The sequence below is a fragment of the Homo sapiens genome, chromosome 1 (genome assembly GCF_000001405.40).
Source record: "Homo sapiens chromosome 1, GRCh38.p14 Primary Assembly".
NCBI classification, from domain to species: Eukaryota; Metazoa; Chordata; class Mammalia; order Primates; family Hominidae; genus Homo; species Homo sapiens.
Genome location: NC_000001.11, coordinates 106,557,898 through 106,629,986, shown reverse-complemented (window position 1 = coordinate 106,629,986; position 72,089 = coordinate 106,557,898). Strand labels below are relative to the sequence as shown.

Sequence of the window (72,089 nt, the reverse complement as noted above, 5' to 3'; positions counted from 1 at the left end):
TTTCAACTGACTAACATAAAACATGTTACAAATATTGGCTTACTGGAAAATACATTTGGTTTTAAATAAAACCATAATATTTGGCACTAATTGGTTTATTTAACCCAGTCTCCAAGCCTGGCTTAAATTTAAAAACAAATAACTTCAGACAGTTTCTTAATTATAATTCACATTGAGGGCATTGAGACTGGATTCTTTTTCTTTTTCACTCAGTGTTATCTCTTCATAGACGAAGAGCAGCGACAATGAAGTGCCTATAACCACTGCCTATCCTACTGCTCTTATTTATTTTTCTGAAAGGATACAAGAACAACTTTGTCCCTTGGGTGGTATGGTTGTCTATTGTTGGCCTGATCACTAAAGCTCCTATTTGGAAATAAGTAAATATATGTATGATCTGCAAGTCAGGCACACATAAAGAAGAGGACATTGTCTCGGTGCCTGTACAGGAAGAATTGCAAGGACTGGACCTTGCAAAGCAGACGCTGTGATGTGATTAACTGAGTAGAAGAACATAAGCTACTGCTATGAACTGATGTGGCTCTGAATATAAAAGTCAGCGAGCCCACCATACCATGAGCCTCTGACCCAGGGAACCTCTCTCTACACATAGACTTCTGAGAGCTCTGAACTCGAGAAAACATTTCAGAGTAATACAAAGAGGCAGTGGAAAGGTCTGTCCACTCCTCTGCTTCTTTGTCTAGTTTAAATTCATTGTAAACGCATTAGTTGAACTGTGGTACAGTTTGTGATCCGTCAATCAAAGATAACCAAATATGCAGTATTTGTAGTACTAGATTTAAAGACTAAATACTGATGTATAATCCTAGCCATAAAACCTGTCATGTACAGACTCTTTTTCCCTTTATACTACCAAACCCCGGAGGAAACAAGATCTTGGGAATTTCTCACATAAATTTCTTATTCATCCTCATTATACATATGTGAAAAAAAAACAGAAAATGAGTTTCAAATAACATTTTTCATAAGAGAAAAATATATTAAAAAGTTTTTTTGAGACTAAAATCTTAGATCAAAAAGCCAAAAGGAAAAAGTATCATGAAGCATACTATAATTAGGTTTCTTTGGCAACCAGAAATAGTCTTAATAATTTCAATTTAGAACTACGGCCAAGTGTCATTTACTTAATGTTTTTAGAGAATATTTCTTATAGATATGTCTCCCCAGCCTTGCTTTTCAGAAAAACAACAGATGTATATTTTGAAATTAAGCCTTTGGATAAATGGCAGTTTTGAGTATTCTGCTGTATGTTCAGTTGTTTTTAATTGGAACGTAGTAATATCTCAGTCTCACTCATGGTAAATACTCATTACTAAATCTCTTAATGCTTTCAGTATGACCACATATATCTCTGAAAGTTTCTTAGAGGGAAATTACTATAAATGTTTTGCACATTATCTACTCTATGTGTGCATGTGTGTGTAAGTATGTGGGTGAATGTGCATTATTAAATAGTAGAGATTGTTTATGTCTATAGATATCTTTTTTCTTAGAAAATTCAAGGCTAGTCTTCTCTAGATTCCTCCTGTCTGGGCAGGGCATCTCTGAAAGAAAGGCAGCAGCCCCAGTCAGGGGTTTTTAGATAAAACTCCCATCTCCCTGGGACAGAGCACTTGGGGGAAGGGCAGCTGGGGGCGCAGCTTCAGCAGACTTAAACGTTCCTGCCTTATGGCTCTGAAGAGAGCAGCCGATCTCCCAGCACAGAGTTGGAGCTCTAAGGTACAGACTGCCTCATCGAGTGGATCCCTGCCCCCCGTGCCTCCTGACTGGGAGACAACTCCCAGCAGGGATTGACAGACACCTCATACAGGAGAGCTCTGGTGGGCATCTGGCCGGTGCCCCTATGGGACGAAGCTTTCAGTGGAAGGACAAGGCAGCAATCATTGCTGTTCTGCAGCTTTCACTGGTGATACCTAGGCAAACAGGGTCTGGAATGGACCTCCAGCAAACTCCAGCAGAGGGGTCTGACTGTCAGAAGGAAAACTAACAAACAGAAAGGAATAGCATCAATATCAAGAAAAAGTGTGTCCACACAAAAACCCCATCCAAAGGTCACCAACATCAAAGACCAAAGGTAGATAAATCCAGAAAGATGAGGAAAAAATCAGTGCAAAAAGCCTGAAAATTTAAAAAACTAGGATGCCTCTTCTCCTCCATGGGATCATAACTCCTCACCAGCAAGGGAACAAAACTGGATGGAGAATGAGTTTGACAAATTGACAGAAGTAGGCTTCAGAAGGTAGGTAATAACAAACTCCCCCAAGCTAAAGGAGCATGTTCTAACCCAATGCAAGGAAGCTCAGAACCTTGAAAAAAGGTTAGAGGAATTGCTAACTAGAATAACCAGTAATAGAAAAGAACATAAAGACCTGATGGAGTTGAAAAACACAGCACAAGAACTTCGTGAAGCATACACAAGTATCAATAGCTGAATTGACCAAGTGAAAGAAAGGAGATCAGATGAAGTAAAGTGTGAAGACAAGATTAGAGAAAAAAGAATGAAAAGGAACAAACAAAGCCTCCAAGAAATATGGGACTATGTGAAAAGACCAAACCTACATTTGATTGGTGTTCCTGAAAGTGACGGGGAGAATGGAACCAAGTTAGAAAACACTCTTCAGGATATTATCTAGAAGAACTTCCCCAATCTAGCAAGACAGGTCAACATTCAAATTCAGGAAATACAGAGACCACCACAAAGAGACTCCTCGAGAAGAACAATCCCAAGACACACAATTGTCAGATTCACCAAAGTTGAAATGAAGGAAAAAGTGTTAAGGGCAGCCAGGGAGAAAGGTTGAGTTACCCACAAAGGGAAGCCCATTAGACTAACAGCAGATTTCTCTGCAGAAACCCTACAAGCCAGAAGAGAGTTGGGGCCAGTATTAAAGAGAATAATTTTCAACCCAGAATTTCATATCCAGCCAAACTAGGCTTCATAAGTGAAGGAGAAATAAAATCCTTTATAGACAAGCAAATTCTGAGAGATTTTGTCACCACCAGGCCTGCCTTACAAGAGTTCCTAAAAGAAGCACTAAATATGGAAAGGAAATACTGGTACCAGCCACTGCAAAAACATACCAAATTGTAATGACCATCAACACTATGAAGAGACTGCATCAACTAATGGGCAAAATAACCAGCTAGCATCATAATGACAGGATCAAATTCACATATAACAATATTAACCTTAAATGTAAATGGGCTAAATGCTCCAATTAAAGACACAGACTAGCAAGTTGGATAAAGAGCCAAGATCCATCGATGTGCTGTATTCAGGAGACCCATCTCATGTGCAAAGACAAACATAGACTCAAAATAAAGAGATGGAGGAATATTTACCAAGCAAATGGAAAGAAAGGAGAAAAAAAGCAGGTTGCAATTTTAGTTTCTGATAAAACGGACTTTAAACCAATAAAGATCAAAAAAGACAAAGAAAGGCATTACATAATGGTAAAGGGATCAATGCAGCAATAAGAGCTAACTACCCGAAATATACATGCACCCAAAACAGGAGCACCTAGATTCATAAAGCAAGTTCTCAGAGACCTACAAAGAGACTTATACTCCTACACAATAATAGTGGGAGACTTTAACACCCCACTGTCAATGTTAAACAGATCAATGCAGCAGAAAATAAACAAGGATATTCAGGACTTTAACTCAGCTCTGGACCAAGCTGACCTAAGAGACATCTATAGAACTCTCCACCCCAAATCAACAGAATATACATTCTTCTCAGCACCACATCGCACTTATTCTAAAATTGACCACATAATTTGAAGTAAAACACTCCTCCGCAAATACAAAAGAATGGAAATCATAACAGACAGTCTTTCAGACCACAGTGCAATCACATTAGAACTCAGGATTAAGAAACTCACTCTAAACTGCACAACTATATGAACAATCTGCATCTGAATGACTACTGGGCAAATAATGAAATTAAGGCAAAAATGAATAAGTTCTTTGAAACCAATGAGAACAAAGACAAAATGTAACAGAATCTCTGGAACACAGCTAAAACAGCGTTTAGAGGGAAATTTATAGCACTAAATGCCCAGAGGAGAAAGCAGGAAAGATCTAAAATCAACACCCTAACATCACAATTAAAAGAATTAGAGAACCTAGAACAAACAAATTCAAAAGCTGGCAGAAGATAAGAAATAACTAAGATCAGAGCAGAACTGAAGCATATAGAGACACAAAACAAAACCTTCAAAACATCAGTGAATCCAGGAGCTGGTTTTTTCAAAAGATTAACAAAATAGATAGACTGCTAGCCAGACTAATAAAGAAGAAAAGAGAGAAGAACCAAATAGACACAATAAAAAATGATAAAGGGGATATCGCCACTAATCCCACAGAAATACAAACTGCCATCAGAGAATACTATAAACACCTCTATGCAAATAAATTAGAAAATCCAGAAAAAAATGGATAAGTTCCTGGACACATACACCCTACCAAGACTAAACCAAGAAGAAGTCAAATTCCTGAATACACCAATAGCAAGTTCTGAAATTAAGACTGTAATTAATAGCCTACCAACCAAAAAAAGCACAGGACCAGACAGATTCACAGCTGATTTCTACCAGATGTGCAAAAAGGAGCCAGTACCATTCTTTCTGAAAATATTCCGAACAATATAAAAACTGGGACTCCTCCCTAAGTCATTTTATGAGCCAGCATCATCTGATACCAAAACCTGGCAGAGACACAACAAAAACAGAAAATTTCAGGCCAGTATCTCTGATGAACATTGATGCAAATATCCTCAATAAAATACTGACAAACCAAATTGAGCAGCACATCAAAAAGCTTCTCCACCACTATCAAGTTGGCTTCATCCCTGGGATGCAAATCTGGTTCAACATATGCAAATCAATAAATGTCATCTGTCACATAAACAGAATCAACGACAAAAACCATGTGATTGTGTCAATAGATGCAGAAAAGGCCTTCGATAAAATTCAACACCCTTCATGTTAAAAACTCTAAATAAACTAGGTATTGATGGAATGTATCACAAAATAATAGGAGCTATTTATGACAAACCCACAGCCAATATCATACTGAATGGGCAAAAGCAGGAAGCATTCCCTTTGAAAACCGGCACAAGACCAGGATGCCTTCTCTCACCACTCCTATTCAGCATAATATTGGAAGTTCTGGCCTGGGCAATCAGGCAAGAGAAACAAATAAATTGTATTCAAACAGGAAGAGAGGAAGTCAAATTGTCTCTGTTTGCAGATGACATGATTGTATATTTAGGAAACCCCATTGTCTCAGTGCAAAATCCCCTTAAGCTGATAAGCAATTTCAGCAAAGTCTCAGGATACAAAATCAATGTGTAAAAATCACAAGCATTCCTATACACTAATAATAGGCAAACAGATAAGTAAACTCTCTTTAACAATTGCTACAAAGAGAATACAATACCTAAGAATACAATTTAAAAGGGAAGTGAAGAACCTCTTCAAGTAGAACTACAAACTGCTGCTCAAGGAAATAAGAGAGGACACAAACAAATGGAAAAGCATTCCATGCTCATGGATAGGAAGAATCAATATCATGAAAATGGCCATATTTCCCAAAGTAATTTGTAAATTCAATGCTATCCCCTCAAGCTACCATTGACTTTCTCCACAGAATTAGAAAAAAACTACTTTAATTTTTATATGGAACCAAAAAAGAGCTCATATAGCCAAGACAATCCTAAGCAAAAAGAACAAAGCTGGAGGCATCACACGACCTGACTTCAAATTATACTACAAGGCTACAGTAACCAAAACAGCATGGTACTGGTACCAAAACAGATATACAGACCAATGAAACAGAACAGAAGCCTCAGAAATAATGCTACACATTTACAACCATCTGATCTTTGACAAACCTGAAAAAAACAAGCAATGGGGAAAGGATTCCCTATTTAATAAATGGTGTTGGGAAAACTGGCTAGCTATATGCTGAAAACTGAAGCTGGAGCCCTTCCTTATACCTTATACAAAAATTAATTCAAGATGGATTAAAGACTCAAACCTAAGACCTGAAACCATAAAAACCCTTGAAGGAAACCTAGGCAATACCACTCAGGACATAGGCATGGATGAAGACTTCATGACTAAAACACCAAAAGCAATGGCAACAAAAGCCAAAATTGACAAATAGGATCTAATTAAACTAAAGAGCTTCTGCACAGCAAAAGAAACTATTATCAGAGTGAACAGGCAACCTACAGAATGGGAGAACATTTTTGCAATCTATCCATCTGACAAAGGGCTAATATCCAGACTGCACAAGGAACTTAAACAAATTTACGAGAAAAAACCAACCCCATCAAGAAGTAAGCAAAGTATATGAACAAACACCTCTCAAAAGAAGACATTTATGTGGCCAACAAACATATGAAAGAAAGCTCATCATCACTAGTCATTAGAGAAATGCAAATCAAAACCACAATGAGATACAATCTCATACCAGTTAGAATGGCGATCATTAAAAAGTCAGGAAACAAAAGATGCTGGAGAGGATGTGGAGAAATAGGAATGCTTTTACACTGCTGGTTGGAGTTTAAATGTTTAAATTAATTCAACCATTGTGGAAGACAGTGTGGCAATTCTTCAAGGATCTAGAATCAGAAATACCATTTGACCCAGCAATCCCATTACAGGGTATATACCCAAAGGATTATAAATCATTCTACTATAAAGACACATGAACATGTATGTTTATGGCTGCACTATTCACAATAGCAAAGACTTGGAACCAACCCAAATGCCCATCAGTGATAGACTAGATAAAGAAAATGTGTCACATATACACCATGGAATACTATGCAGACATTAAAAAGGATGAGTTCGTTTCCTTTGCAGGGACATGGATGAAACTGGAAACTATCATTCTCAGCAAACTAACACAGGAACAGAAAACAAAATACTGCATGTTCTCAGTCATAAGTGGGATGTGAACAATGAGAACACATGGACACAGGGAGGGGAATATCACACACTGGGGCCTGTCGCGAATTGGGGGCTAGGAGATGGATAGCATTAGGAGAAATCCCTAATGTATATGTTGGGTTGATGCATGCAGAAAACCACCATGGCACGTGTATACCTATGTAACGAACCTGCACGTTCTGCACACATATCCCAGAACTTAAAGTATAATAACAATAATAATAAAAGAACACCAGTGCATAGGTGTTCCTAACGGTGCAAATATTATGGCACCTTTGAGAAAAAAACAAGAAAGAAAATTGAACCCTAATACAATTAATTTGTCTGTGAGAAAATGAGTATTGAGAAGCTCAGCTCTCTTTGTGGCAGTCATTCGTTTTGCTGCACATTCTGGAGACGAAAGTATTTCCAACTCTCTCTAAGCATTGCTTACGCACTGAAACAATTTACTGCAAGAAACCAGATCATTCCATTTTTTTTTATTCAATAAGCACAGGATGTTTTTACACACCTATGAGGAGAAAGGGATTGAGTTTGTGATTCATTATTTAGTTTTCTTTCTTTCTTTCTTTTTTCAGACAGAATTTCGCTCTTGTCACCCAGGCTGGAGTACAACAATCTCTGCTCACTGCAACCTCTGCCTCCCAAGTTCAAGTGATTCTTCTGCCCCAGCTGGGATTATGGGCACCCGCCACCATGCCCAGCTAATTTTCGTATTTTTAGTAGAGATGGGGTTTTGCCATCTTGGCCAGGCTGGTCTCAAGCTCCTGACCTCAGGTGATCCACCCACCTCAGCCTCTCAAAGTCCTGAGATTACAGGTGTGAGCCACTGTGCCCAGCCCGATTCATATTATTTCTAAATTAAATATTGCATCAGCTTTGTTTCTACTGAGGCATAAATCTTTACTTTGTAATCAATGTGCCACTGTTAATATGTAGCTGGGGGGATATATATGTTTACCTTTGTCATGCCAAATGTCCATTCAAGCATAGCACTGTTGAGGGGATAGCGTGAGAAGCTAGATGTGGAACTCCTGGGAGAAGCCAAGCACTTGGGTAATGGCCAGGATATTTGAAATCCTTCTGGCTCAAAAACTAATTGAACTCTCTTAGTATTAGTTTATTCATCTGTAAAATTAGATTAATTTCAAAGCTCATTCCAGATTTAAATAATTTTTAAAATCACTTATATTCAAATGTATTTCTAATCACAGTTTTCTTATTTGTAATCAAATGATTTATATAACAGTATTCACTTCAGGAGCTCTTAGTAAATCAATATGATAATTAAGAGAGGTGCTCAACAAGCATTTATTCAATGTTTACTATGTGTTAGGCACATAAAACTTACTCAAAAGAGCCAAAGAGTCATGATCATTACTGTATACTGTGAAAAGTACTATCTTAGAGACATGCAAATAGTGCTAAGATCTTCTATGTGGAGAAAGGGTGACATAGTCTGGGGTGAGAGTACATAAGCTTCAGAGTAAATGACATTTAAGCTGGGCATTGAAAGATAAGAAGGGTTAGGATATATCAGAAAGTAAAGTGGGTTTTTGAAATAGCAAGAACAAACAGAAACAGAGGTCTGAGTTAGAAATATCAGTTAGGAGGCTACTGTAATCATCTACGCAAGAGGCAAGGAAGGCCAAGCACAAAGTGAAGGGAGAGGAGGAGAAGGAGACATTGTCGAAAGCCAAATCAGAAGACTTTTGCAGCAGATTATATGTGAGGTGGTAATAAAAAGAAATCCTTCATTCCCATCTCTTTCTCTCTCCAAGCCTAGAAACAGAGTCACTGAGTTGGTGATTCATCTCATATCTTGTGTCTTTAACACTATCAATCTAGCATTGTCCAGTAGAACTTTTTGAGATCATGGAAATTGTGTTGTTTAATATGACACTGCTGGGTTAATATGACATTACTAGGCATATATGCCAGTAGCCACATTGAGCACCTGAAATGTGGCTAAAAATACTCGTTGAATTTTTATTTTATTTTAAAATTAATCTAAATTTAAATAGCCACATATGTCTAGTGTCTACTGTTACAGGATCTTTGGGGTGTCATTTTTCTGGCTGGAAACTTCTGTGGCTGGTGGTGCTGTTGCTCAAGTTTTGCTTAGGCCTGCTGTGCTTGTTTCACCCACTCAGCTTGGCAGACTGTGCTCAGCACACACTACCGGCCTGGATCCCATGCCTGCCAACGGTGAGTCAGGCATAGGATGGTGAGCGGTTTGTGAGTAAGCATAGGGTTTGGCTGTTGCGCAGTCAGATGTGCCGGCTGCTGCAGTGGGGCCGGCAGCTCCAGGTGCTGTCATGGGTGCTAAATCTCTGCCAGGCTGCAGCCAGACCAGGTGCACTGCAAGCAGCTTCCATGGCTGGCACTGGGAAACATGTTGGTGGCTGGAAGTTGGGAGACGCTAGGAACCACAGGGTCCCAAAAAGGGAGTCACAGCTCTGGCTTAGGGAGCTCCCAGGTCTGGGTTCCCTGAGGAGCCACAGCTCTTCTTTCCTTCTCTTTGCCGACAATGGGGCAAGCAAGGGGAATGTCTCAGTCCTCTTTGTGTTACAGCTCTTTCAGCCTTGCCATTCTGTGGGTCCCAAGTTCTTGTCCTGCGACCAGGAAGAATGAGGTACATAGACAAGTGAAGGCTGAGCAATACGAAGAGGAGCTTTATTGAGTGACAGAATAACTCAGAGGAAACTCGCAGGAGGCTGCTCCTTTCCACAGGCAGTGTGTCCTGATGAGTGTTCAGTTCCTAGCACAGAGGTTAGCTTCTCTCTGCTAGGCAAGTTGTCCTGACAAGTGTTCAGCTATCAGGAGAGAGGGTAGTTCTTTGCTCCAGCCAGTCATCCCATTGGGTGCGCAGCTCTCAGAAGAGAAGAGGCCCCAGAGTGGGTAGCTCCTTCTGCAGCTGGTTGTTCCAACGTTTGCTCCACTCTGGCTGAGCCCTGATCTTTAATGGGCCTCAGAGGGGAGCAAGTGCATGACAGTTGGTCCGTGGGTGGTCATGGGTGGGCCCAGAAAACGTACCACAAGTTCCCACTCTGGTCGGTGAGACTGGCAGCCCAGCCCCCGGCCTTCAGGCCCTCCCTGGCCTGAAGGTGAACCCTTGCCAGGGACCATCCCCTTCCACCCAGTAACCTGTCTGGCTCCTGCTGCTGTTCATGGCACCCAAGGTGTAGGTGCCAAGGGTTGCCTACAGGCCAGTGCCAAGGTGTCCTCAGCCCCAATTCAGGTTTCCTCCTATGCTCCTTGGTGCCCAAAGTCGGGAGGGGGCCAAGGCAGCAAGGGGCTGGCGTGTTAACACTTCCCTGAGCATGTGCACACCCTGCCGGGCTGTGACAGCTCCTGGGCTTGACTCCGACTTTGTTCCTAGACTAGAGTGGGTGCCAACAGCAGGGAGAATTCAGGCAGCAAGAGCAAACACTTTTGAGCCTGCAAGGTCAGGTGGGGCCTTCCCAGGACCCCAAGAGTGCAGAGATGCCTGGGCCTGCAGCTGCAGTTTGCATGGCTGCAGCTGTGCTCAGGAGGGCAGGGCTGCTGCCTGCTCTGTGGGATGAGAGGTCCAGGACTGCAGCTGCAGTTTGGGTGGCTGAAGATGCACCCAGGAGGGCAGGGCCTCCACTTACTCCCAGCCCCAAGAGCTGGGAGCCCGGGTCTGCAGTCTTAACTTGGGTGGCTGCAGTGGCACCAAGGGAGCGCCCGCCCAACTTGGAAGGGGTCGGGCTTCCACTTGTCCCTGGCTCCCACTGGCTTCATGGAGCAGGCAGCCCTGCCTGTGCCTCCCTCCTGCAGCCGGTGTGTTGGCAGCAGACACTCTAGAGGGCCCACGGCTTCCATCACTACTATATTGGGCAGTAAAAATGCCATCTCCTAAATTTATGTCTGCAGCTTATGTTATTCTCCTTACCGCATGACTATATCCAACTGTTTGCTAAATATCTTCATATATATATATATATTTAGACGGGGTCTCACTCTGTCGCCCGGCTGGAGTGCAGTGGCACGATATCAGCTCACTGCAATCTCCGCCTCCCAGCAGAGGCGGGAGATCAAGTGATTCCCCTGCCTCAGCCTTCTGAGTAGCTGGGACTACAGATGTACCCCACCATGCCCGGCTAATTTTTTGTATTTTAGTAGAGATGGAGTTTCACCATGTTGGCCAGGATGGTCTCGACCACTTAGATTTTTAATGCACATCCCAGGCTTTACAGTTTAAAATCCAATTTTTGGTCTTTTCTTTGAAATCTGCTCATTCAACGTCTTCTCTATCTTAGTAAATGGCAACTTGACTTTTGAATTCTCTTTGAGTTCTCTCTTTCTCCAACATCTACATATACTATGTGTCAATCAATCAAGTAAACAAAATATTTTCAGAATCCAGCTCATCCTTTCCACTTAGTCCACAATAATATCGCCTCCTGTCAGGATTATTGCAATAGCTTCCTTACTTTCATCTGTGTGATTTTTAGTAGTCTAGTAAAAAATATAGCACATATTGTATTATTCTTCCATTCAAAAATTTTATTCTTAGTAAAATTTAAAATCTTTGCAATGGTCCATAAACTCTGGCCCTGTTTTCTCTGTTATCTCATCTTCTACTTGCTCCCCCAGGTTCTCTCTGCTCCAATTGCACTGGATTTCTTTGCTGTTCCCTGAACACACAGACATGCTCCTACTGCAGGGCTTTGCATTTCCAATTTCTTCTGTCTGGAATGCTCTTCCTTTGTAGCTCCACATGGCTTGCTTCTTCATCTTCTACATGGCTCTGCACAAATACACCTGGGTGGTGGTTCTTCCCTGATCACCTTATTTAAAATCTCATTCTTCCAAGCTAACACTCTTAATTCCCCTCGTCTACCGTGTTGGTGTCCTCAATGTTATTTAGAACCAACTGGCATAGCAAATATGTCATTTTGTTTATTGACTGTAGTCCTCCTATCTAGACTGTAAGCCCCCTGCAGATGGATACACTGTTGTGTTTATTACTATATCCCTAGCACATAGAACACCGTCTGGAACATGGTAGTTGTTCAACAAATTTATTGATTACATGTCTAAGTAATTTTCAGTTTTCTAATTCAGGTTGTATTGTTTTATCACTAGAGTAGAAAACATAGGAGGAATGGGCATGGCACATAGTAGGTGCTCCATAAATATTTGTGTAATGTAGTTTTTAAATGAATTAGTGGGAAATATGATATGTTTAATTCTGTGTGGCAAAAAGTAAATGGGTGGAGATCATTCTGAGGATGAGAGAGCTAGTGTAACAAGATAAGGCTGCTGTGTTAATGAGATTTACGTTTTATTTTTTATAAGGGACCCTTGAATATTTTAGCTGTGGACTGATACCTGTGGATTATGGCAAAGAAATAAGCTGTGTATGCACTATCTCCTAAGATAGCCAAACTCATCTCCACCATCACTCCAGTTGAGACTCTTATTCATTTTTACCAGCAACAACCTCCCAACCAATCACTTTGTCTCCAATTTTTATTTCTCAAATGCATCCTTCATCTTGCCACATACTGATTTTCTAAAATATATATTGATTCACATATTGTTGACTTTCTGCCTCACTGATATTCCTCATGTTTATATATAAACCTACAGGTAGTTGGGTCTGAATCTTTAGGGTCAAATAACAGGATATATTGTTATATCCTGGAAAGTTATTATGGGATAAGGACTAGAGGGATAAGGATTAGAGCCTCATGTGGAGTCAGGGACTTCTCTTTATTTATCAAAATGTAAGGTTCACTTTCTCCACAAATATGCTACCATGATTTTCTATTCACTAAAAGTTCTTCAAGTGTCAGTACTTGTTAGAATTACCCCTATTCTCTAACTATTTTGTTTCATAATGACAATGCTTGGCATTTTGTAGCTGGGCTTTGGGGATAGGTACAAGGTATGCCATAAGTGTGTCCATAATGGGTACCTTCACCAGCTCCATTGCCAAGTTATTTCTGACATAGAATTGTAATTAATGGGAATGTGCTTTCTATGCTGTATATCAGTAATTTGGCAATGACAAAAACATACTCTTTCTTTGATGAACCTGAAAGTGAGAGGAGGTGAGAGCAAACTTACTAGAAAGCTAATTCTATTTGACATTCTACCCCAAGTGATATCAACAAGACTTTAAGTATGTTGATATAAATCAAGATGTAGCCGAAAGCTAGGTTAAGGCAGCTTGAAGAAACCGTTAGATCAGCTGTATTTATGTCCCTGGAGCAGATAAAGCAATGATGTTGCCTTCAGCATAGGATAAATTACTGACCCCTTCAGACAGTCAGCTAATGAAAAGGGGGAAAAAATCAACATCTGCTATCACAACCTATCAGTGCAGACATTCAGGGCATAGCAAGGGGAATTCACTAGTAAAACCACCAGTTGCCTAAGTTCGTTATCTTGGAGTCATTCTCATTATTTTGCTCTCAACATCCAATTTATTCTCAAATTCTATAACTTTTACTCCCAAATATTTCTCAAATTTGATCCCACTTCTCTATCCCTCCTCAAACTGTATGCATTTGGCATAAATTGAATAGTTTTTTAGCTGGTCTTGTTTTTAGAATTTCCCTCTATTGAATCCAGCTACTGAAAAGCTATCAAAGAGAGATTTGCCATAAAAATTACTCAGGGGCAACATGTTGACTCCAGCCATAAAATTAATGACTAATGTTTATTGTGTGCTTATGTTCCAGACACTTTCAAAAATGCTTTATGTGTTTTTATTTTATCTAAATAATACACCTATGAGATAGGATTACTATCCTCAATTATAGATAAGAAAACTGAGTCACAGAGCAGTTGAATGAATTATTCATATTCTCAAATCTTTTATAAGAGGTGCTTGAAATAGACTCCAGGTAGTTTGTCCTCTGATTCTGTGCATTTAATCACTACGTGATAACCCTTTCTTTGGATAGCATACAGACGTCATGACCAGGCCTCTACCTCCCTCTCCTGTTACAGTCACGACCCGCGTAATGATCTGTCCGTGGCAGACTGCATGTGTGAGGATGGTTTCATAAGATTATAATACTGAATTTTTACTACTTCTTTTCTATGTTTAGATGTGTTTAGATACACAAATACTTACTATTGTGTTATAGTTGCCTACAGTGTTCAGTACAGTAACATGCTATACAGGTTTGTAGCCTAGGCACAATAGGCTACACCAACTAGGTTTGTGTATGTTTTTTAATATTTTCAGAGCAAAATCACCTAACAATGCATTTTTCAGAACGTATCCCCATTGTTTGGCAACACATGACTGCAATCTCTCTAATACTGCCATGCCCACTGTAAGTCCCAGCTACAATTTCTGGAATGTGCCCTGCATGCCCAAACTTGCATGTTGTGATATCAGCCTAGATGTTCATCTGCTTCCATTTTCTACTTCTTGCTTTATATATAATGAAGTGTTACCCTTTTTGTTATTTATTTTATTTTTTGATACAGAGTCTTGCTCTGTTGCCCAGGCTGTAGTGCAGAGGCATGATCTTGGCTCACGGCAGCCTCCGCCTCCTGGATTCAAGCAATTCTAGTGCCTCAGCCTCCCAAGTAGCTGGGATTACAGGTGCATGCCACCATGCCCGGCTAATTTTTGTCTTTTTAGTAGAGATAGGGTTTTGCCATTTTGGGCAGGCTCTTCTCAAACTCCTGGCCTCAAGTGATCTGCCTGTCTCAGCCTTTCAAAGTGCTGGGATTACAGGTATGAGCCACCAAACCTGACCCCAAGAATTACCTTTTTACTTCTTCCAAGGACTGGATTTATAGGGCATTGCCATGTAGCTTGAAGTGTGGTGTTGGATCTCCTGAATCAGCAGTGATTGGATAATTGCTTAAGGAAAAGGGAGAGAGAAGCATATTTCTGAGCTTCATCCTAGATTCACTGGAGACAAGTCTTTTAGAATCGCTTTTTCAAACTCTTCAAGTCATGCTTATTCACATTAATGTTTGAGAGCCATTGATACAGTGATAGGATAATTGGGCTCTAGAATTAGGCAGATATGAGTCAAAACCTCAGCTTTGTCACTTTATGACCATGGGTTGGTTACCTAAACTGGCTGAGTCTTTCTTCAACTATAAAACAAAGCCATGAACAGTGACTGCTCATAGGACCATAATGAGAACAAAGTGAAAAAATAAATGTAAAGTGCTTGTGAAGGGTATGGGACATAGCAACAACTTAGAAATGCTAGCTGTAATTACTTTCATCCTTTGCTTATTTAGCACTTTGCTAATACCATTATTATGAGAATTCCTTGCCATCCTGTAATTTGGGGTTATGCACCTACCTCCTTTATTAAACTGAAGAGAAGCAAGTTGCCTCCAGCTCTGTGCTCTTCTGTGTTTAATATATGTCAGTTGAATGCATGATTAAATAATTTTTAAATGTCACACTTTCGTTTAAAAGCAATTTTCTAATCTCATTTTAAAAATATGTTTTCTGAAATTTTGTTTTATAGTATCTCTAAGGTAAGATAGATTCACTAATGGAAACTTGGAACTTTTCAAAAATATAATTTTGTTTAACATATGGAAAGCCTACTAGGTGCTGAGTAATCTTCTAGGCACTGGAGACATAGCAGTTTGAAAAGCAGGCCAAACAAACAAGAACAAAAACAAAAACAATCCTGTTTATCTCGAGTTTATAAGCTATGTATGTTTTGATGCCAGGACAAGAAATAGAGAATAAAAATTTAGATATACAGATAAAACAAATAGTGTATTAGTTTTGTATTGCTGGGTAACAAATTGCCACAAACTAGGTGATTTACAACAGCAAATATTTATTAACTCACAGTGTCCACATGCCAGGAGTCCAGATGTGGCTAATCTGGGTTCCCTGCAAAGCTGCAATCAAGGCATTGGTCAGGCTGCATTCCTTCCTAGAGCTTGAGTTCGCTTCCAAGATCACGTGATTGTTGGCAGACTACAGTTGCTTCAAGCTGTAAGACTGAGGTTCCCGTTGTCTTGTTGGCCGTGATCCGGGCCACTCTCAGCTGCTGGAGGGTCCCACAGTTTTTTTCCATGTGGTCACAGTCTCTTACAACCTGGCAGCCTCTTTCTTCAGGCCATCAGGAGAAGCTCTTGCTCCAGTCAGCTAACAAGGAGTTTTATAAGCATAACCTAATCAAAGGAGTGCTATCCCATCGCCTTTGTCACACACTGTTATCTAGAAGCAAGACACATGTCCTGCCTAGACTTAAAATAGGGGTTTAATTTCTGGGTGTAATTCACTGGAGGTCATCTTGGAATTACACTTACCCCACACACATGGTATGTCAGATGGTGATAAGTTTAATAGAAAGAAATACAATGAGGAAGGGAGAAAAATGTCTCAAGGTGATTAAGATGCTAGTCATTGCCGTGTAAATGAGAAGGGGCAGGGGAGGAAAAGTTCTCTTTTTTATTTCAGTATATTTTATACATTTTTTTAACAGCTTTGACTATAAATAATATATCAATTAAAGGATGTAAAAACTGATTAAATGTTGAAACCTTTAGTAAAACTCAGTTAAAACAATCACAATTATATGGCTGTCTTCTCCATCTAGACCAATCTGAGGAGAGAAGAAGCATCTCACACAATAAAATCAATGTCTTAGAAATAAGCCACACTAAAGAAGGAAAGTACAAATGAACACTTTTCTCCTCAGGGATTTCTATTCATCAGTTAAGAGTGTGGTTTTCTTCTTTTATTGCTTGTAATTCATCTCAGAAAGTTCTTTATTCCCCGGAGGCTGTGCCTTACTCATTCCCACTCACTGTGCGATTGGGTCCCTACGAAGCAGTTATTTTTAGTCAACAATTTATACTCCTAATTTGTTTCCTAGGTATTATTATTGGTTATCTCACCAATCTTACAAACTCTATTTATATCCCAATCATATGAGCATCTCAAAAGCCATTAATATTAGAAGAGTAAACTTGTCTTCGTAATAAGTTTTATTTCTGATTGAAACAGGAGAAACCTAGAAGCAGTAAGAAATTTCTGAGCCATATGTTCTACGCTGAAAACATTATAACTTGTCAAGGGAACATCAATCCACATAGGATACCCTCCCCCAGCCAAACTAGATACTTTCTTTTTTTTGAAGGACCAGTGACCATTCTTTACATGCTTGGCTTTTTCTTTCTTGGGCTATATCAATATTTTGTTCTCTAGAAGAGGATTTTCCTGGGGGTAAGAGGGTGTAGATAAAAGAAGGTGGAATAAAACTAGTCAATTTTGCAGTCAACTGTCAGTACCACTCAATGGCTTGATAACAATGAAGATAACCTTACTAGAAAGAAACTTTGATCTTATCTTCAGCTTTTAATTACCTATTGTCTGTCCACATTATAAAAGCTAAAATTAAGAGAATATTAATCATTTTGTATAATTTTAGGGAATTATGATATTTTCTTTCTCCATTTAGTAAGCAGACCCAATTATAATTCCACATCTTCTTCTAAAGTATATCATGGAGGGGGGATGTTTGATCTGATTAGTATTGTCTGCTTGAGCATAAATTTCTTTGAAGTATTATGTTTATGTTCAAAATCCACATAAAATTTTTTATAAACATGTTTATTTTCATAAAACAATATTGTTATAAAGTACTGACCATAATTGGAGCGCGCACACACACACACACACACACACACACACACACACACACACAGATACCTCCTATAAAGCTATTAAAGCTTGAAGTACCACAAACACAAGAAGTACTACTATGTAACCTAATTTTAGAAAAACAATAAAAGAGTTACCAGGCACTACTCTAAGAATGAAATTAAAATACCTGCATGATAACAAGCAGGTATTTTGTTATAATCTTCAACCTGCTCTTAGTTTTATATTGGATTGCAGGCATATCTCATTTTATTGCACTTTGGAGATACTGCATTCTTTACAAACTGTAGGTTTATGCCAACGCTGCATTGAGCAAGTTTTCCCAGCAGTATGTGCTCACTTAGTGTCTCTGCATCACACTTTGGTAGTTCTCACAATTATTTCCGACATTTTCATTGCTATTATGTATATTATGGAGACATATGAGCAGTGATATTTGATGTCATTATGGTAATTGTTTTGAGACACCATGAACCATGTCCATATAAGACAATGAACTTAATTGGTAAAAGTTGTGTGTGTTCTGACTGCTCCACCACTGGACCATCCCCTGTCTCTCTCCCTCTCCTCAAACTTCCCTTTCCCTGAGACAGAACAATATTGAAATTAGACCAAATAATAACTCTACAATGGCCTCTAAGTGTTCAAGTGAAAGGAAGTAATTGTAGGTGTGGTAGAAAGAACAAGAGAACTAGAATTAGAAGCGGAGCCTGAAGCTGCAACTGAATTGCTGCAATCTCGTGATAAAAATTGAATGAATGAAGACTCACTTCTTATGAATGAGCAAATAAAGTGTTTTCTTAAGATGAAATCTACTCCTGGTGAATATGTTGTGAACATTGTCGAAACATCAACAAAGAATTTAGAATGTAACATAAACTTAGTTGATAAAGCAGTGTCAGGGTTTGAGAAGAATGACTCAAATTTTGAAAGAAATTCTACTTCGGTTTTGCATAAAATGCTGTCAAACAACACAAATGCTACATATAAATCATTCAAGAAAGGAAGAGTCAATTGATGTGGCGAACTTCATAGTTACTTTATTTTAAGAAATTACCACAGTCACCCCAACCTTCAGCGATCACCACCCTGATCGGTCAGCAGCCATCAACATCGAAGTAAGACCTTCCACCAGCAAAATAGTATGACTGCTGAAGGCTCAGATGATAATTAGCATTTATTTTTAGCAATGAGATCTTTTAAAATTGAGGCATGCACATTTTTAAAGATATAATGCTATTATACACGTAGACTACAGTATGGTGTAAGCATAAGTTTTATATGCACTGGGAAACTAAAAATTTAGTGTGAATCACTTTATTGTGATATTTGTTTTCTTGATATGGTCTAGAATTCAATCTGCAATATTTCTGAGATATGCCTTTATTTTCTTGATAACATACTTAATACCACTGTGTGCAGACTTATGAAATAAATGTATTGACTATTTCTATGCATGTAAAAATTAGGTATATGAAAGCCTTTACATGTAGAAATTTGTTCAGATCATTAATTGTTTCACTTACAGGAAGTCAGTTAAAATTCATCAACCCAAGGTAGATTTACATGGTTTTTCAGTCTACTTCTTTCTCTTTTCCCTTCTCTCTTGTTCTTCTTCTGTTTCTCTGCTCTTCACCTCTATCTCACAATGTCATCATCAACCTCTGTTCTTTTCCCATAAAATGTGTTGCCTCTCTAATAAAGTCTCTTTGCTTCTCCAGTTTTTCTCTGGTTTCTACTTTTATCTTGATCAACTGATTCTTCTCTTGCTGGCTGTTTGCATTTGTCCTCCTTATGCCACTATCTGTCTTGAGTTGTGTCCTCTGATTTTCTTTTCTTCCCCAGTTGCTTCTGTTTTGGCTGTTTATTTGCCAAAAGAAAATTCTTCACTTAGCATTTACTAATTTCTGTTTCCTTACTTGAAAATAGTCCTGAGTTAGTTTTGTGGGCTAGGACAAAATTAGGCATTGATAAAGTTAAATTCATGTCTTCAGCTCCATTCAGTCCTTCAGTCAAGTCAGTCCTGATACATGACAAGCTTGGTCATCTATTAGATGTTTCAAACATAATCGCGAGTGACCTCTTGGATATGGTATGCTATGCTATAGCCTCATATCTGGTGGTACTGGAGTAAGTCCTAAATTCCCATTGCCTATCAAATCACAGCTTTCACCAGGAACATCCACTGTGTTTGTTCATCCCTTACAAAAGAGGTTGGTTTTGTTTTTTAAAGTATATACCTATTCGTCCCTTTAGAGCTGGATCTCAGGATTGGAATTCCAACCTATTTTGGGAAGACCAATTTTCCTGACTGTCTTATTTTACATTCTTTCTCCTGGGGGTTGGATTCTTTTCTTTGAGCAATAGCTGGCATCCTGAGATGGCTGCTTAAAAACATAAAGGCCACTCAAAAACATAAAGCTACCAGTGCCACCATTCCCAGACACTTTTGACTTCATGTTTAAACTAAAAGCAGACTCCTTCTTGGAGCCAACAGGGGTTTGCAATGATACACTGTGATTCAGGGAGTTGGTAGCCATGTTAAGAGTCAGGCCCACTGCAAATGTCCCCTAGCCTGTGACTTTCACATTCTTAGCTTTTTTTTCCCTTTAGATTGATCTGTCATTGAAGTCCTATAAGCTTCATTCACTAGTCTTCCTGATTTACGAAATCAGCTCACCAAAAAAAAGGCAGCAGAAGAATCAGCTCAGCACTTCTCACTTATCATTAATTAATAGCAACATATAGGTTCCTTAATGATATTTTTTTAGCAACACTTGCACTTCAACCTTAATGTCAATGGTCTTACTGAGGAATCGTAGACAATAAAGTACTCTTTGTACAAGATAGTAGTACCTCGTTACTAGCTTATTTTCTATGGATGTGTTATATATATGTGTATGTGTGTACACATCTGTCTTTCTCCTTATATATAATATAGATATAGCATATACATATATAATGTATATTTTTGTATACACATAAATATATAATCTGTATATTATCTAAACTCTTATATTACCTTTAATACTTTTTAATATAAAACTATTATTGGAAGGTTAAAATTTTTATTCACTTTAAAAAATATTAATCAGTTTTATACTATTCTTTAATGAGATTATGATTTCAAATATATGATACTATGTCTTTAATTAGAGCCTGTATTCAAACTACTGATGAGATCACAGCAAAATCACTCAAAATCAAGGACATTATTTTTCCCTTCAAAGAAGGCAGAAAATCTTTTGAGCATTTGCTAATGAGTGCTAACATTTTTTTTTTCATTTACTTTGTTTTATTCAGGGAAATGGAATGTTTTGCCTGGATGTTAAAAGTCTGACTAATTGGAAAAGAAAGTTCAGTTTCAGCAAGTAATAGATTAATCCTTCAAATTGTTAGCTTCTAGAAACAGCTGTATCTTTCACCCTTTGAGATTTCTACTCATACCTATTTGACATTAAGTTCATTCACAGAAGCTTGAAATAGAAATGGGCAAAATGGATCATTCTTTATATTCTTCTGTCAGTAGTGTGTGGTTTGCTGCATTTTAGTTGGAGAAAAGATATACATTTCAATGTCCCCAATATTAGATTCCTTAGACAGCAATTTGTCAGACTCTTAATATTTTATAAATTTAAATATTTATTAAATTAATTTCATATTTCACTTGTATATTCAACTTTCTTCCCAGCCTAGGCTCAAAGATGATCACAATGGCTCCTTGCTCACTCAATGTCTATTTCTAAGTGTTTGCATCTGTGACTATATACCCATAAGTCCAGGGTTCTATCCCAGACAAGCTGCATTAATTTTCCCCTTTTATCTTACAGAATAAATTCTGTCCTTTATTTCTTGCTATGCAATGGATTTTGTCCCCTAATATTCTCATATTGAAGGCATAATACTCATAATGATTTTTGTTTTTTTTGGAGCTGGGGTCTTTGGGAGGTAAGTAGGATTAGATGAGGTCATGAGAGAGGGTCCCTCATGGTAGGAATAGTGACTTTATAAGAATAGGAAAAGAGACAAATAGTTTTCTCTGCCATGTGAAGACACAGCAAGAAGGTGGCAGAAGGTGGCTGTCTACAAGCCAGGAAAAGGGCCCTCATCAGGAAGCAAATTGACCAGCACCTTGATCTTGGACTTCCCAGCCTCTAGAACTGTGAGAAATAAATGGCTGCTGTTCAAGCCACCTGGTCTGTAGTATTTTGTTACAACATTCCAAGTAGAATAATATATTCCTTTAACCAACTTATCTGTTAAACATGATTTACTTAATCTCTTCAAATACATTGCAGCTTTAACTGTGTATGACTATAAATTCAGTTTGTCTTTGTATGACTGTGCAAACATGTAAACTTCATGAGGTCAGGACCTTTCTTTCTTTTTTGCTTTGTTCACTGGCAGATGCTAACACTTAGGAGACTACATTTTCTTAAATGTGTGTATCTTGTCACATTAGTATATTGTCACACTCTTGCTTACCAGAAAGTAATTGAAGTTGAAAAATCCTCAGACTTTTTAAAAAATTCTTTTGGAATATCAATTTTATATACATAAAACAGTTCAGTAAATATGTGGATCTAGGAGGAAGGAAGCTCTACCAAACCTTCTGGATAGATGTGGTATTCATTTATTTACTCAACAAATGTATTATTAAGCACCTACCATGTTTCATGATGTATCATGTGCTTTGCTAGTTCAGGGAGTTCTGCTGTGAACAAAATATAAATTTATCTTATGGAACATATAGAAAAATGGAGAAAATAAACATTGCTCAAATAATTATTGAGCCAATAATTATATGAACAGAAATTTGGTAAGTGATACACAGAATAAGTACAGGTCAGTGACACTCCCCTCCTTATTTTAAACAGGAAGAAGCTAGCCTAAGCCCTTTTTCTGACTTATGGAGGCAGGCATTTGACAATATGTTTATTTCAATATGCTTTGTAGGATTTTATAATATTTTATAAGTCTCTTGTAACTCTTATTGTAAATTATAATTCAGTGATTAATTGTGCAATTCATTGTTTAGTGGCTATCTTCCCACACAACCAAAGCTCCAAAGACTACAGGAGCTGTATCAATAATATTCAATTCTGACTCCCCAGTGCCTAACAATAGTACCTTATGTCTAATAATAGTACGGAATTTCTTAATGAAAAGAATGAGCCATGTTCATTATTTAAAAGAATTCTGTGAAATATAACATAATGTCAAATTGGGCCTTACTCTCCTGCATTTTCAGGAACATGTTGCTGTGTCTACTGGACACACTGCTTCCTAATAGTATAACTGAGCCTGGAGATCAGAGTATTAAATAATGCAATTTATTTGTTAAGCAGGTGTTTTGTGCTTACTGGGAACAAAGCAGACCATAGAAGTTGTAAATACAAGATAAATATAAAACTAATAATTACTGAAAGACTTAGCCCCTCGAATTTGGTTGATTACTCTAAGTGGGGTTGTAGGTTTTAGAAAATGTAGATATTTAAAAAAACACTAATACTGGCTTAGAAAAACACTCTAAAGTTTTTAGTATCAGGATTCCTTTATACTCTAAATTACAAAGAATACCAGAGTTTTTGTTTACGTGGGTCATATTTATAGATATTTTCCCCATTAGAAATTAAAACTGGTAATTGAAATATTAATTCATTAAAAATAACAATAAATCTATTATGTGTTAACATATATAGCATATTGTGTGAATAACAACTAGATTTTCCAAAACAAACAAAAGCTAGTGAGAAGGGTGGCATTGTTTTACATTTTTGCAAGTTTCTTTAATGCTTAGCTTAATAATAGCTGAATGCTCATGAAAAATAGGTAGAATAAAACCTTGCAGCTTAAATAAATTAATTTAGAAATACATGTTGATAAGCTCTTGAGTTTGTTCTGTTATCTGGTGATGCAGAATCTTCAACTGAAAAGTTGCTGAGGTCACTGGATGACTGAATGTAGCGGCTGTGAGATGAGAAAGTTATAGGCTTAGAGTCATAGAAATTTAACTTAAAGTCTCAGTTTTACGAACGTATTTACTTGAGAAAGTTGTTTAACCCCTGAATTTTGGTTTCCTTATTAGGAAGAGGAGCTGTAATGCTTAAATTATATGATATGTGATAAAATTAAATTAAATCATATATCTGAAATGGCTGGCACATAGTTTCGTCTCAGTAGATGTTAGTTACTTTTCCCCTTTCTTTCCCCAGTTCCCAGATCTTTAAGTAATTTAGTAGAACTGAAGCATGACAGTCATTATATTAGCATGCATAGTGAAGAATTCTATGCATTAGACATTGTTTCTCTTATACATGTTGACTGGCTTGTAAAACTTGTGCAATTTCATAATATAAATATTACCTATTAATGTTATAGTTGAATCCTTTGGAAATGTCAAGGATACTATTGCAATTGCTCTCAAATTTTGTGATACTAAGTTGACAAAGAAGACTTACCAATTGCAAACTTCAAGAACCCATTAACAAGTGAGAGACAACATAGTACAAAGATTATATCAGAGTTGAGGGATTATAAGATAGGATGATTCCCACCAAAAAGGCGGACAGACCCCCAAAGAGTCCAGTGGGAATGAACTGAATGTATTAAATATACATGTTCAGTCCAAATGTATGTATATGTGAAGAAATACCCATGGTCAGAAAAAGGCAGAACATCAGCTAATGCAAACAAATTCACTGGAGTGTAACTGCATCTTTTATACAGTGTAGATTAGGGGGAAAGAGCATGGCTTCTAGAACCCGAAACATCTGGATTCAGGTTCTGGTGCTGCACTTAGGAGCTATGTGACATTCAGTAATTATGTAAATGTTCAGAGCCTCATTTACTTACCTCATTGGATTTCAGTAAAGTTTATCATTACCTGCAAAATGGTAATACTACTACTAATACATATTCATCAGGTTATTCAGCGGATTACATGTTACAATGTATGAAACGCATAAGCTCAGTGTTGGGCACGTAGAGAATACCCAGTAAATATTAGCCATCATTACTATCATTGTGAATATATCTCCATCTTTGTAAACATAAATTGATAATCAGGCCTCTCGAATAAGTCACAACAATCATAATTCAATTTTTAGAAAAGCTTTTGTCAGATGATATTTCAGATAGCCTAATTTTCAATTAAAACTGTTTATTACATTGTGATATTGAATAAAAATTTCAAATAATAGAACGATATTATGAATATACATTTGTTTGTTTGTTTTTATTTTCTGAGGATTTTGTTCTATTTCTCATTCTGCTCCAATAAGAAGCTTCTTCTATTGCACCTAGCTCCTCTTTGATTTGCTGGGTAACTCTCCCTAACTATGCAGGGGATTTGGCACATTATGATTGAGGGACTGGGTGACAATTTTAGGTCCTGGTGCCAATTATTACTGACACATGGCCTCCATCATCTCATATTTCTAGTTCTGTAACAATTCATAATTTCTGCACTAGTTTACTTAATCCTATCTTCCCTATAAATTTTGCATACAGCCTCCCACTCAATTATGTATCTTAGTCTGCTGGCATAATTCTGACCAAATGTTTACTGTTGCCAATGTCTTACCATGGCTTTGTTTTGACTAAACTAGAGTAAGGCTACTCTCTTTCTTAAAAGCTTCTGAACCCTGCTTGCCTTTAAGCCTAAGCAAGCACTAAAAAGTGGAATGAGCCCCCCTTTTCTGCTTCAACTGGGAACTGGCAAGACACTTTCCTGTCAGATCCAATGGTTCATTTCCATTGGCTTCTCTAACTTCCCTTTATATGATTCAGCATATCTTTGCTTGCCTTTCTTACTCTATAAAAGAGGAATTTTTTTTTCTGTTGATTTTGAGATGCTTGCAGATATCTGAGAATGGCTTTTTCTCTCTATTGCAATAGTTTTTCTCCTGAATAAAGTCTCTTCCTATACGTCTGGATTGTTTTTATTTGTAAATGTGTTGGTTCTACTCTCCTGGGAAATTCTCCCTTTCTCTTTGTCTTTGCAGCACTCCATCTCTTTCCCTCAGTATCCTAATCTCCTACTTGCTTCTTGATAAAAATATCAGCAATATTTTCTCACATGGCCTGTTCTCTCGACCTGGGGTAGGTGAGCCTGGGCCATTAGAAACGATGTTGCTGTTAAATTTGGAACATATTTTCTCTAAGTCTAATGAAAATCACCATCTTACACTGAACAAAAGTCTTGATATCTTCCCAAGTTTGAAGGAAGGTATAGAGAGATTCAGTGTAAAAACTGACTGGCTTTGTATCAAGTGGCATGGAGGACCAAAAAGAAAAAAAGAGCAGTGGATTTTGTCAACGCGCTCTTCCATTTGCTTTGCTTAATTATTTTAATTAATGTTTTGTTGATTAATTTATATGCTGAATCTAATTACAATATGTTGGTTTATGTGCTAATTGTATAGGAATCACTGTATTGTTTTTCTACTCCTATTGAAGCTGTTAACATGTCCCAATTTCGTTATCTGAAAATAACATGTCTTTCACTTCTCTTTTAAAGAACACATAAGAAGGCTAAAACATTAATATTGCACCTTGGCTTCTTTGGGTTCTGACTTCTGCTTTTTTCATCTGAATACAATTTAATTATTGCCTTCCTGTAGCCTTTCACCATGTGCAAATCATTCTCCATATAAGTAGTAAAAAAAAAAACCCAGACACCTGAACTATCATTTAGATCTTGGCATTCTCTTTTTCAGAAGCCTATAATTTTTTTATTTGAGCCCTAATTGTGATAAGAAGCCCTGTAACTATTGTCTCCTCATGTCCTTGCTCCTGGTCTCCTGCTTGTGGCCAAGTTGGTTCACATAAGCACATAAGATACACAAATCTCAACTTTACTTTCTTAGAGTATATTCATACAGTTCTGCCTTTCTTCCATCCATTGCTTGAAACTCTACCCAAACATATTTAGAATATTTGAAGTTTTTTCCCCAAGGATCAGAACACTTATAATTTTTTTTTGGATAATTTAAGAAGACTGTGCCAAAATGCATTTAATTTCCAGGTAAACTTATTAGATTTTCAGTCTTTTGCCCCCAAATTTATTAATTCTCTTAAAACCTAAAATGGTCATTGTTTTGAATTAATTTATATGCCTTTCTGTTGACCTTTTCCTCACATCTTTATTAATATCTTCACAGTATTGTTCGTCTATCATAATCTCTAAATCAATTTGAAAATAATAATAGTAACTATTTTTAAACACTATAAAAAAGTGTTTTCTAAACATTGTCTTTATCACAATTTGGGAGGCAGGAATATTATCTAAATTAGATGACGTAAGACCTCTAGCTTCTTTTTATATTCTAATGCAACTATAATTTGAAATACATTTGAGCAAACCTGCTTTGGGTATGTAAAAAGAAAACATTTGGGGGAATGTTGTATAAATATATTACATTCAAGGATTTCTATGTGAGAGATCATGAGATAATGCAGATATATTGCTTCTCCTGCTGAGACTGGTCAGGTAAGTGTAGCTTTATACCTAACCTGTTCTGACACATGTAAGAAACTATGGCCAAGGAGAAGACAGAAAATCTCTTGGTGTCCCTCCCACCTGTCCTGCCTAGGAGAGGAGCCACCTGATATACCTAAGAGCCACCATGCTCTTGCTAGCCAAACCTTACCCCAGGATGTTTGAACCTGCCAGGAGAGGTAGTAGAACAAAAACCAACATTAATAATAATGACACAAAATAACAGTAAGAATTAGATTGTCTAACATTTGCTAATTAGTTTGGCTCTGCTAAGTACTATGTTAAATGTTTTATGTAATCATTTTGATTTAATCTTGACAAACCATGTAAGGAAGATACAATACTGTCAGCAAATTTATGAAGGTAAATTCACGTTAAATGTTCATAAGTATTTCAGATGTGTTCAGAATGTCTTGATCTGAGTCTCTAAACTTTCCTTACCTTGTTGCTTATGCTTTTGGCGGCAGAGAAATAAACAAATAGAAGTTTATTGGATGTTTTTACTATAAAGTAGCATAATGTGCATATTTTCTAAAAGAAATGTATATTGTAGTTTGTGATAGAGATGCACAAATTGTGACCATATAATTTATTATCCAAAGATAACATTTATGATGCAGAAATGGGAGGATAAAATGTTTTAATATGTTTGTCAACTGATGTATATTAGGCATAACTGGGTTGTCCTAGGAAAGTGGGATTTGTGTTTACCTTATATCTAAGCCATTGCCTGGTAGCTGTATAATATCAGAAATTTTCTGGATACATATCCAACAGTTGAACACAATTATTTATCTAGTATATGAAATGTATGCAATGAAAAGTCAAAATGTTTTCAAATTATAAATTGTACACTTTATTATACAATTAATTAGATAATAACAAAATAATTGATGTTCAGGCTTTTTACTCCAATTCTATTGAAGATATTTCCAAAATATTACATTATCATTTCACATTAGTAAGTTAGATAAAAAATTATTGTCCATTATCTTCACCTCATTAGATGGTTAAAGTGAGAAACAAAACAAAATTTCTAGAAGAAATAAACCAGCATGCAAATTATAACAGTTTGTAATTTTCATACCTTTATATCATTGCTTATTAGTATTTAGTTTTCATAACTCATTAAGACACTCTTTGAATTAAGTTAATTTTCTTCTTAGAATACTTCAATTTGTTTTAATTACCTACAAAATATTGTCTCATTAACCTGATATCCAGGGCCTTCTATAGACCTGTCCGTTTTGTGCTATCCAATACAGTAGACCCCATGGCAATGATTTAAATTTAAAATTAAATTAATTAAAATGGGCTAAAATTTAGTGTTTCCACCACACTAGCCACATTTCATGTCCCCAATCATCCAGGCAGCTAGTGGCTACTGTACTGGACAGTGCAAAATAGAAAAAATCCACCATCACAGAAAGCTCTATCTCATAGCCCTGCTCCCTATGTTTTATAGGCTTGTTATTTATTGTTGCCCTTCCGAAAATTTCTTTTTTCCAAATTAGATTGTGTTCTCTCCTCTAACAGGTTGTGCCTTCATTTTCTTTAGCCATCTTGTAAAATTTTATATTATGACTTGAAATATCTCCATTACTTCAACAATTCATGTGTTTATTCTTGAGGTTTTGAGATTAAATATGTAAAATGATTTTTGTTGTTGCTTTTTTTGTGTGATGACGGGAAGTCTTAGGTGTTGGAAAAACAATACCAAGAAACATAACTCTTGCCCTGCAAAAGGTCACAGACTAATGGGGGAAAATGATAAGCAGATAAGTGAGTATAGATGATAGCTGTTAAGGTAGACAGTTTTATGGGAACAGATGAACACTCATTATCAGAAATTGGAGGAGAGTCAGCAAAAGCTACCTGTGAAAGATGGTATATTATCTGAACCTATAAGCATAGTAGGCGTTAGAAAAATAAAATGAAGAAGCAGGATGGGGAAAAGCACAATGATCTGAGAGTGTATGGGCTATTTGGGATTTGCACATTGTTTGCTATGGCTAAGTTCCAGTATGCAGACTATGGCACTTGAATCATGCAAGAGTTCATATTCCATGTTGGGAATGCTGAGCTTTATTTGAAAACCCAAAAAGCAAATGAAAGATTAAGTGCAAGGATGTGACAGAATCGGATTTGTGTTTTAGCTAACTTCACCCTGAAAACAAAGAAGAAAGTAATTGGAGGAGAATCTCAGTCCATAGTTATTCTTAGTACAACAGAATACTACAGAATGGAAAATGTATAATGAACAGAAATTTACTGGCGCACGTTCTGGAGGCTGAGAAATCCAAGATTGAGGGGCCAGTAATATGGGGAGGGCCTTTTTGCTGCCTTATAACAGGCAGAGTCATCACATGGCAGAAGGGCAAAAAGAGGGCGAGAGAGAGAGACAGAGAGAGACAGAGAGAGAAAGTGGGGTCTGAACTTAGTCTTTTAATAAGAAACCAGTCCCAAAATAACAAACACAGTCCCATGGTAATGGCATTAATCAATTCATGAGACTGTTGCTCCCATGACATAAACACCTCCCATTAAGCACCACTTCTCAACCTTGCTTCACTGGGAATTAAGTTTTCAACACATGAACTTTGGAGGACACATTCAAAGCATAGTGAGGTGAAAGTCAAATAGAAATCTTTTTCAATAATCTAGGTGACAAGTAATACATTCCTATATTAATGTAGTGGGTGTTGGCTAAGAGTAAGGTTTTCAGATTACAAATGAACAATTTTTTGGTGATAGTGGATAGGTATTGTGAAAAAGAATTTGCTTTCAAACTGCTATTGATTCTGAAAAGTCCAATTCAGATGCCATCTTTAAACTGAAGTATTCCACATCTGGGAATTTCTGCCTTTAAATTTCTATGGTGCTTTTAAAAAAATTACTCATTTTTAGTGCTTGTTTCTATTACTGAGCTCCTTGACACCAAAGACTATGGTATACTTCTTAGCATCCACTACAACATTACCCAGTGCTTTGCTTTAATGATCATATATATATATATATATATATATAGAGAGAGAGAGAGAGAGAGAGAGAGAGAGAGAGAGAGCTCACTGATAGGTTGTCTCCAAAATAATAACGTTGGGCAAATGCCTAAATGACCACTAATCAAAGAACATCTGAGCAAAATAATGAAAAGAAAGTTATGAGTGGCAAGCTTAATACTTTCATAACACACAATGCTTCTTGGTTGCACTTTTCATAATTGCAATTAAATAACAAATTGTGTAATTGTTTGTTGAGCCCTGGTTTTCCCAATCAGAGTATAGAAATTCTGTGAGAGTAAGAGTCATGTTTGTCTTGCTTATTGTTGGATTTTAATGTCTAGAATGGTGTCTGTATTACAGTTAGTGCTTGATACATATTCAGGAAATGAATAAATCTGAAATTTTCAAAAGGAAAGGGAATTACCATTTGAAGGCCATTTATTATTTTCCAGATATTATCTTAGGTATATATATTTAAAATATTGTTTATTTTATTTCTCAAAATATTCCTAAATATTAGCAACATCATAGAATAAGTATTAGTATCATCATTTTATGATTAAAGACACTCTGGCTCAAAGAACTTGGGTGACTTACAGGACAACCAATAAATAATAGTTCTGGAATTTTAAGGCTAATTTTTTCATGTCCAAAATCTATGTTTTCTTGCTATGATAAGTTGCATGTAAACATGTAAGTTCCATTTGGGAAAGGATATTTGTAATACATAAGTATCACTGAACATCATATCTACATAGTGGGCTAATGTTCAGATTATCAACCACTTAGTCCTGCTAAGATATCAGCTATGGCTCAAAATAACAAAAATTGATTATACAAGGATCCTGTCCTAAAGAGCCTTATGCTAGTGATGAAGACAAACGCTTAAGCAGATAATTTAGATTCAATAAAAAACACATGTGCACACATACACACACATTTAAGCTAATATAAGAATGGTGTGCTTAAGCAATTTAGAGTTTCAAGGAATGTTTTTTAAAGAAGTGGAATATTGATCTAAACCTTAAGGAATAAAAAATATCTAGTAAAGGATAGGAAAGTCAATCAGAGAAATACTTTAGCCCAAAACAATATGGGATTTCAGCAAAAAACAAGTTTAGTAGTTTAATTTGCCACAGCACTGATAAATAATAAAGCAAAACATGAGAGGAAATTAAGAAAGTTGAACGTAATCCAGCATATAAACAGAACCAAAGACAAAACCACATGATTATCTCAATAGATGCAGAAAAGGCCTTTGACAAAATTCAACAGCTCTTCATGCTAAAAACTCTCAATAAATTAGGTATTGATGGGACGTATCTCAAAATAATAAAAGCTATTTATGACAAACCCACAGCTAATATCATACTGAATGGGCAAAAACTGGAAGCATTCCCTTTGAAAACTGGCACAAGACAGGGATGTCCTCTCTCACCACTCCTATTCAACATAGTGTTGGAAGTTCTGGCCAGGGCAATCAGGAAGGCGAAAGAAATGAAGGGTATTCAATTAGGAACACAGGAAGTCAAATTGTCCCTGTTTGCAGATGACGTGATTGTATATCTAGAAAACCCCATTGTCTCAGCCCAAAATCTCCTTAAGCTGATAAACAACTTCAGCAAAGTCTCGGGATACAAAATCAGTGTGCAAAAATCACAAGCATTCTTACACACCAATAACAGAGAACCAAATCATGAGTGAACTCCCATTCACAATTGCTTCAAAGAGAATAAAATACCTAGGAATCCAACTTACAAGGGATGTGAAGGACCTCTTCAAGGAGAACTACAAATGACTGCTCAATGAAATAAAAGAGGATACAAACAAATGGAAGAACATTCCATGCTCATGGATAAGAAGAATCAATATGGTGAAAATGGCCATACTGCCCAAGGTAATTTATAGATTCAATGCCATCCCCATCAAGCTACCAATGACTTTCTTCCGAAAATTGGAAAAAAAACTACTTTAAAGTTCATATGGAAACAAAAAAGAGCCCGCATTGCCAAGTCAATCCTAAGCCAAAAGAACAATCCTGGAGATATCACGCTACCTGACTTCAAACTATGCTACAACGCTACAGTAACCAAAACAGCATGGTCCTGGTACCAAAACAGAAATACAGAACAATGGAACAGAACAGAGGCCTCAGAAATAATACCACACATTTACAAACACCTGATCTTTGACAAACCTGACAAAAACAAGCAATGGGGAAAGACTTCCCTATTTAATAAATGGTGCTGGGAAAATTGGCTAGCCATATGTAGAAAGCTGAAACTGGATCCCTTCCTTACAGCTTATACAAAAATTAATTCAAGATGGATTAAAGACTTAAAAGTTAGACCTAAAACCATAAAAACCCTAGAAGAAAACCTAGGCAATACCATTCAGGACATAGGCATGGGCAAGGACTTCATGTCTAAAACACCAAAAGCAATGGCAACAAAAGCCAAAATCAACAAATGGGATCTAATTAAACTAAAGAGCTTCTGCACAGCAAAAGAAAGTACCATCAGAGTGAACAGGCAACCTACAGAATGGGAGAAAATTTTTGCAATCTGCTCATCCGATAAAGGGCTAATATCCAGAATCTACAAAGAACTCAAACAAATTTACAAGAAAAAAACAAGCAACCCCATCAACAAGTGGGGGAAGGATATGAATAGACATTTCTCAAAAGAAAACATTTATGCAGCCAACAGACACATGAAAAAATGCTCATCATCACTGGCCATCAGTGAAATGCAAATCAAAACCACAATGACATACCATCTAACACCAGTTAGAATGGCGATCATTAAAAAGTCAGGAAACAACAGGTGCTGGAGAGGATGTGGAGAAACAGGAACACTTTTACACTGTTGGTGGGACTGTAAACTAGTTCAACCATTGTGGAAGGCAGTATGGCGATTCCTCAAGGATCTAGAACTAGAAATACCATTTGTCCCAGCCATCCCATTACTGGGTATATACCCAAAGGATTATAAATCATGCTGCTATGAAGACACATGCACACATATGTGTATTGCAGCACTATTCACAATAGCAAAGACTTGGAACCAACCCAAATGTCCATCAATGATAGACTGGATTAAGAAAATGTGGCACATATACACCATGGAATACTATGCAGCCATAAAAAAGGATGAGTTCATGTCCTTTATAGGGACATAGATGAAGCTGGAAACCGTCATTCTCAGCAAACTATCAGAAGGACAAAAAACCAAACACTGCATGTTCTCACTCATAGGTGGGAATTGAACAATGAGAACACTTGGACACAGGAAGGGGAACATCACACACCAGGGCCTGTTGTGGGGTGGGGGAAGTGGGAGGGATAGCATTAGGAGATATAGCTAATGTAAATGACGAGTTAATGGGTGCAGCACACCAACATGGCACATGTGTACATATGTAACAAACCGGCATGTTGTGCACATGTACCCTAGAACTTAAAGTATAATTAAAAAAAAAAAAAAGAAAAGAAAGTTGATTGGGCTTCTTATCCGAAGTTACAATGCTTCAACTTAATTCTGTTATCAGCATGGAAGGTGTTAAAATAGTTGTAGTTAACCTGCTCAACTCTGGTTGCAATTTAGAGAAAGTATTTAAAGAATGAGAAATTGAGAAAGGGAGAGTATAACGTAATCTAGCTAAGTGTCTGAACTAAAACAATGGCAGTAGAGATGGGGAAAAGGAGCTGGATTCAGGAAATAGAGGGTAAATCTGACAGTTTATCATAATTGATGGGATATGAGTGAGTGAGACAAAGGAGTGTAGAAAATTTCCATAGTCCAGTGTTGAAGGATGAAGTTGATTGTGGTGCCTTACAGAAATCTACAACAAATATAAAGTTGTTTTATCTAGCTTAATAACAAAATCAAGTGAATACAACAAACAAAAGCACAAATCCTCTCATGACCTTACTTCTTCTTCCAGTTGTCACTTCATTTCTTTCCTACCTGTGATCATACAACTTTTTGAAGGTGTCATCTCGAGTTGCTGATTCTATTTCCCCATCACCTTGTCCTCTCCCCTTCTGTAATAGGGTCCTTGCCCTCACCATTTCACTGCGATTGTTCCTGTGTAGGTCACAATTGACTTTCAAGTTGTCAAAATAGAATGTTCTCATCATTAGTCTTTTCTTATTTGGCCCAAAGCAGTATTATTTATTTCCTCCTTCTTAAAATACATTTTTCTCTTGAATTCTATAATATAGTACTCTGGTTATTTCTCTTCTAGGTCTCATTTGCTAGCCTCATATCCTCTTTTGATGATTAAATCTTGAAATGAATCAGTGCTCCATGCTCCCCTCCCTTTGTATCAATACAATCTCCCTTGTAGACGTTATCTTGTCCCACAGCTTTAAGTACAAGTTATATGTAGTAACGTCTAAGTTTATATCATCTGCGTTATGCCTTCCTTTGAATTCCAAACTGATCTTTATCAAATTCCTAGCTGACACCTCTATAAGTATGTCAATAATAACCTCAAACATTGCCAAAACAGAACTCTTCATACCTGTTTCACTACTGTAACTACCACTCACCCATTCCTCATCATAATGATTTACATCACCAGTGCACAATGATCTAGCCAATCATTCATTATTTCTTTTCCATCATTCTTTATTCTCAATTTACTGGCAACTTCTGCCACCACCTCCAAATGTACCCCAAAATATCCTCTGCTTTCATCTTTACTCCTACTATTCTCAATTGCCCAGGAGGCCATTGCTATATCCCAAACAGTTCAGTGCAACAATCATCTAAGTAGTCTTTTTGTTGCCACTCGTTGCTAATTTCAATATACTTTCCCAAAGCAGCCTGACCTTATAAAGATATACATTTTTGGAGGGCTTCAAAATAGATAACTAAAGGCATCTTGTAACTCACCTCCATCACAAAAAAGCAGCAAAATAGTGGGTAATCACAATTTCATCAGATCATTTAAGGAAAAACACCGCATTCAATGGAGGAGTGAAAGGAAACATTTAAAGCAAGAAGGGAGAGGGAAGCAAGGTAGTCTGCTCAGCTGGGATTCTCTAAGAGCCTGGAGTGGCTCCTGAATTGGGGGAAATTGTAAGTGATTGACCCCCAGTAGTCCACATTCTAACTATAAACTCCTATATCCAGGCCACAGGAAAACACCTAGACATTAGTGGGCCTGAGGCTTAAATAGAGAGCTTCCTGAAAACTACATGAAGGTATTGCTCCAGGGAGAGAACTCACACTGGGCCCCATACCTACTCTGAACCCTAAGAAGCTGCAGCATGACAACATTTTGAGAGACTAGACTATATTCTGCCTTGGGGACCAAAAGCCCTTGCATCACTACATCTCTAGAGCACATTTACATTTCTCACCTGTAGCCGCCACCATGACATGCTGATGCCAGCTAGCCTGAAGTAAGAGCCATTGGCAAAGTCCTTACTGCTCCAGCATCAGAGCCACTGTGAATTTTCATGTGCCCTGAGGACACACTTTCCCGCACAAAGCAGCTGCAGCTACCACCACAGAGAAGCACAAGGGAAGTATGTGCTTCCCAACTGCCTACACGCAGCTGCTGCCACTGAAAGCAAGACCACCCTCCCGAGGAGCAAGAGACGAAGAAGGTCATTATATAGTGACAAAGGGATCAAGGATATAACAATTCTAAACACATATGCATCCCACACCGGAGCATCCAGATATATAAAGCAAATATTAGTAGAGCTAAAGGAAAAGATAGACTAGAATACATAGTAGTTGGAAACTTCAACACTCCACTCTCAAATTAGATGTATCGTCCAGATGGAAAATTGACAAACAAACGAAAACACTGGATTTAAACTGAACTTTAGAGCAAATGGAACAGAAATGTACAGAATATTTTACATAACAGCTACAAAATACACATTCTTCTCAGCACACAGAATATTCTCTAGGAGAGATCATATGTTAGGACACAAAACAAGACTCAGCAAATTAAAACAAAATCAAAATCATATTAGGCATCTTCTTGGATCACAATGTAATAAAACTAGAAATAAATAATAAGGTAAAACTTTGGAAACTTTACAAATATGTGAAAATTAACATACTCCAGAATAACCAATGAATCAAGAAAGAAAATAAAGAGACAAGAAACAAATTGCTGAAACAAATTAGGATTGAAACACAACATTCCAAAACCTGTGGGGTGCAGCAAAAGCAGTGCTAAGGGGAAAGTTTATAGAAATAAATGCTAAATCAGAAAAGTAGAAAGATTCAAATAAACACTCTAGTGATGCACCTCAAGAAACTAGAAAAGCAAGAAATAACAAGCCCAAATTTAGTAAATGTAAAGAAGTAATAAAGAACAGAGCAAAACTAAATAGAGACTAAAAAAACACAATACAAAGAATCAACAAGACAAAAGAATCAATAAAATATTAGCTAGATTAACCAAGAAAAAAGAAAACAAAACACAACTAAACAAAATTACAAATGTAAAAGGAGACATTGTAGCTGATACTTCAGAAGAGTCTGTTATGGAAAACTGTATGCTAATCAATTGTAAACCCTAAAGGAAATGGATTAATTTCTGCATTAATTAATGGATTAATTTCAACCTATCAAGATTGAATCAGAAAGGAATAAAAAATCTGTACAGATCAATAATGTGTAATTAAGTTGAAGCTGTAATGAAAAAAAATCTCCCCACCAGGAAAAGTCCAGGACTGAATGGCTTTACTGCCAAATTCTACCAAACATTCAAAGAAGACTAACACCAATTCTCCTGAAACATACAATCAGATAGAAGGAATAGGTTGCAATGTTTGATAGAAGAGTAGGGTGATTATAGTTAACAACAATGTATTGTATAATTCAAAATAGCTAGAAAAGAGGACTTGAAATGTTCCCCACACATAGAAATACTTGAGGTGATTATTACTCCAAATACTCTGACTTGATCATTATACATTATATTCCTTTAATGAAATATTATATGTGCCACATTAATTTGTACAAATATTATCAATACAAAGATATGAATTATATCATATTACTTTCCTGTTTCTCATTAAAGCTTTCTCATATTGACTTTAAAGCTCTACTGATTTGGCACGTTCCCTAACTATATTTTTTTTCATCACTCACTAGACTTTCAACCCAATAGACATCTCTGTCCTCTTCAAACACGGTAAATTCATTCACAACATCAGATGGGCAATTTTCCCCTTGAACTATTCTTACTAGCAACAGTCTGTGGCTGCCTTCTTCTGTCATTCAGAGATCAATATAAATACAGTCTCAATGAAACATCCTCTGACTCGCAATCACTATCACATCAGCTTAATTAAATTATCTAAATAGCACATGTCAAAATTTTTGGTTTGTCATTGTTTATTTTATTATAGGCTGTTTCCCTGTATCTGATTTAACTTATTCCACACAGACACAAACAGGGATGCAAACTATATGGGTGTAGAAACTTTGTGTTGCTCACAGGTCTATTCCAAAGTCCTACAGTAGGCAGTTTGATAAATTAGACTAAAATACAAACTAATGGAATCTGCTGAGTGTAATAAAGAGCCTGAAAGACAATGGGAACCATGTGAAATAGGCTAAAATGGTACTATTGGTTAGGTGAAATATTGTGAAAGAGTGTATGCCACGGAATCCACAAAAATGAAGAATTTTCAAGAAGAAAAAAATCAGAACTTTATCAAAAGCAGCAGAGATTTAGTAACATGGGAACTGCAAGAAGTGTCCAATGGATTAAACAATGGGTTAAATTGTTGGTTTAGGCTCTCATGACTTTGGCCACAGTTGTTTCAGAGGAATGGACAGAGCTGAAGGTAGAGTACAGTGGCTGGAAAAGTGAATGGAAGAAAGACATGAAAAATTAAGGATAGTGCTTTTTCAAGAAGGTTCGCTGAGAAAAGAAGGAATGTCCACCAAGGGTGTACTTTGGATCAAGAAATTACCTGATATGCTGAGAGAGATGTGAGGGAGAAGAAATAATAAAAAAATTTGAAAACATAAGAGAAATGGAGCAAAGACCCAAAGGAGGCATAAGGAAATGTGATTACAACCACACATGGAAGCTGTCCTGAAAAGACATGACAGGAATAAAAGGCAGCTACTTCTAGTTTGAGGTAGCTCATGTTGATACTTTCAATTTTCTTGATAAAGTGGGTGGCAAGTCAGCCTTCTGAAAAAGAGAGATTTAAATATTGGATAGACTGCTGGCAGAGGACGATGAAAGTTTGGAATGGCTTAGAAAGTGAGTGGGAGATAGTTCTGAACAACAGCAGTGTGATGGTTAATACTGAGTGTCAACTTGATTGGATTGAAGGATACAAATTATTGATCCTGGGTGTGTATATGAGGGTGTTGCCAAATGAGATTAACACTTGAGTCAGTGGGCTGGGAAAGGCAGACCCACACTAAATCTGGGTGGGCACAAAATAATCAGCTGCTGGCACAGCTAGAATATAAGCAAGCAGCAGATGGTCTATAATTCTGTCCCTTTAGAGAACCTTGAATAATACAGATTTTGGTACCAGAAGTTGTTCTAGAGGAACAGAATTCTAAGGATGGAGTTCTTTCATTGGTTTTGTTGTTTCTGGAGTTGGCTGTTTAATATACTTAGACCTAAAAATGCTAAGGGCTCTACTTCTAATAGTATGGAGAACACTGATAGTCCTTGGTGTAAACTGTTTAGAGAGTTACGCAAAATAAATGCATTTGACACTCGTGATTCATCACTCGTGAGAGGCAAGGAATTTAGTGACTCCATACCTAATACCTTTGACCATATGTGGAGAACATATGCAACATAATGAAGCTGGTTGGTTGCTCCTAAGTTCAATGAATGAAGTAATGAAAGAAAATGATGAACACAGGAATTCTATCACCTGGCTGCTGAAGCAGATACTAAGCTTCAAATCTGGTAAGATTGCCCTGAGTGAGAGTCTTATTCCTGTAGAGAAAAAGTGAAATTGTGGAAAAACAGGCACAAGCTCTTATCATGCGAGTAGCTGACCTGTAACGAAAGGTCATGAACAGCCTCACCAGATGTCTACTGTTAAAGTGAGGGTATTGATTGGAAAAGAATGGGACCCTGCAACTTGGAATGGGGATGTGTGGGAGGACACCGATGAAGCTGGAAACACTGAGTTTGTAAACTCTGATGAACCTTTTTTGCTAGAAGAAACAGCTTCCCCATGCCCAGTAGTGGCAAGATCCCCACCCTGACCCATGCTACTATCAGCCTGTCCACCTTTGTCTAAGGAGATAAATCCTGTTTTGCCTGAGGCAACAATGATGGCCTCCGCTGAGGCACTTGTCAGGCAAGATAATGTTGATTCTCATCAGGAGCTACCTCCAACACCCCTGTTTGCTTTTATACCTATAACTAGACTAAAGTCCTGGCAGGCCCCTAGAAGAGGGGTTGAGAGTGGGACCCATAAGTAAGGAGGTGTTCTACACTCAAAAAGAACTGCTTGAGTTTTCTAAATCATATAAACAGAAATCTGGAGAACAAGCATGGGAATGGATATTAAGGGTTTGGGATAATGGCAGAATGAACATAGAGTTGGATCAGGCTGAATTTATTGATTTGGGCCCACTAAGTAGGGACTCTGCATTTAATCTTGCAGCTTGGGGAGTTAAAAAAGATTCTAATAGTTTATTTGCTTGGTTAGCTGAAATATTGATTAAATGATGGTCCACTGTGAGTGAGCTGGAAATGCCATATCTTTCTTGGTTTAATGTAGAAAAAGGGATCAAAAGGCTTAGGGAGATTGGGATGGTGGAGTGGATTAATCACTTTAGACCTACTCATCCCAGCTGGGAGGGTCCAGAAGATATACCCTTGACTAATGCCTTGTGAAATAGATTTGTGAGGGCAGCCTCTGCATCTTTAAAGAGCCCTGTAATTGCTCTTCTCTGTATTCCAGATGTAACACTGGGAACTGCAGTCACTCAACTACAAAATTTAAATACAATGGGAATAATTGGATCTCAAGATGGCAGGGGTCAAGTGGCGGCACTTAACTGGCAAAGGCAAGATGGGCATAGCTACTGTAATGGACAGCAGAGGCAAAATGGCAATCAGAATAGTCTGACTTGTGTAGAGCTCTGGCATTAGCTAATTAATCACAGTGTTCCTAGAAGTGAAAATTATAGGAAGCCTACTGCATTCCTACTTAATTTATACAAGCAGAAAACCTAGGTCAAATGAACAGAAGGCTAATTTGAATTATAAAAACAGAGTATCATAGCCCCTCAATCAATTTCCAGACATGAGCCAGTTTAGAGACCCAGAGCCCCTTGAATGAATGGGAGTTCAGGTCCCCTTGAGGAAGGACCCTGCTACATTTCTGACAATTTATGCAGTGAATTTTTCTCCCATCCTTCCAAAAGGAGACCTCCAGCCTTTTACCAGGGTAGCTGTGCATTGGGAAAAGGAAAATGATCAGACATTTCGGGCACTACTGGGCAGTGACTCTGAGCTGACATTGATTCTATGGGACCCAAAACCATCATTGTGGTCCTCCAGTTAAAGTAGGTGCTTATGGAGGTCAGGTTGGAGTTATAGCTCAGGTGCGACTTACAGTGGGTCCAGTGGGTTCCTGGACTCATCCTGTGGTCATTTCCCCAGTGCCAGAATGCATAATTGGCATAGACATAATTAGCACCTGTCAAACCCCCAAGCTGTCTCCCTGACTGGTAGGGTGAGGGCTACTATGGTGGAAAAGGCCAAATGGAAGCCATTAGAGCTACCTCTACTTAGAAAAATAGTAAATCAAAAACAGTACTGCATTGCTGGAGGGATTGCAGAGATTAGTTCCACCCTCAAGGACTTGAAAGATGCAGGGGTGGTGATTCACACCAGATGTCCGTTCAACTCTCCCATTTGGTCCATGCAGAAGACAGATGAATCTTGGAGAATGACAATGGATTATCATAAGCTTAACCAAGTGGTGACTGCAATTGCAGCCACCATAGAAGTTATGGTTTCATTGCTTGAGCAAATTAACACATCTCCTGGTACCTGGTATGCAGCCACTGACTTGGCAAATGCCTTTTTCTCCATTCCTGTCCATAAGGCCCCCCAGAAGCAATTTGCTTTCAGCTGGCAAGGCTGGCAATATACCTTTATTGTCCTACCCCAGGAGTTTATCAACTATCTGGATTTGTATTATAATCTTATTTGGAGAGATGCTGATCACTTTTCACTTCCATAAGATAGCACACTGGCTCATCACATTGATGACATTATGCTAATTGGATCCAGTGAGCAAGAAGTCGCAAACACACTGGACTTATTGGGTGAGACATTTGTGTACTAGAAGATGGAAAATAAATCCGAATAAAATTCAAGGACCTTCTACCTTAGTAAAATTTCTAGGCATCCAGTGGTGTGGGGCCTGTCAAGATATTCTTTCCCAGGTGAAGTTATGATAAGTTGCTGCATTTGGCCCTTCCTACAGCCAAGAAAGAGGCATAATGCCTAGTGGGCCTATTTGGATTTTGGAGGCAACACATTCCTCATTTGGGCATTACTCCAGCCCATTTACTGAGTCACCCAAAAGGCTGCCAGTTCTGAGTGGGGTCCAGAATAGGAGAAAGCTCTGCAACAGGTCCAGACTGCTGTGCAACCCACTCTGCCACTTGGGCCATATGACCTAGCAGATTCTATGGTGCTTGAGGTGTCAGTGGCAGATAGGGATACTCTTTGGTGCCTTTGGCAGGCCCTGTAGGTGAATCACAGCAGACGGCTCTAGGATTTTGGAGCAAGGCCCTGCCATCTTCTGCAGATAACTGCTTTCCTTTTAAGAGACAACTCTTGGCCTGTTACTGGGCTTTGATAGAAACTAAACGTTTGACTATGGGTCATCAAGTCACCATGTGACCTGGACTGCCTATCATGATCTGGGTGCTTTCTGACCCATCTAGCCACAAAGTTGGTCATGCACAGCAGCATTCCATTATCAAATGGAAGTGGTATATACATAATCAGGTTCTAGCAGGTCCTCAAGGCACAAGTAAGTTATATGAGGAAGTGGCTCAAATTCCCATGGTCTCTACTCCTGCCACCCTCCTCTCTCCTCCAGCCTACACCAGTGGCCTCATGGGGAGTTTCCTGTGATCAGTTGACAGAAAAAGAGAAGACTAGGGTCTGGTTCACAGATGGTTCTACAAGATCCATCACCTGCAAGTGGACAGCTGCAGCACTACAGCCCCTTTCTAGGACATCCCTGAAGGAAAGTGGTGAAGGGAAATCTTCCCAGTGGGCAGAACATCGAGCAGTGTACCTGGTTGTGCACTTTGCATGGAAGGAGAAATGGCCAGATGGGTGATTATATACTGATTTATGGGCTGTAGCCAATGGTTTGTTTGGATGGTTAGGGACATGGAAGAAGCATGATTGGAAAACTGGTGACAAAGAAATGTAGGGAAGAGGTATGTGGATGGACCTCCTGAGTGGTCAAAAACCATAAAGATATTTGTATCTCATGTGAGTGTTCACCAATGGGTGACCTCAGCAGAGGAGGATTTTAACAATCAAGTGGATAGAATGACCTGTTCTGTGGACACCACTCAGCCTCTTTCCCCAGCCACCCCTGTCATCGCTCAATGGGCCCATGAACACAGTGTCCATGGTGGCAGGGATGGAGGTTACGCATGGGCTCAGCAACGTGGACTTCCACTCACCAAGGCTGACCTGGCTACGGCTGCTGCTGAGTGCCCAATTTGCCAGCAGCAGAGACCAACCCTGAGCCCTCGATATGGCACCATTCTTTGGGGTGATCAGCCAGCTACCTTGTGGCAGTTTGATTATATTGGAGCTGTTCCATCATGGAAAGGGCAGAGGTTTGTTCTCACTGGAATAGACACTTAACTCAGGATATGGGTTTGCCTATCCTGCATGCAATTCTTCTGCCAAGACTACCATCCATGGACTCACGGAATGCCTTATCCACAATCATGCTATTCCACATAGCACTGCCTCTGTCTAAGGCATTCACTTTATGGCTAAAGAAGTGTGGAAGTGGGCTGATGCTCATGGAATTCACTCGTCTTACCATGTTCCCCAGCATCATGAAGCAGCTGGATTGATAGAATGTTGGAATGGTCTTTTGAAGTCACAACTACAACTCTAGCTATGTGACAATACTTTGCAGGGCTAGGGCGAAGTTCTCCAGAAGGCCGTGTATGTTCTGAATCAGAATCCAATGTATGGCACTGTTTCTTCCATTACCAGGATTCACAGGTCCAGGAATCAAGGGGTAGAAATGGAAGTGGCACCATTATCCCTAGTGATTCACTAGCAAAATTTTTGCTTCCTGTTCCCATGACATTACGTTCTGCTGGCCTAGAGATCTTAGTTCAAGAGGGAGGAATGCTGCCCCAGGAGACACAACAATGATTCCATTAAACTGGAAGTGAAGATTGTTTGCCACCTGGACACTTTGGGCTCCTCCTACCTTTAAGGCAACAGGCTAAGGAAGTTACAGTGTTGGCTGGGGTGACTGACCCAGACTATCAAGATGAAATCAGTCTCCTACTCCACAGTAAGGAAGAGTATGCAGGGAATACGGGAGACCCATTAGGGCATCTCTTAGTATTATCATGCCCTGTGATTAAGGTCAGTGGGAAACTACTACAGCTCAGTCCAGACAGGACTACAGATGGCCCAGATCCTTCAGGAATGATGTTTTTGGTCACTCCACCAGGAAAAACAAAAACAAAAAACCACAAACTGCTGAGGTGTTTGCTGAAGGCAAAGGAAATACAGAAGGAGTAGTAGAAGAAGGTAGTTATCAATACCAACTATGACCACATGACCAACTGTAGAAACAAGGACTGTAATTTTCATGAGTATTTCCTCCTTCTTTTGTTAAAAAAATGTTTATACACTTGTACTAAGAAAATATCTTCATTTTATTGCCTTTCTCCTTTATCATGTGACATAAGATTTATTGACTTCACATCAGTATTTAAGTATTGCTAACTTCATGTTATAGTATTTGGGTTGGTGATTGATGCATTTCTGGTTGTGTGAAGGATAGCTATTCTATGTTAGGTATAATTATGACCTTATTATTGTCTTTATTTGAAGATTATGTATGATCTCAGGAGATGTTAGATGTTAGTGGGTTCAAATTAACAAGGGGTGGACTTGTGATGGTTAATACTGAGTGCCAACTCGATTGGACTGAAGGATACAAAGTATTAATCCTGGGTGTGGCTGTGAGGGTGTTGTCAAAGGAGATTATCATTTGAATCAGTGGGCTGGGAAAGGCAGATGTACCCTTAATCTTGGTGGGCACAATCTAATCAGCTGCCAGCACGGCTAGAATATAAGGAGGCCAAAAATATGAAAAGAGAGGTCGGCCTAGCCTCCCAGCCTACATCTTTCCCTTGTGCTGGATGCTTCCTGCCCTCGAACATGACTCCAGATTCTTCAGTTTTGGAACTCAGACTGGGTTTTCTTGATCTTCAGCCTGCAGACAGCCTATTGTGCGACCTTGTGATCATGTGAGTTAATGCCTAATGAACTCCCCTTTACATATATATACACACATATATGTGTGTGTGTGAGTGTGTGTATATATATATATATATGATCACAGGTACTTTGTGTACTTGTCTTTTATTGTAAGTATAACTTTTTAGTGATTGCATGCATTACGTTTCTGGCTAAATTGTGAGATCCTCAAGAGAATGGCCACCTTGTATTTAACCTTGTTTTCTCAGTTTCTAGAACATGGCCTAGAATGCCCATGAATAATGCCATAATTTATATTAAATAGAGAATAAGACTGATGTAATTGAAGTATGAATTTTCTCTGGGGTTGAGAGACAGGGGTTATGTAGAGACCTACATTTAGTGCTGAGATAGTTTATAAAGAAGTCAACTGGGAAAGTGAAAGTTAGCTGAGGATAGTAAGCTGCCAAGATTGACTAGCAAGCTTGGAATTAGTAGGAGGATCTGGCCTTGGGAGCGTAACTAGGTGTGTGGAGGAGCGAAGGTCGGCAGCAGTGAGTTAGCTGAGGTGTGACAGTCCAACAATTATGGGACTCAGTGAAAAGAGGGTCTGTGCAAGGTCAGAAAGAAAATGGCATTCTGAACAAGGAGAAAAGGGATTCTTATCTTCCTTCTCTACATCCTATCTTTACCGTTCACATAAAGGCTGTCAAAAGACACAATTACAACAAATTTACTTTAAAGATCTTAATTGGCTTTTATTTGTGATTCTAATATCAGGCAATATCTTATTCTATAAAACAGAATGACTGTTTCCATGAGGCGAGCAGAGAAGGGTGTTTTATAGACAGAAAAGGGCTGAGGAAAGCAGAAATAAAGAGCAAAAAGCAGATTGGTCATTTCAAAGTTACTTTTCTTGTAAAGATTAAAGCAGAGGGGACTTCCTTATCATGCCAGCTAAAACTGTCCTGTTTGGAATTTGACTATTATTTCTCTCTCTTCTGTTCTTGGAAGGTCAGATAAAGATGTTAGTTTTGGCTTGGTGGTATGGAATTTCAGGATGAGTAACTCTATTTTGGTTTGGTCTGTTAGACCTAGTGCAGAAGTTCAGTTTAAACCAATGGCCTCCTATAAAGTTTATTATACGAAGTCATACTCATTATGAATGTTTAAATTTTCTTCCAACTGTGATTTCATTTGCAGCAGGCACTTAATTATAATAGTTGACATTCTTAGGATGAGTTTGTGGGCAGGGCTGCTGAGCTGAAGAAGAAAGAGAACTAGGTGAATGACAAATTTGCTAGCCAGGTGGTGCCTCACTGGTGGCTTCCAGGATTTGTGTTGCAATTTGTTGGGAATTTAAATATGTCCATTGACATTTTTATTAAATGTTTGAACTTGATCTCTGCCTAATATATGGCTCTTAGTCTATTAAAAATAACAAAATAGCATCAATTAATATATTATTCCCATGGCAATTAATGTTTGCTTTTAATGATAAATCATATTCACAGTATCAGCTGTTAGTTAAGACAAATAAATCAAGTCATGTTGATGACTTTCTGTTACATATAATTTCTTGTGGATATTGTCTCTTATCTCATCTATTTATTGTAAATATAGTCTTTTATCTCATATATTTATCTTTTATCTAATCGTTTTATCTCATCTCATCTATATCTATTGTGAATATAGTATTTTATCTCATCTATTAACTCCATTTGTAAATAAGCATTGAGAGTTTCAGTTAGAAAAAGCATATCTATTTTCATCAACAATCTATAGGTATATTTATGTTTTTATATTGACAATAGATTAAATGCAAAATTTGCAAATTCTTATTTATATTCTGAAGATATGGAACCTGTTTATGGACTCTACTAGTCTCCTCCAATGCATACATTTACTCTGCCTCTTCTATGCTAAGAGTTACATAACTACATCAACAGCAATACTAATACTAACATTGGTAGTAATAGCTAATACTTACAGAGAAATTATTATGTACCAGGTACTTTTCCATTCCCTGTGTATACTGAATTCACTTAGTCTTCAAATCATTTTTATGTTATAGGTCCAATTATTATCCTTATTTTGAAATAAAGAAACTGAGGCACAGAGAGGTTAAGTATTTCATATAAGATCACATAATTAGTAAGCAAAAGAGTGGGACTTCAATCCAAGCAGGGTGGCTCCAGGTTCCAAGATACTGTCCTGCTCCCCAAATCTGATCTAATCCAAATTATGATGGCGCATACTCTCCTGTCTAGGGAAGTGGTGCCAGCATAGTATTTTCTGACTGGTTCTGGAAGCTTCTCTGGGCATTGGCTATTGTGATAAGGATAAACTTTCTCCAATGGTGATAGACTAATTACCCAACTCTGGTCTTGGGGAAATAACTTCATGCTCTACTTGTCTTCCTCTCCCTAAGCATGGGGGAGGCTCTTATTCTCCACAGCATATAGGAATCCACACTATGACTTTAACATTTTAATAAAAGCTCCGAGATAATTTTTAAAAGGTACCCACACAAATTTACTTTTAACCACTACAGGGGGCCAGACCTATCTTTAGGTTCCCTAGCATGTTCTGCTTCTTGTCTTATTCCTGTCCTATGTCCGCATGACCTTGAGGAACTCAGCTAATCAGCAGAGATACTCAGCTGTGTCACAGATCCCCGAAGATGGTTCACTTATTTGGTCTTAGCACCTCAGCTTGTTGAAGGTTTTTGTCTTTCTCTGTGTTTTTTTTTTTTTCCCTTTCAAAATTTTTTTTTAGGTTCAGGGAGTACATGTATTGGTATATTGCATGTTGCAGGAGCTTGGTGTAGAGATTATTTTGTCACCCAGGTAATAAGCATAGTACTCAATAGAGAGTTTTTCAATCCTCATCCTATTCTCATGCCCCACCCTTCAGTAGGCCCTAGTGTCTATTGTTCCCATCTTTCTGTTCAAGTATACTAAATGTTTAGTTCTCACTTATAAGTGATAAGATGTGGTATATAGTTTTCTGTTCATGTGTTAATTAGCAGAGGATAATGGCCTCCATCTCCATACATATTGCTGCAAAGGACATGATCTTGTTGTTTTTTGTGGCTATGTAGTATTCTGTGGCATATATGTACCACATTTTCTTTATCTAGTCTACCATTGATGGACATTTAGGTTGATTGAATGTCTTTGCTATTGTGAATGGTGCTAAGATGAACGTACACATGCATGTGTCTTCATGGTAGAACAATTTATATTCCTTTGGGTATATACCCAGGAATGGGATTGCTGGGTCAAATCGTTGTCCTGTTTTAACTTCTTAAAACAGTGGTTCAACTCATTTACATTCCTAACAGTAGTGTATAAATATTCCCTTCACAACCTCACCAGCATGTTATTTTTTTGACTTTTTTAATAATAGCTATTCTGACAAGTGTGAGATGGTATCTCTCCATGGTTTTGACTTGCATTTCTTTAATGATTAGTGATGTTGGGCATATTCATCAATGCCTATGTGTCTGGAATAGTATATCCTAAGTTTTCCTCAAGGGTTTTTACAGTTTTAGCTTTTACATTCAAGTCTTTAATCCAACTCAAGTTGATTTTTGTATATGGTATAAGAAAGGGATCCAGTTTCAATCTTCTGCATAGGGCTAGCTGGTGATTCCAGCACCATTTATTGAGTAGAGAGTCCTTTCTCCATTGCTTGTTTTGTTGACTTTGTTGAAAATTAGATGGTTGCAGGTGTGTCCCTATAGGACCACAACTGATGAGCTCTTGGAAGCACCACCTCCTGGCTACAGGCCAACAAACAAAAAGCCAGCACACTAAACAAAAACACAATCAAGGACCCTCCCTTTTCTCCCCTGCTACCTCACCTGGAGCAGGTGCTAGTAGTCATGGCTGCAAGATCTGAAGATGGATCACATCACAGGAGTCTCTATAGACATTCCCCAGTACCAGGATGGAACTCAGTAGCTCTACTGGGTGGCTAACCTGGAAGAGCAAAAACAATAACTATGGTTTGGCTCTCAGGAAGCCCCTTTCCTAGGGAAAGTCAGAGAACACCACATCAAGGGATCTTTATGTTTGAAACCCTCAGCAAAATTGGCATAGAAGGAGCATGGCTTAAGGTAAGAAAAAACATCTAGGACAAACCCACAGCCAACATTATACTTAATGGGGAAAAGTTGAAAGCATTCCCCCCAAGAACTGGAACAAGACAAGGATGCCTAGTTTCTCCACGTCTATTGAAAATAGTACTGGAAGTCCTAGCCAGAGCAATTAGACAAGAGAAAGAAATAAAGGGCATCCAAACAGGTAAAGAGGAAGTCAAACTGTCACTATTTGCTGATGAAATATTTGTAAACCTAGAAAATTCTAAAACTCACCCAAAAAACTTCTAGAACAGGTAAATGAATTCAGCAAAGTTTTAGGATACAAAATTAATGTACACAAATCAGTAGCTCTGCTATACCCCAAAAGCATCCAAGCTGGGAATCAAATCAAGAACTCAACCACTTTCACAATAGTTGAAAAAAAAAAAAAAAACTTCAGAATATACCTAACCAAGGTTGTAAAAAACCTCTACAAAGAAAACTACAAAACACTGCTGAAAGAAATTACAGCTGACATGAACAAATGGAAACATATTCCATGCTCATGGATGGGCAGAATCAAATTTATAACAATGACCATACTGACAGAAGCAATCTACAAATTCAATGCATTTCCCATCAAAATACCAACATCATTCTTCACTGAACTAGAAAAAACAATCTTAAAATTCATATGGAACCAAAAAAGAGTCCACATAGCCAAAGCAAGACTAAGCAAAGAGAACAAATCAGAAGGCATCACATTACCTGACTTCAAACTATACTATAAGGCCATAGTCACCAAAACAGCATGGTACTGGTATAAAAAAATAGGCACATAAACCAATGGAACAGAATAGAGAACCCAGAAATAAAGCCAAATACTTACAGCCAACTGATCTTTAACAAAGCAAACAAAAACATAAAGTGGGGAAAGGACACCCTATTCAGCAAATGGTGTTGAGATAATTGGCAAACCACGTGTAGAAAAATAAAAATGAATTCTCATCTCTCATCTTATGCAAAAATCAACTCAAGATGGATCAAAAGACCTAAATCCAAGACCTGAAACCATAAAGATACTAGAAGGTAACATCAGAATAATCTTCAAGACATTGGCTTAGGCAAAGACTTTTTGACCAAAAACCCAAAAGCAAATGCAACAAAAGCAAAGATAAATAGATGGGACTTAATTAAGCTAAAAAACTTCTGTACAGCGAAAGAAATAATCAGCACTGCAAACAGACAACCCACAGTATGGGAGAAAATCTTCACAATCTGTACATGCAACAAAGAACTAATGTCAAGAATCTACAAGGAACTCAAACACATCGGCAAGAATAAAACAAACAAAAAAAAAGCCCATCAAAAAGTGGGCTATGGACATGAATAGACAATTCTCAAAAGAAGATATACAAATGGCCTATAAGCATATGAAAAAATGCTCAATATCACTTATTATCAAGTAAATGCAAATAAAAACCACAATGCAATACCACTGCACTCCTGGAAGGATGGCCATAATCAAAAAATCAAAAAATAATATATGTTGGCATGGATAAGGTGAAAAAGGAACACTTTTATACTGTTGATGGGAATGTAAACTAGTACAACCGCTATGAAAAACAACATGGAAATTCCTTAAAGAACTAAAAGTAGATCTACCATTTGATCCAGTAATCCCACTACTAGGTATCTACCCAGAGGAAAAGAAGTCATTATTCAAGAAAGATACTTGCACACACGTTTATAGCAGCACAATTTGTAATTGCAAAAATATGGAACCAGCCCAAATGCCCATCAATCAATGAGTGAATAAAGAAAATGCGGTATTTATATATACCATGGAATACTCCTCAGCCATAAAAAAAAATAAAATAACAGCATTCACAGCAACTTGATGGAATTGAAGACTATTATTCTAAGTGAAGTAACTCGGGAATGGAAAATCAAACATGGTATGTTCTCACCCATAAGTAGAAGCTAAGCTATGAGGACACAAAGGCATAAGAATGATACATTGGACTTTGGAGACTGAGGGGAAAGGGTAGGGGGTGGCAAGGGATAACAGACTATACATTGGGTACAGTGTACACTGTTCAGGTGATAGGTGTGTCAAAATCTCAGAAATGACTGCTAAAGAACTTATTCATGTAACCAAACACCACCCATTCCCTCAAAATGTATTGAAATAAAAAAATTAAAAAATATATGAATACTGACAACAAAACATGATGTGTATAGTAAGAAATATAACATAAAAGAAACTATAAGGGGTGACACAATATAGCCTGACCTTCACCTAAAAGGTGGTAAAGTCTTATACCTAGAAATTCTGATTTATTAATAAAAGGACTGAGCAGAGCCTGGCCATTGGTCGTTTTGGTAAAGTATCCAGTTGCCACAGCTGGGAACCACTGATCAAGATCAGCCTCTTCCTAGTATATACAAAATATAAGCCCAAACCAAATGTTTTTATATAAATTTTCTGTGCTTTTTCTGGACTTTTGTGTTGGAATATATCAACATTAAAAAAATTACAAAGTTATGTTCCCTTATAAAAATCTGATAAAAGAAGTAGACAGACATGTTTTCTAATGCCTATATGATTATAATCCTTATGTTATATAGCTCTAACTTTTTATTTAATCAATATAAACCCATAGTCAGGGGTGTCATGTTTTTTCTTAATATTCTTTTGAGAGCTTAATATAAAAAGCATTTTCATAGAATCCTATCAGTAAGGAGAAATTAGATAAAAGGAAAATATTTCTAAGGTCTATTTTGTGTTCTAAAGTTATAAATTTATAATTTTTCCACTTTTATATGTGCATACCAAAAGATAACTTTTTATTCAAAGTATTATAAATGATTTTAGTTATTTTGTAGAGATTAATGCATGAAAATATATTTGTTTGAATGATGTTTTAAATATCCCTCATCAGTAATTCAGGTGATATTCTCAAACCAGATGAGGACTTCTCTGATTAATCTAAGTATTCTTTTCATGCCCAAAGTTGGGGTTCCCTGGATATTTTAAAATATATGGACAACCTTTTTATCTTGGCATGTATCTTTGATTTCACCTATGCTGTGTGTGCTAAGTATGGGATCCATTATTTTTTAATAAATATTCATTGGTTACCCTGAATACTGGTGACTAGGGTCATCCATGAAAAATGTAGATAGATTTTTCTGCCTTACTTATTCTTCTAGTTTAATCTAGTGTTTCTCAAACTTTATTGTACATACAAGTCACCTGGATCGTATAAAATACAATCTCAGATGTAGTAGATCTGGTATATGACCTGAGATTATGTATTTCTAACAAGCTCCCAGGTGATACTGATATTGCTGGTCTGTGGAGCACACATTAAGTAATAAGATTTCATTCTTCCTTGGTGACTTTAGGTGTCAGTGATTTCTACTATTGAATTATTACAAACATATATTTTTGTTATGAAATACACTATTTAAATCAAATACTTAAAAAATACTTGCCATTAATTTGATTGTAGTTCTGCTCTGTAACTCAATTATAACCTGTTTGAGGCATGGCCCAAGTTTCATATTTCCTTACCTCTGATAACGTCTAGTGTGCCTGGGACCAGGGAAAGTACTTAATGAATACTTAATAGAGGATATTTGATAATTTGATTTTAACCTTGCAGAAAAGCTGAAGGGAGCATTGCATGATTTCTCAAAGATCCCAGTATAACTATATAAAAAATCAAATAGATTTGGTGATAATAATCTTTGTATTGAAAGGACTTCTGCCTCCCTCTCTACCACACACCCTAATCATCAATCTCCTTTTTATTTTCTGCATGCGTTTCAAATAGATGATATGCTCAGTAAGCAGCAGCAGTTGCTGCATTGCAGAACCCCTCTCACCATCATAAAGTAGCTCTCAAAGAAAGTGCCTATGGATTAAAAAGGTTTGTGGAGAGGAACCAGCGGTGTGCCTAATCTGTAGAAAATGTTTGTAGAAAAATATAGGTTCTGATTATTCCCACAGTGCCTCTTCTGAACAGAAATGGGAATTGTGGGCTTCATTTTATTATTTTAATTAGCCTTATGTAGTGCATTACGGATTCCAAAGTGGTCAGAAAGCCACAGTACTCCCATGTATTTATTTCATAGTTCTGTATGCCATGACAATTGGCTTTCAGATTTCAACAAATTTTATCCCAGGGCTTTGGTTAATTGTGACAATAATGCAAGAATAAATGAGCACGTGCACTATTATTTGTTGCATAAATACACACCAAACTTTACCCAGCATCCTCATTTTTAAGGCTTTTGTTTTTTTTTAGAAATGTCTTCTCTCTTACAAAAATGTTTCTCCATGTTAAGTTGCCTTCTTAGAGCACTGACTATTACATGCAAAAACAGTGAGGTTTTTGTCATGTAACAAATGTCCATTTTCCCTACTGACAAGGAGCCATTCCCAACCGCTGCACTCATGCAGCTGCCTGCTGCTTTGGACCTAACACTGTCATCCAAGGAGTGGTGCTTTTTATTTCTCTAGCATAGGTGACTTAATGTGACAAATGCAACTAGTTCTCAATACTGAATGAATTATAGAGAAAGCACAGAAAGCTAAAACCCAAGAATCAAGGTTTTGTTTAAAGAATAGTGACACTTATTGTAAACTAGAGTTTGTCTGTTTGTTTTTAATTGCAGGTAACACCAAAGGAATCATGTCATACACATTGCCTGCAAGAGAGTGGGTCTTGAGAGTTGAGACAATGATGAACACTTTACTTAGATTGCAAATTATCTAGCTACCTCTGCCTACTGTGAAATCAACTGAAGCCTTTCAGCATTTAATTAAGCAGGACCAAAGAAAGCTCCAATAATAACAGTGTGAAATTGCCAGAGAAAAATTATGAATACAAAGGGAGAAATCACCAGTAATTAACCCCAATCGGAGACTACAGAGGAGACTCCAAAACAAGAGGGTTGCACATATAAATAATACTAAATTTGCTTGTCTTAAATGATTTCGTCGCGTTCAATTGAGCTATAATTTCACAAGAATAGTGGCCCAATTGCTAAGAAAAAAATGCTCCATGTAGCAATTCTCCAAACCTTACTAGGGCAGATGAGTTTCTCATCTTGTGTGAGCTTCCTCTTTGCTTTATGGGTGGAATTTTACAATATTACTTTATCATCCCTAGCTGAGATATTGTGTAGAAAAAAAGGAACCATAGACATGGTGTTTGGGGTTGAGGAAGAGAGGGGATTCTTCCTAAAGTAAATCTACAAAATAAGATTCATTAGCACCCTAGAAAACTACATCTTTCCTCATAATTTGTCAACCTGGAAATTTCATTTTTTAAAAAATCTAGCTTATATATTATCTTCTTTAGTGGTATCTTCTATGACCTGCAGTGCTTGTCTATTCTTAGCCCTTTGAACTATCTCAATTAATTAGCATAGCTCACATTACCTTACGATTGTTTATTCTATATTATGACTCACTTTTTAAGCATCTTTAAGGCATAATCTAAATTTTATGTTATTCATCTTTGTATTCCAGCACCTAGTACAGTGCCTGACCACATATTAGCATCTCAACAAATGTTTTTTAAGTGCTTAGCATTGTATCTATATGATATTATATATACTAGATATGTAACATAATAGATATAAGGATATGCTGATTTTCAAAAGGACTTGATATGAATATCACAAATACAGATTGAGATTTCAAAAGAAGCATCTTAATAATAAAAATATGTCATGAATTACATAAATGCTTTTTCTAAACACCTATAGCACTACACATTGTTATGTAGAGTCTGTGAGTTTAGTTCATCTTGTGCTGTCTGATTAATAATTACTACAGGTAAAAAACAATGAAAGCAATAAGTTTTGTTTTCAGAAATTTGAGATTTAGAAAAATTAAATTTATTATATAAGTATTCTTACAAATCATAGAAAAGATACACACAGTAAGCCTGTATTAGTCCATTCTCACATTGCTATAAAGGACTACTTGAAACAGGGTAATTTATAAAGAAAAGAAGTTTAATTGGTTCACAAGTCTCCAGGCTGTGCAGGAATCTGGCTGGGGAGGCCTCAGGAAACTTACAATCATGGTGGACGGTAAAGAGGAAATGGGCAAGTCTGCATGTGGCCAGAGCAGGAGGAAGAGAGAACAAAGAGGGAGGTTCTACACACTTTCCAACAATCAGATTTTATGAGAACTCTATCATGAGACAGCATTAGAAACCACCCCCATGATCCAATCACCTTCCACCAGGCCCTACCTCCAACATTGGGAATTACAATTCAATCTGAGATTTGGGTGGGGACACAGAGCCAAACCATATCAAAGCCTATTTATTATATTATCAGTTAAATAGCTTTATGTCATATATTACTCATAGAAATTATACATATTTTAGTAGTCCATGATATCCACCCATCAAAATGCTTGAAGAAATTTAATTTTTAAAAAATTTAAAAATTGTTTAAGAATTAAAGAATTCTTAAAAAAGAAATGTTTTAAGATTTTGGAATATTATTCACCTGGAAGATTGAGGAAATGCAGAGTTATATGTACATGTTAGCTAAAGTACAAATTATGTAGATAAACTGGCCTTTATTTATATGCCTCAATTTCAGTGATATACAAGTAGCCCTCTCTATATTTGTCTGACTGTGAAATAATAATTGTAATTAAAAAAAGTTAACATACAGTTTATAATTCTAATGCCACAGTTGGTTTCTCAGTTATTTTAAACCTAATTTTTTTATTGTTTTAATGTTATCTGTTGTTCAATAAATACATTTTAATTTAATTTGAACAGATGACACATTGTTAGGTTTTACAATGATTCAAAGACTATTTATTAAATGGAGGTATTATTTTAAAAATAATTTCCTAAACCATTGTTAAAACTGTTATTTTGAAAATTAAAGGGAATTTGGCCTAATGATTGTTTAACCAAATTCCTTTGCTAACAGCATTCTACCATTGTAAATATCAGCTCTGAATGACATTACATATTTCAGTAAAAATAACCCCCTGGTAATTGATTCTTGACTTTTATTCTTTAGCTTATTATGAATTGGGATTAGTCCCAGTTGTTTAATTTTCCTGCATGTGTGCATTTGCTCAAACTATTCTCTCCACTTGCAAACCCCTTACCTCATATGTCTGTCTATTTAAATCCCAACCAATTTTTAAGTTTCAGGTAAATTTTCATCCATGTAGTGTATGCCATCCTAGTGTCTTATCACTGCAGGCATTCACTGAGTATCTATAGGCTTTTTCTCTTGTAAGATGGATTTGTAGTACAGTTCATAGCGTTTCTTCTTCCAGTATGCCTCCAACAATTGCATTAAACATTCATCTAATAAGACAAATGCAACTAAATGTGCATGGATGGAGATTGGCAAGAAAGAGAGAAAGTGGGATTTTAAATAGAGGGTGATTTTATAGATCCCAGTCATATCCTCTTCCATCCATAATAAATGGTCTTAAAGAGCGTGACTTTCTACACTGGTTCTCTAAATAGTTCTTAATCACCTATGTCTCAGGAACTGAAATCCTGCCATCACATTAAGTTCATCCAACATGACTCCCTACACGCAGTCTTATGCTTGATGTGATGATCAACAATAAAACAACGATCTGTTTCAACACTGAAGAAAACCTAACTGTCAGGGTTTAATGCAAAACTCAATCTTTAATGAGGTATCTTCCTTAAGAGTTTTCTGGACAATTTTTAACTATATACAATTTTTCTCTGACTCACTGATTTTATACTTTAAACTTCACCTTAAATGCGACTCCACTGTGTAATATTATAAATATCTCTTTCATATCTAATTTATCTATTAGACTATAGTATTACTGTAGGTTAGATTACTGCTTTCAATTCTCATTCTCTTTTTCTCATTAACATTATTCATCCCCACTCTTGTTATGTCTTGATGGTGATCAGAGTTTATTTTCTCACTGTTTGATATTTGTCTTGATGATGGGGTGGGACACAAGCAGGCTTTAAATGTGCTATTGAGGTGTGACTTTTCCTCTTGTGTTCTCATGATTCACCATGAGAAGCATAGGGTTTGGGTAACAACTGTTCCTAGGAGAATAAAGAAACACTTGGAGATATCCTGAATCCAACCTGCAGCATGGAACGGAGACATCCAATCACAATTGTTTGTCAAATCCACAGCAAACAAACTGTGGTATGCCATTATTTCCTCATTTGTTTAAGGATGATGATGATGGTGGTGGTGGTGGTGGTGGTGGTGGTATAATATCTATAGCAAAGAGTTCCTTTGTGTGTTACATGAATTACTATGTGTCTTAGAACACTGCCTGACTCAAAGTAAGCGCTTAATAAATGTCAATTATTATCATTACAGTTTTAAATCATGGTTTAATCACTTTACATATAGTATCTCACTGAATATTAAAACACCTTTATGAGAGAAATACTATTATTATTTCTATTTAGCAGATGAGACACTGAGAAACAGAGTTAAATAATTTTCTCAAGGTCATACAGCTCTTAAATGGCAAAGTGAGACTTTGAATGGAGATGTGCTGACTCTGGGGTCCACTTTTAATCACCGCTATCTTCCACATATTATTTTTACTCTGGTTTCAAATTTTTAGAAACAAAAGCTAAAAACTCTATAATGCCACTTTAACCTTCTGACTTATCACACACATACCCTAAGGCAATGTGGAACAGAGCCAGCTAACTGCCAAAGGGAACAAAAGGGAAATAATACAGGACAGAAAAAGAATAATATCTCAGAATTTTATCCAGCCATCCTAGGATTTTTGAGTCTAAATAATGATTTTACTTTCAATTTGTTTCTAAGTGAGAACATGACAACACTTAAAAAGTCTGTTTTCATGAATTTCCTTACGTAAATGTGGTTCTTAGGAGTTAGAACAAAAGATGAAGAAATTAAGAAAGGAAAGAAAGCAAGGGATATACCCTCCTTCCATATTAAACTTATTAAAAATGTTTACTTATTTATATATGTAGATATTTCTCAGTGGAATTTCAAGGAAAGTAAAGAGTTTTTTGTTGTTGTTGTTGTTGGAACACTATATTTTAAATCCTAATGCTTAGTTGTCCAAGAGTGTTAAGGACATTGAATTTCCGTATGGAATAGAAGATTCTGTTTTAGGTAATTCCATCTTTTATCTAATGTCAAGTTAAGTAAACCAATGTTCAGCTGATAGCTGTTTTCTCACGCTATCTTGTTTCCCCAAAGGCATTGGTGGATGGGTATAGAGGAAGAAAAACATACACCATCTGTACTAGAATTATGGGAATTTCCACTAGAGAGAGTTTCTCCTTACAGTTCAAAAAGTTATGCTGAGGAATTTGCTAAGCTCTTCCAGTGGGTTCGATTGATAGCATTATCTTTTCATAAAGAGAGAATACTGAGTTATTCTGGCAGTTTTTTTTGACATGACTGTACACTAAAATGTTTTTGAAAAGCCTCTTTTCCAGAAAATAGGGCTCCCTATATTGTTACAGGACATAATCCAATATTTATGACATATTGCCAAAGGTTGGAAATAAGAGCTAACCTGAAGACAGGCCATGGCTATAGCTCACATATACATAAGTCAACAGTTGGAGAAAGACAGTAAAACCAACCTCACAGGGTTGACAAGAATTGCATTCTGGGTTCTAGACAGAAATATGGTTATAATAAAGCATTAAGCAGGCTGCACTTTGGCCCACTTCCCTGTAGTCGCTTCTTAACCAAAAGTCACGTAGCTCTAAATACTGAGCATTTACAATTCCCTTGCTCCTATTGATAAGATCTGTGATGTTAGAATCACAAGGCTTTTGTTAAGAATTATTAAGATGTTTTTGAAATCCAGAATTCTGGTGGAACAGCTGCTGCCAACCAGTTTGAAGGCCACCTACAGTGGAACCAAATCAGCATAAGAATGTAGTTTCTTCATCTCCTGGTCCCATGACTTCACTCTTTGACCAATCAACAGTCTCTATACCTTTGCCAAGTAGCTGTCCAAACCTCTTAAAATTCCTAACCCCAAACTCCTCAGGGAGACAGATTAGTGGTTTCCTCTTATTTGCTCAGGTGGCTGCCCTACAATATTAAACCTCTTTCTCTGCTGCAACTCGGTGGCTCAGTATATTCACGTACCGTGTATTGGGAAATTAACGTGGTATGGTTACATCAATGATGCAAGAAGTCCCTAGTCTACCATGGTTAAAGTCTACAGCTACTTATTTAGTGGTAGAAAGGAGATTTGTCCAACATTCATAAACATAACTTATTATCTCTTCCATATATATTTGGATTTTAGGAGCTTTGGGAGTAACCTGGAAAGTGGACTCCCCTGGTGATCAATGTTCTCACCATTATGACAATGAAAATGAATCTTTGCACGTCAAGTTTAGAGACCTAGAAGGAACTATCTTTTTAAAGTCTTGAGATATCTGCTAATTGAAAATAATTCAAACAACAAAGGTATAGTGTAGTCCTCATTATTCCCTCCCTTGTTAGTAGTAGAAATTGGGTGGTATTAGGTTAGATCCCAAGAGAAAAAGAAGCCAAGGCTCTGCATCTCCTTTAGTTTCCAAAATAGAATTTCCATTTGTTTGGAATTCAAATGTAGTGTTGCCTTCCAAATTCTGGTAAATATATTTAAAAACAGAAGTTAGTTCGGGGAATGATACTGCTCAGTTCAGCGTGCTAAAACATATGCTTTTACGGCCCGAGATAAACCAATTCAATCCCACTGTAGCATATATTTCAATAACTCTTTGGAATTGAGATCATCAATAGCATTTCATATTCTTTTATAATATAAAAAATTACTGAAACAAGAGTTTTTCTTTTGGTGGATATGTGATTATTCTGCTGAGACTTTTTGACATGTTGGCCTTTTGGCCTAAAATAACACCAAAAGAGAAAACATTTGGGTAAGCTAGCTAAAAGATAAATCTAGAGTAGAGAGAAATAACCCAAATGCTAAAGAGAAGACATTTTGAGTAAGGTATCTCATAACTGATAAAATGACAGGCTTTTATATGCAAGCATCTCCATGACTAAAATAGAGTGAAAATGGGACTTAGAATGAAAAATATATTAGTTTACAGAGAAAGTAGGAATTATCAGAAATCTGCTCCAATTGAGAAGATTAGTAACTACCAAATTATAAGAGGTCATTGTTAGTACCAATTGCCTTCATCTCCCTATGATAATAGAAATATGAACTCATCTTTTCTGGCTTAATCTGTCTGTGTCAATGGTTTTCAGACAAAAGCATTGTGGTGAGAATATGAAGAGTCAGGCCATCCTTGGGGAAATTTATATCCGGCCAGATGATAATTAATATGCTTCCATATCACTGTAAAAGATAGACTTACTCCATGGATTAAATCCATTCATATCTGATAGGGGTATGCCTCTGATGGCCACTGGCCTGGTGACTTCCCTGAACCTGGCCTTGGGAAAGAAGCAGCCTATGCCAATGGAAGACAACTTTTAATTGAGCCCTAGAACTTCTGTTCATTTCTTCCAGCACATTTTGTCAAATAACTCGTTTCATTTTTATCAGGTCCAGGGGCTCAGGGCTATTGGGTAGAGAAGAGAAAGGTGGCAACCATTCTGTATTTGATTCCAATAGGGCAGTGATTCTCAGACTTTAGTGTGCATCCAAATCACGCGATGAACTTGATCATGCACAGGTTGCTGGTCTCCAATTCTAGAGTTGCTAACTTGGTAGGTCTGAGATGAAGCCTGAGTCTTCCGAGGCTGGGGCTGCTAGTCTGAGGACCACACTTTATAAGAAGCACTGCAATGGAGCATATAGATGTTGTTCTTAAACAAATGCTTTCCCATTTTGGTGCATAGACTGTGCTACAGTTGCATGTAAGGGAAAGAAAGGATCAGAGACCAGGAATATGTGTGTAGCCTGGGAGCCAGGGACACGCAGGCCTCTTAAGGCTGATCATTCGGGTAGAATCATGTCTAGAGTTTTGCCTACATAATGAACCTATAGTTTAATATGAGTCTTATATCTTGTACATTTAAAATGAGAGATGATTGAGAAACCATTTCAGCCATTGTATAGATCAGAAAGATTAGTGGAAATAAACGGGAAAAAGGGTCTGGCTTGAAGCATGGGCATTTCAGGCCAGCAGACTCAAGAAACCCTTCTCATAGGGTTGAGGGAAAACCAGAAACAATTGCAGCATTTGTACTTGTCATTTACTAGACATTTTGTAAATTTTCTTTCCCTCTTCCTCTTTTCTTTTTTCTCTTCCTCTTCCCCTCCCACTCTCTCCCTCCCTCCCTCTCTCTCTTTCTAAAACACACACAAACAACCAAAGTAATAAGATATTTTTAGGCAGCAAATGGCATATGCTTAAGACTCATAGTGAGAAAAAAAATTTTCAATATCCTTAAGATGTGTATTACCAAATTTCAATTGTGGAAGAAAGTATGCTTAAGAAGTAAACACTTGATCTTCTTGCTCAGAAAGGTTTGCTCCTTTTAGCATTCCACTGGGAGTACATTTAAAAAAATTCTCTTCCCTTCCAAGTAGGTAACCATTTAGCTTCTGACATGAAATAGCTGATAACCATCTCTTCCCTTTCAAATGATTGAAATCGCTGTTGAAGGGATGGTTAATTTTTAATGTACTTGTTTCAAAAGTTAGACGAACTTTTAAAAACTCAAGTCAGAAACGAAAACGGATGTTATCCTATGGACAAATGACATCAATTGAAATGTACTTTTTTTCTTCAAAGTGATTGACGTAATTTTCTATTAAAGTGACCTTTGCTAGAAATGTTTTCCCTTTAATGATTTCCTGTCTCTTTGGCTCAGCAGCCAACAGAAAAACTGGTTTAAGCCTGTTTCAGCTACTTGATGTTGAAATGGGAAGAAAAGTGGACTCTGAAGCAAGCATAGCTAAGGTGCCATGTGACAGCCATGGCAATCCTAACCGAGCCTTCTAGCTTCTACCATCACAGCTCTCCTTGGTCTTCTCATTGAGTCATATCTGCTACTTTAATGCAGCCCCACCCCCCCTTTTTTATTATCAAGCATCTGTGGTCATGCAGCTACACTCATAGAACTCCAGGTGAATATGCTAACATAATCTGTACCAGTTGTAGAAATATAAATATATTATAATCTAAAGAAAAATGAGGCAAGGAAGAAGCTGAGATCCAGATATGAAAGGACGTTGTAAAGGATGGAGTGAGAAGTGAGAATATACATATACAACTTGAAAGAGTTTGCTGTTCTCGGGTCCGTGGTTGAGAATCAAGTGTGTGTGTGTGTGTGTGTGCACGCGTGTGTGTGTGTAAACCAACCCTTTCTAGTTTGTTGTTATTTGCCATTTTCTTTTGGTCTGATTTTTCCCTATCTTTAGAAACTGGCTCTGGTACAAAAATTCCTGAATGTATTACTGATTGCGTCTTAGAATTTGCTATTTTAATACATTTGTTAATCTAAAAGTCACTCTACTTTTCTGACCCATGTATCGACTACCGTAGAGAAGGTTAGAAAAACACACCAGCATTTACTTGGTTTGTAGAGTGATTTAAATTTTAATTGTGAAGAAGGATTGTTTTCCTTTAGCATGTGATCCTGTTTGTAATTTTCTATCACAAGAGGCAGAAACATTTTTGTGTCAGCATTATCTAATAGAAAGTGACCCTGACATAAAAGTCTTAGCCATTGAAATTTATCTAGGAAATGAACAAGAAGTAGTACACAGAAACAAAAAAAAATGCTTTAAGTAATAATCGGTGATAAGTAGTTATTATGATTTATTTCACTACTTGTATGAAAAGTATCTACGGACAGAGTTAATTGAAAAAGCATGCATAGTCTCCTCTCTTGTAAGACTTCATGCTGGCTCAACAAAATCCATGCTGCTTTTCAACACATATGTACACGCATGCATAAACACACACACTCACACATATTTCTAAAGCCACTTATTACTACTACTTCCTTAGGGATAAGAAATGCCAATAGTAAATAGGAAATAATGTGTGATTTTTCTCGTTTGAACTTATACTTGAATTTGTTGGAAAGGCCCCCTTTAGCTTTAACATTATAAACTGTGCTCAGCACACCAGCCAGTCTCCCTATACGTATTTATTCATGATATTTATTTATAGATCCTATCTGAATTAGAACATATTGAGGTACAGAGTAATGAGATTAAGACATAGAATGATTTTTTTTTGTCCATTACTTGTAATGGGATTATTACTTGGGATTATTTCAGAAAAAGATTCACTTAATCCACAGGTCTTAAGTACAATCCAAACTGATTTAGGCCAGTTGAGTTAATTTCAATTTGTTCTAGAAAGAAAGAAAAGCAATGATTTTGTTGCAGGAGGATCTGGAGTTTGACATATATATGTATCTGTAAAATCAGCCAAAAAAAAAAGCTTGAATAATGTAAGAATAATTACAAATGAACAAAACTAGAGGAGAGAAAATGTGAAAAAGATTATAAAGTTGAATTAAATTTTCCCTGAGTCTCCAAATATCTCTAGATATATACCTGACCCAACACACTACATAACTCTGGGTTGCCACTCTTTTCTTTCCCAGCTATATTATGTCAAAATCTCTTCTACTTGTGACAAGACATCATGCTTGGTACTTTGGTTACCCGTACAAAGTGAGTGGTGAGGTATTTCTTGAATAAGTCAAGTCCAACTGGCTTGTCCTGTAGAGGACAGAGAAATTGCTATTACTCTCAACCTTTCTCTGATTTGTAGTCGGACAACATTCAGTAGACACCAGAGAGGTTTGTTTGGAGGTGAGGAGTGCTTCCCATTGAACACCTTTCTATCCAGAAAATATAATTGTCATGGGTTAACAGCAATGCTGAGTTCAAAATCCTTAGAAATAAAATATAAATAATATATATGTGATTTTCAGTAAATATTTTACATTTCTATCACTTTTATTATATATTTTAATCTTTTTACTTTGGTACTCTGTGCCTTCTATTCTTTTGAGTATTTTATTGAATAATTCACTGAAAATCATAGATTCTACTTTTAGTAACATTTTATTTTTAACGAAAAGTTTTAAAATTCAAACTGTTCAGCTAGCACATTTGGGCATTTTACAGGGATAAATTTGGTGAACATAAGCATTTAAATAAAATATTAGACATTTAAAAATTGCTGTATTTGGAAATAAATCATATCAACTCTAACAACATATTAAATCAGAGATTCACCTTATAAACATAAATATTTTTTCTATCTATCTCACAACTGAGCTTCAGAGCTAAGTGTATAGTCATACTGTTTACTGATCTGAAAATCTTAAGAGTTGCAAATGAAGAACCTGCTTTTTCCACAGGTCCAAGAAGGAGAGAATACTATGTAAGAAAGGCAATCTTTATTTCTGCAAAAATAACTCTGCCAAGGCCAGGCATATTACCAACACACCAAAGTTGAAAGTGGAGATCATGCTAGGCTATCTTATTCATGCTGATGTATAATCTAATTTCAAGTTTTTCACTTTGCAAAAGTTCTTGTTTCAAGGAAACCAATTCTCCCTGCCTACACCCTATTTTTATCTCTGAAATAAATAAAAAAATGCAGGATACCCTTGGAATGAAATTTTTTCTTATTAGGAGCTGACTCTGCCCTTCTTTGAACCACAACTGCATATTATCACTTATCAATAAATCATTTCAATGACTTCCGTCACTCCATCTCAGGCTGGAAAGTCACACTTCCTTTGGTCTGATAAACCTTTTAGGTTACTTCTTTAATGTATGTCAAATGTATCTATACATCAAATGACATTTCAAGAGCTTGAAAGATCTCATTAGAGTGGTGTTTTAAAATGGCTGAGTTCTATTTTACTGTAAAAGAGAAAAAAGATGCAACTTCAAGTGACTATGTATTTACCCTTCAGGTATTTATGTGTTTACCTCTCTACCCCTGTAGACCATGAGCTTCTTTGGGCTGGGTCTCTCTGCTTAATTATCTTTTTTGTTTGTTTGTTTTTTTAACACTCTCCTTTGGTGAAATGCCTTGAACAAACTAGATTATCAGCAAATTTTGAATCGAACTTTGAATTTTCTAGAATCACATATCTTGTCTGCCTCACACCCCCATTCTATGCCATGGAATGTGGACAGGAGAAACAACAAAAGGAAAGAAGTTCTCAAGGACAGCATCAAGACGTGTGGAAATAGGTATGGTTTTCCTTAGCTTCCCTCCTCCGTCATCTCATACGCACACACAAACACACACACACACACACACACACACACCCTTCTACCTTCTTCATGTTCATTTATAATCCAATATTAATATTAATATTAATTTTAAATCCCACGCTTTACTTGCTTTATGTAAACTACTTGCCCTATATGCTGAGATAATGTTAGGAATTTGTTTTGTTAAATTGTCTAATGTCACAATTCTAAGTGGCAGGAGTGGAATTGAAAATTGTGTTTATATGTCTTTTCTTGTAAAGAGAGAGATGGAAGTCTTGCTATGTTATTCAGGCTGGCCTTGATTTCCTGGGATTAAATGATACTCTCAACTTAGCCTCCCGAGTAGCTGGAGCTACAGGCTATGTAGCTGTATTTTATTCTTAGAGGTGAGGTATCTCTCCTCCTCATTCCACCTGTCCTGCTGTCTCTGAAACTCCATTTATCTTGTCCCCTCTAATCTTGCTCTATCTTTTACTACTATCATGTCAACATTGTAAACTTCCTCATTCTATTGTAGTTTTTTTTTTTCTCCTAAGCATCCTCATTTCTCGCCTAACCTGAATTTGGCTACGTTGACTTTGTGCCTCTTTGTGGTTACAACCTTTTTGCCCTCTTTTTCATGAAAAGATAGTCTGCACTCCTTGTCCCCACTTCCTCATTTTCCATTTACCATGCAACTCACAGCTGTTTGGCTTTTGTGCCAAACAGACTGAAATTACCCTGGCAAGGGTAAACCACCAAAAGACTTATTTAAATGTTTATATATCTGGAATAAAGACCTATAGTAATACATTTCACAGGGTGGATACATAAGCTCTTTGACTTTCATAATTCCTAGTTGCCTTCTATGAGACCAGTTGTCTTCTTACGACCTGACCTCTACTTCTAAGTTTCTCTCATGAACATCTCTTCTGCATACCATTTAAACTGGTGATCTCTCGTATTCTATTCTCACAGCCTACCCCTCTTCTTACTTTAAATCTCAGCCTCCTTATATATCACCCTCTTCTCTTTTACGGAACCCATTTCCGATATGCATGTGAGACACACATGTAGATACTAAGAGAGATACTGTAGGTAGATATCAGATAGGACATCTATAGCCTTGATTTCCGTAGGGGCAATCTAACTTCTTGCCACATATTTCCAGTCATATATTCCAGAAATATTACTATTTAACGGGCTCTTTTTGAGAAAACTCAAAATTTTTTCTTCCATATTTTCTTATTTCTCATCTCATAGCTTTGTAAAAAGCATCACTGTACACCTAGCCTTCCAGTTTTTCATTTCCCATTGAATCCTATCCCTCAACCATCACATACAATTAATTGCCAAATCCATTTGATCTTTCCTCCTGAATTGTTCTGAAATCTATTTCCTATTTTGCATGACACCAACTAATATTGAGTTCAAGCAGGCTTTTGTTTTAATTAGCATGAAATAGTGAAATACCAAACTAACAACCTTTTACCTTCAGTGTGTCCCTTCTTCCCCACTTTATCAGCCTATCCATCTTTCATCTTGTAGCCAGAGTGAGCTTTCAAAATTAAAACTTAGTTCATATCACTCTTTTATAAAAATTCTTTATTTTAATTTTTGTGAGTACATAATAGGTGTATGTATTTCTTGGTTACATGAGATATTTTTATTCAGGCTTGCAATCTATAATAATCACATCAAACATTTGGGGTATCCATCAGCTCAGACATTTATTTTTTATGTTACAAACAATCCAGTTTTACACATTTCGTGATTTGAAAAAAATGTACAATTAAATTATTTTTTACTATAGTTGCCCTGTTGTGCTAGCAAATACTAGGTCTTATTCATTCTTTCTAACAATTTTTGTACCAATTAACAATCCCCACTTCTCCTCCACCCCCTCCCACTACCCTTCCCAGACTCTCATAAGCATCCATCTACTCACTCTCTCTATGAGTTCAATTATTTCAATGTTTAGCTCCCACAAATAAGTGAGAACATGTGAAGTTTGTCTTTCTGTGCATAGCTTATTTCACTCAACAAAATGACTCATGTTGTTGCAATTGACAGGTTCTCATTCTTTCTTGTGTGTGGCTGAATAGTATTCCACCGTGTATATGTACCATATTTTCATTGCAATTTGTCTGTTAATGAACACTTAGGTTGCATCCAAACCTTGCCTGTTGTGAATACTCCTGCAATAAACAGGGGAGTGCATGTATCTCTTCAATATACTGATTTCCTTTCTTTTAGGTATATACCTAGGAGTGAGATTGCTGGATCACATGGTAACTCTATTTTTAGTTCTTTGAGGAACCTCCAAATTGTTCTCTATAGTGGTTGTAGTAATTTACATTCCTATCAACAGTGTACAAGGGTTCTCTTTTATCCACATCCTCACCAGCATTTGTTATTGCCTTACTTTTGGATAAAAGCCATTTTGACTGGGGTAAAATGATAACTCATTGTAGTTTTAATCTGTATTTCTCTGATGATCAATAATATTGAGCACCTTTTCATATACCTGTTTGCCATTTGTATCTCTTCTTTTGAGAAATGCCTAATGAATCTTTTTCCCATTTTTTAAATAATCCAATTATTAGATTTTTTCTATTTAGTTGTTTGATGTTCTTATATATTCTGGTTATTAATCCCTTTTCAGGTGGGTAGCTTGCAAATATTTTCTTTCATTCTGTGGGTTGTCTCTTCACTTTTTTGATTGTTTCTTTTGCTGTGTGGAAGTTTTTTAACTTGATGTAATCCCATTTGTCCATTTTTGCTTTGGTTGCCTGTGGTTGTTGGGTTTAGCTCAAGTGATCTTACTCCAGTCCAATGTCCTGGAGAGTTCCCCAAAGTTTTTTTGTCATAGTTTCATAGTTTGAGGTCTTATATTTGAGTCTTCAACCATTTCGATTTGATTTTTGTACATGGCAAGAGACAGACATTTAGTTTCTTTCTTCTGAATATGAATATCCAGTTTTCCCAGTACCATTTATTGAAGAGATTGTTCTTTCCCCATTGTATGTTCTGGGCACTTCTATCAAAAATGAGTTCACTGTAGATGGATAAGCTTATTTATGGGTTCTCTATTCCATTCCTCTGTTCTATGTATCATTTTTACACTCATGCCATGCTGTTTGGGATACTATACTTCTGTAGCACAATTTGAAGCCAGGTGATGTGATTCTTCCAGTTTTGTTATTATTGCTTAAGATAGCTTGACTATTTTAGGTCTTTTGTGATTCTGCATAAATTTTAGGATTGTTTTTTCTATTTCTGCAAAAAATGTCATTGGTAGTTTGCTAGTATTGCGTTGAATCTGTAGATTGCTTTGGGAGTATGGACATTTTAACAATATTGATTCAGCCAATCTATGAACCTGATATATCTTACCGTTTTTTGCTGTCCTCTTCAAGTTCTTGAATCAGTGTTTGATAGTTTTAATTACAGAGAACTTTCACTTCTTTAGTTAAGTTAGTTCTTAGGTTTTCAATTTTATTTGTAGCTATTATAAATGAGATTACTTTCTCAATTTCTTTTTCAGCTTGTTTGCTGTTAGCATATGGAAATGCTAGTGATTTTTGAATGCTGATTTTTTTTATCCTAAAACTTGAGTGTATTTATTTATCAGTTAGAATAGCTTTTGGTAGAGACTTTAGGTTTTTCCAAATAAAAGATCATATCACCTGCAAACAGGATAATTTGACTTCTTCCTCTTCAGTTTGGATGCCACTTTATTTCTTCCTCATATTTTATTTCTCTAGCTTTAGTACTTTCTGTACTATGCTGAATAACAGTGGCAAATGTGGGCATCTTCGTCACGTTCCCAATATTAGAGGAAAGTATTTCAGTTGTTTTCTCCACTCAGTTTGATATTAGCTATGGGTCTGACACATATGGCTTTTATTATGTTGAGACATATTTCTTCTATCCCCAGTTTTTTAAGGGTTTTTATCATGAAGGGATTTTGAATTTTATCAAATGCTTTTTCAGCATCAACTGACATGATGATATGGTTTTTGACCTTAATTCTATTAATATTATGTATCACATTAATTGATTTTCATATTTTGAACCATCCTTGCATCTCTGGGATAAATCCCACTTGGTCATGATGAATGATCTTTTTAATGTATTATTTAATTCAGTTTCCTAGTATATTGTTGAGGGATCTTTTTAATGTATTATTTAATTCAGTTTCCTAGTATATTGTTGAGGATTTTTGCACTAATATTCATCAGGGATATTGGCCTTAGTTTCCTTTATTTGATGTGTCTTTTTCTGTTTTTTTTTTTTTTTTTTTTTTTTTTAACTATAAGTTCTGGGATACATGTGCAGAACACACAGGTTTGTTACATAGGTATACACATGCCATGGTGGTTTGCTGCACCCATCAACCCGTCATCCACATTAGGTACTTCTCCTAATGCTATCCCTCCCCTACCCCCCACCCCCCAAAAGCCCCAGTGTGTGATGTTTCCCTCCTTTGTCCACGTGTTCTCATTGTTCAAATCCTACTTATGATTGAGAACATGCGGTGTTCAGTTTTCTGTTCCTGTGTTAGTTTGCTGAGAATGATAGTTTCCAGCTTTATCCATGTTCCTGCAAAGGACAAGAACTCATCCTTTTTTATGGCTGCATAGTATTCTGTGGTGTATATGTGACACATTTTCTTTATCCAATCTATCTTTGATGAGCATTTGGGTTGGTTCCAATTCTTTGCTATTGTGAACAGTGCTGCAATAAACATACGTGTGTATGTGTCTTTATAGTAGAATGATCTATAATCCTTTTGTTATATACCCAGTAATGGGATTGCTGGCTCAAATGGTATTTCTGGTTCTAGATCCTTGAGGAATCACCACACCGTCTTCCACAATGTTTGAACTAATTTACACTCCCACCAACAGTGCAAAAGAGTTCCTGTTTCTCCACATCTCCTGCAACATCTGTTGTTTCCTGACTTTTTAATGACCGACATGGGATGGTATCTCATTGTGGTTTTGATTTGCATTTCTTTAATGTCCAGTGATGATGAGCTTTTTTTCATATGTTTGTTGGTCACATAAATATCTTCTTTTGAGAAGTGTCTGTTCATATCCTTCACCCACTTTTTGATGGAGTGTTTGTTTTTTTCTTGTAAATTTGTTTATGTTTTTGTAGATTCTGGTTATTAGCCCTTTGTCAGATGGATACATTGCAAAAATTGCAAAAATTTTCTCCCATTCTCTGGATTGTCTGTTCATGCTGATGATAGTTTATTTTGCTGTGCAGAAGCTCATTAGTTTAATTAGATTCCATTTTGCAATCCTAGTCTCTGATGAAACAGACTTTTACCCAACAAATATCAAAAAAAGGCAAAGGGCATTACATTATGGTAAAGGATCAATGCAAAAAGAAGAGCTAACTATCCTAAATATATATGCACCCAATACAGGAGCACCCAGGTTCATAAAGCAAGTTCTTAGAGACCTACAAAGAGACTTAGACCCCCCCACAAAAATGATGGGAGACTTTATCACCCCACTGTCAATATCAGACAAGATCAGTGACACAGAAAATTGACAAGGATATTTAGGACTTGAACTCAGCTCTGGACCAAGCTGACCTAATAGACATCTACAGAACTTTCCACCCCAAATCAGCAGAATATACATTCTTCTCAGCATCACATCACACTTATTCTAAAATTGACCACATAATTGGAAGTAAAACACTCCTCAACAAATGCAAAAGAATGGAAATCATAAAAAAGAGTTTTTTTCTGCTTTTGGTGTCAGAATTCTACTGGCCTCATAGAATGAGCTTGGAAGTATTCCCTTCTCTATGTTTCAGAATACTTTAATTTGACATTTAACATAAAACTATCATAATAGTTTAATATGGGTATTAGTTCTCCTTTAAACATTTGACAGAATTCAGCAGCAAATCCATTAGGTTACTGGCTTTTTGTTACTGAGAGATACTTTATTATGACTGTGATCTTGTTACCTATTATTGCTCTATTCAGGTTTTGGATTTCTTCATGGTTTCATCTTGGTAGGTTGTATATGTATAGGAATTTATCAATTTTTTCTAGAATTTCCAATTTATTGGCCTATGGTTGCTCATAGTAGCCACAAACGATCCTTTTAATTTCTGCAGTTGTAAAGTTTCCTTTTCCATTTGTAATGTTATTTATTTGGGTCTTCTTTCTTTTTTTCTTAGTTCCTCTGGATAAATGTGTGTCAGTTTTGTTTATCTTTTCAAGAAACCAGCTTTTGGTTTTGTTGATCTTTGGTATTGTTTCCCTCATTTTAATTTCATTTACTTCTGCTAAGATCTTTATTATTTATTTTATTCTACTAATTTGGGGTTTGATTTGTTCTTTCTTTTGTATTTGTTTAAGATAAATCATTACAGCATTTATTTAAAATTCTTCTTCTTTTTTGATGGAGGCACTTATAGCTGTAAGTATTACTAATTATAGTTTAGTACTACTTTTTCTGTATCCCATAGGGTTTTGCATGTTGTGTTTGCATTATCATTTGTTTCAAGAAATTTTTCAATTTCCTTCTTAATTTCTTCATTGACCTATTGGTCATTCAGAAGCATATTGTTTAATTTTCCTGTATTTGTACAGTTTCCAAAATTCCTCTTATTATTGATTTCTACTTTTATTCTATTGTGGTCAAGAGAAGATGCTTCATGTTATTTAATTTTTTTTAATGTTTTACAACTATTTTGTGACTTAACATGTGACTTATCCTTGAGAATAATCCATGTGCTAGAAAAGGAATGTGTATTCTGTAGCCATTGAATGAAATGTTGTGTAAATATCTGTTAGATCCATTTGGTTTATAGTGCAGATTAAGTCTAATGTTTCTTTATTCATTTTCTGTCTGGAAGATCTATCTAATGCTGAAAGTGGGATGTTGGTCTCCAGTTAGTATTGTATTAGAGTACATCTCTTTCTTTAGTTCTAATAACATTTGCTTTGTATATCTGGGTACTCCACTGTTGGGTGCATATGTATTTACAATTGTGTCCTCTTGCTCATCTGACCACTTTATCATTATTTAATGAACTTCTTTGTCTTTTCTCATAGTTCTTGTTTGCAATCTATTTTGTCTAAGCATAGCTACTTCTGTTCTTTGGTTTCCATTGGCCTGGAATATCTTTTTCCACCCC

General features: G+C 36.9%; 1 long non-coding RNA gene across 1 annotated transcript; it reads right to left on the bottom strand.

Annotated features, from left to right (window-relative positions):
• Positions 1-22,945: 22,945 nt before the first annotated feature.
• LOC124904232 (uncharacterized) lies at positions 22,946-48,592 on the bottom strand. Its single transcript, XR_007066259.1, has 2 exons — positions 48,473-48,592; positions 22,946-23,598 (listed from the first exon to the last, which is right to left on the bottom strand). It is a non-coding gene; the product is annotated as an uncharacterized LOC124904232 (long non-coding RNA).
• Positions 48,593-72,089: the final 23,497 nt, after the last annotated feature.